Raw genomic sequence first — 72,089 nt, forward strand, 5'->3', positions numbered from 1 at the left:
CTTAGCACTCTGACTTACTCGTACCATTCTGGCTTAACACTTATTACATTACACTCTTTAGGAGAGTTTTCAGTTTTCATTTTTCATACAGAAATGCAAGCTCATAACAGGTCAGCATTTAGAAGCTGTTATACGAGTGGAGTATTTCATTAAATATAGCAGAAAATGTTACGTAAATTTCTGTTACTCCAACTTGTTTTGACTCCATGATTAAGAGCCATCAATGATAAAATGTGAACTGTTGGCTCAAGCAAACGATAAATTATTAACCGACTAGTTTTTTCTTTCTTTTTTAATGCTGTTTTTTTTTAATACACGCGCAAAGAAAGAAAGCTATTTAGAGATTATCTCTTTATGCAGTTGTTCGTGAAGACTTTTTACACGGAGTAGTGCCGCAAGAACAGAATGCCTGCTTGTAATGTATTGTGCATTTGGAAACGAGCTGGACTGCACATTACAAGCAACATTCCGTATAAGTCATGCAACCGCAATAGACGCTATAGAGGGTGGTTATATTGAATGAATGTAAAACATGCAGAAGTCGCAACTAATACCAGCCAGCGCCTTTTGAACACTGACGGAAGACTGTGATATCGGCGAGGCAATATGATCACGTAGGCTCCACGCTGAAATGTTCTCACTCGGTAACCAATCAGTACACGCGTTTGCGCAAGATTTGCAATTATCCTTAACAGAACTCGCGTAGATTTCTGTACTGATTACACATCAATGAGCCACCGAAGAAAACATTCCGATTGCGGTAATTGCAAATGATATCGCTTTTCGATGACGAACACGTAATGGTTTATAGTTTACTATAATGGGCGTAGAGTTTAAAGTTTGCTTTTATTATTTGGTAGTTTATTTGCTACATTTAGGTTCGTCAAATACGAGAAGTGTTCACGACTAGGATCACTTAGAATGAGCGATACTAGACGGCAAATACAACGTTGGCTGATTAGTTATGGAATACCGTTCATTACAACTAGCTCACTGGCTCTAATTAGTGAATCAATTAGTGTTTAAAGTTAAAACTGTCGTGTACCCAGCTTTCGATGCTCATTGAGAAATAAATGGTAGTGAAAATTCCAGCCACTACGGGGATCCTACAGCCATTGTGAGTCTTTTCGAAGTTGAATTCAACTAATCACATCCAGACCATTCCCCTAATCTATGCATACAATCGCACGCATCATATGCGGATCATTCTAAACTAAACGATCTACATTGCATTCACATGCAGACGGTTTGCATTACTTGGGAATACATGTTTGTGTACTAGCTAAGCACTTTGTTCACTTGCGTGTCCAGCACTAGTAGGGGAAGCAGCAAAGCTGTAACGTTCTTTAGAACGGTTTTCTTCAGTATTCCTTCGGCAGTGTAGCCTTTCAGATCATTTTAGTAGTCCAGATATGACTTTTTGATATATGCGTACGCCTCAGCGCTTATGAGCGGTTTTTTGCCTTAGTGTCGTTCATGGTTTGATTATATAAATCCCTGCTGCAATACGTATCACAATCATATAACAATGTAGTTTCCACAACATACATTCAACATTGAAATGTGATTACTTCGTAATATTTGTCGTACTGTAAAATATTGCTAAAGAGGACAAAGCAAGAGACATAACATAACATTATTTTTCATTCCTTGCTACATGACGCAGTATTATTGTTGTACAGGAGGTACTCTCTTTGATTTTTTCAGGTTAACGAGCATTTGTTCTGTTCTAAATGCATTAGGATATTTAGAGGATTTCGTGGTTTTGTCCTGGAACTTACGCGACACAAATACATAGTTCTTAATATTCTTAAATGCTCAAAAATATGCGCAGATACCCTATTCAACTAGTGAATGACATGTATTTAAACAAAATATTGCTGTGGTGCAGCTGTTATAAATTTTCTAAAGAATGATGGAGCGCATGTGTTGCAAGGAGGATGTGTATCGTAGAAACTATTTTCATGTTGACTTTTTTTTGCTTTGAATGTTTGCGAGTCGTGCCCGGCGTTGGGTACGGGTATGATCTGTTTAAGCCTGGATTTTTATAAAAATTCACGTATGTTAAGCTTGCGTACTGCCACATTATTAGCCGTTTAATTGCGGTAGAGAAAGATACATAAATAAAACAACTCTAAACTATTCATTACCACGTGGAAGTGGATTATTCTCTCGTTTATCGAAATAATAATGTATGACAGCGTAAACAAAAATATGAATTTTTACAGGGCTTTACAGGGCTGTGGCGCGTTCCGTATCAGAATGCTGCAAATTTAAAAAAAATGATTCGAATGAACACGAAAGATCTGCTAGAGTCTTTGCTAAAGATATTTTCGAAAAAAACTAAGTGTGCCCAACTAGCTGCAGTTTTAAGTCATCGTGATAAAATGCTAAGGATATTGAATAAATATTATGTGTACCCTAAACGTAACCATTCTTTCTGTTTTTCAGCTCATCTTCCTCAGTATTGTGGCCTGCGCCATGTCGCAGCTCATTTACCCGGAGCCCATCTACGTAAGTGCGCTAGAATGTAACCGCTAATCGTTTCCCTGAGCATTTTGTTAATATTATGAATTGCTACATAAATGTTTCATCGGAAGGTGTGACGCAACCTAAGCCATGCATTATACATAGATATACGTTTATATAATTGTTATTAGAGCTGCGCTAGATACTTTTTCGTCAGCTTTGCTACTTTATTTTTTAATTTTAAGTAATACCGTCATGCTTGGTGCTCTAAATTGATCTACTTCGACATAGTTGATGGTGGTATATAATGCTCAGCGCTAGGACAAGGCTAGAAAAGAAGTAATTTTGGTTAGTGTGTCAAATGTTCAGCCCCACACAGTAATATGTACAGAAAGGGTCAGATATGAGTGGTTTGGAGATATGTATATTGTACCAAATACCTACGAGGAAATCAGCCCCGATCAACGCTAACGTTATTATTCAATGCATACGTTTGTACTAACTAGGGATGTTGTGAGGCTTAGCCTAGATCTCGCAGTGCGCGTTTGTGAATGAATGCCTGTTATGACACTGCTGCCGACGATGACAGTTGTGGTTATTAAGGCGAAAGCCTTATATGCGTCATCAAATGCGAAAATTGACCGTCTGCGTCGGCGGCGTAAACACGAGTGATGTAAAAAATCATCGTCACACGATGACGTCGCCATATGGCGCCGCCATGACATCACAGATCACCAGAATGTGTGACATCTTAATGAGGTCATCGTGAAATGACAGTGACGTCACATAAAATGACATCTCACGATGACGTCATCCTATGACATGCTCGCTTGGTCAAAGGTGGTCCCATCACGGAGGCAGCGCATAGCCAGTGAAGATGCAGAACGCTTGTAGGCCTCTGATCCTTGAGGCAGTAAGAAAACCACGTTAGATACATAATATACATAATAAATACATAGACTGGTAGGAAGAAGAAGACGATGGATTTCGCCTTCGAGACGTCTTAGGTGAATACAAAAAGACCCTGTGTGTCCTTATGGTATCGATGATGCAGACAATGAAAATGACCGCGCACGAATTTAGTAGTTCTGTACGGAGTGTGGTTTAAGCCATGCTGGAGCATTACGTACGCGGAAGAAATGGAGATAAGAAATATGTTTATTTATTTAATATTTAAGACCACTCCGAAATGCGGGTAACCTTCTTTACCAGTTCATTTCACAAAATTTCGTCTGTCAAGGGTATTCACAATAACTATATGAGCATATCAGCAAACAAAAAACTTACTCCGGTTACACCCAGTGTGAAATTTGAAGGAACCGCGGATGTGCGGTTCTCCAGTGTTTCTTTTGTAATCTTCTCTGATGTTTTGTGATTTTGTGTTGTTGTCTGTGACTACGCTATTTGTAGAGTAGAGACGCACGGGAAAGGACGTGTTGCAGCCCTTGCCACAACCACCCCTGCTGCAGGGATTTTAGGCCCTATTCAAGTTAGAGCCACGCTATGCTAATTTCACTATGCGGCTACAGCTTCATCCGCGACCGTGGTAGTCACGCCATCTGTGGGTGTATCTGGGAACCGGAGAGTGACATGCGACGCGGATACTCATACGTCGCCAGGCGTAGAACAGCTCTACAGTTAAAACAATCGTGCATAAATATTTTGATTGATTGACAACTGCGCTTACGAGAAGCGGTGCTTGTGTTGTAGGCCCGTTCTAGATAGGAATCTGCCCGCCATGTCTCACCGCTGACTGCTCTGTTCTTTCACCTCTGTTCCTGACACACAGCCTCCACAGCCGTACCACTTCAGCTACGACTCGGTGAACCCCTTGGAGGGTGGACACCACTACCACGAGGAGACCAGCGACGAGACCAACTCGCGCACGGGCTCGTACGGATACACGGACGCGTTCGGCGTCTACCGCCGCGTGGATTACGTCGCCGACGCCGGAGGCTTCCGTGCGTCCGTGTCCACCAACGAGCCGGGCACCGCTCCCAGTGCTCCGGCCGATGCCTTCTACTCCAACCCGGCTCTGACCGCTGTGCCCGCATCGTAGTAAGCACCACAAAATAAAGGAACTTCCAACAGCTTCAGTGAAACACCTCGCCAGAGTCAAATTGTATCACGATGTGCACGAGTCATTTCCACCGATATAACGCTTCTCCTCCTTGGCTACTACCACCAGTGGAGCTCAGTCAGTGCAGGAGACTTCAGTAGCTTCTTTAGGAAACCGTAGACTGCTGTATATTGGTACGAGTGCGAGTAGATAGTCAAGCATGCTTTTTTGTCGTTCTACCATCCTTCTGAATGCACACTAACCTTCTGTTACAAGTGCCGGCATTGTTTTTCTTTTAAATCTCTTTCTCATTTATTCCTGCTAGACATATCTTCTGCTTATGCATATTTATATCACAGCTATACTTTCCTTCTCATAACCCCCTTCCTTCTTCTGCACTTGTCGCTCAGGTCAGCGACGTACGCTATTTCTTTCAACCACCGGTTTATTTATTTCGTGTTACTGCTTGTTTAACCTCTATACGATATTCTTTTTTATACTGTCACTTTGTTTTGTGTTTGGCGTGCAAATTCGCTCATATTCAGCAAAGACCGTGTACCACAATAAGCGTTTATCCTTGCTGTTAAGCACGACATTTGCAATGCGCTGCTTTACATTTGATATACATTTTTACTAACAAAATCCTCCTCAAGTTCTGCAGCGAGCTCTTCATGCACTTGTCAAGGGCCTCTGTCCCTGTCTTTTCTTTTCTGTTCTTTTTGTGTACGCGCGACTTCTCCACTACAGGTGTGTTCCCTACAGCTTGATATGCAGCATGATATTCGCCAAGTGAAACAGCAACGCGAGCCCAAGGATCATCCTTTGTAATCAACTTTTTTTCCCCGATTAGTTTCGTGTGTGTGCGAGTATTAAAGTTTACGAAAGGAAACATGTGGCGACTGTTTTTGCCTTCAATTTATCGGAGCTGCAGTGAAGCTGCAGTGCCAGCAAGACCACATGCCTGCGGACGAGTGCCAACAGTTTATGACTTAGTGCGGCATTCTGTAATTGGCCAAATAATCTTGCTATTTCTCGTGCCGAAATGCACCGTTATGACAATCGTTTCTCCGGGTGTAGCCCATTTTCAGTATATAATTCCAGTGAGGCACCACGAGAACGCCAATCAAAGCCACGTCTGAACTGGGAAGGAGCGCGGGGGTTCCTTCGCCCGCGCGTCTCTCCAGCGGGGCCAAGTCAAAGCTTGGTTTAAACCGATTTGCACGGTGGTCTTTAGGGTTCCCATACCTGAATCGGAGAGCGCGCTGTTAAAGAGCTCGTTTCGCAGAAATTCCGATGTCAACGTCGGCGTAGTATGTTGTGGGCGAAAAATCAGCGTTGTCCGTGAGTGGAAATTCGAGATCGATGCAACTTAATTAATAATAAAAAAACTTCGGCTCAAGTGGGAATCGAAGCCCGGCATTCTGCTTGGCAAGCAGGTGTTCTACCACAACGCCCCACCGTTGCTTAGAACTGCTTCCGAAAAAGGCCCTATACGAATGTCATGTAATGCGAGGTCTCCTTCACGCATGACATGTTGCGCGGCAGAAGCGTAGAATCGCGCCAGGCGTCAAAATGCGTGAATTCCACAAGGACTGGTTGGTTTAAAGGTCCACCCATTACAAAGCGCTCAGACATATTTAACCATCATCAACAGCAAAAGCATCAACAAAGTGAGCAGCTACGTAGGTTCGCGTGTTGCCTTACGGACGCATAGTGGGTATTTCGCTGATTCGCAAAAGGAAGGATTGTGGCGTAGTGGGCGGTTCGCCACTGTACTTGTAGTTAGCATAATGAGATAGTTTTAAACGGACAATGTTACTCGCACAGACGTTCCTTTCCTTGCGGCGCGGTAGAGGTGTTCACCAAGGAGCAAAGCAAGGCTATCAATTGAGAAGCCGATGTGAACGGGGCCCGATTACGCTATCGCGGTCTGCTCTTGAAGGCCAAGCTCAAGCGTCCTCCAACTTTTTTACAGTATTTTACTGCCAACACTAACTGACAGTTAACCAGAATTATACACCTCTAGGTAACATTTAGCCAAATTAACAAGCATAGCCATAAACATCCGACAGTTAGGTGATATTAGTCTCTGCTAAGGAACATTACCCACCAGTTAACCATCCTTATAGCGAGAATTAGTACGCACTAGCCGGCAGTTAGCCAGCATTGGCCTAACGATAGCAACCACTACCCAGCACTGGCAAGCATTAGCCACCATTAGCCAGTGCTAGTCAACAGTTAGACCTCCACTAATCACCATTAGCGGACACTAACCGCCAATTGGCCAACAAATGTTGGTATTATGCGAGTAAATGAATATGGTGCACGTCGTGGAATGTACGTCATGCATTATCATTTATGTTATGTCATGCGTATTCCGATATCCCTGATAAAGAAATGAGTGAAACCCTATCTGGTCATTTTGGCCATTCGTTTCATGACATACATGTCATTTCGTGATACGTCATTCACTACTGCATGTTTGTCACGCATGCATGCACATTCTCACACACACCACGTCAACGGCGTAGGCTTCATGTGAATAAAGCCATTCAAGTCATGATGTAGATCACATGCATGTTAGTTTTATGATTCGTCGTCAGTGTTGGGCATGCGCATCATGGCATGCACATGATGGTGTATACCAAGGTAATGAAACGACCACAATGTCACCATGATGGCATCTTCTCACTCATGTCATGACATACATGAGGCGAATATATTGCTATTCATGTCGTGACCTGTCATTCATGTTCATCGTGTGCTTATGTAATACCAAGCAAACTCCAGTATACAGGATGCCTTAGCTATCTCTAGTCAGAGTTTAAAAATATGCCGATGCACTCTATGACGACGCGACCAAATGCAGGTTGCTGGCTATTACCTGGAGTACGTCGCACTATTTCTTGTTTTTCTTAATTGCCAAATTAGTCATCTTTAGTTACTAACTTTTGAAGCAACAAAGCTGGGCAAAAAATTCCAACGAGAAAGTTGCAGATCAGCTTGCGCAACGTCTGGTTAGACAGTTTCTAACTTTCTGTCTTTAAGTATTGGTGTTTTCGTGCTTACTACAGATGCCTGCGAAATACAAAAAAAAAAAAAAAAGATACCGCGTGACATGGCCGCTTGCGCCTATGTGCGCCGTGATTGCAGCGCTCCCTAACGTTCCGCATGCGAACGATATGCTTCCCTCGAGGCGGTTTATGACAACGATAAGCAGACTAATAAGGCTGCAACAGGGGCTAGTTGGTACGTCTTCATCTTGTAATGCGCTGCCAGTCATGACACGGACAGAGGAACAAACGAGAGACAACGCAGGGTGATGCGCTAACAACTTACTTTATTTCGATAATGGACAGACTTGTGTACAGAAAGGAAGGGACGGACACGAGAAGGAAGGAAAATTTCAGTAATAAAAAATAAAAAATGGTAGAGAAAAATAATAAAAAAGGCATATCAGCCTCCGTGTCGGAGAGTGCCACCGACACGTGTTATGAGTAGAGGCCGGATTTTTAGGCATTAAAAAAGGCTCGTTTTAGGTGCCAAAAAATAGGAAGGAAAACCAACGTTTTAGGCCTCCGATATCGCAAATATAAGCTCAATAAACTTTGACATAAATGCAAATAATTTCGAACGAAGACGTACGCGACCTCTATCTACGACAGGAAAACAGAAATGTTAATGCTTAAGATGGCACAGAGGTGGCAACAGTTGAACAAAGCCGCGCAATTGTGCTTTGTCCCGCAAAGTTCGCAGAACACAGTCTCTCCCGTGTTCTGCAGGGTGAGTCAAGTGTCCACTGTCGAATCAACACAATCCTGGGTGTCTTTTCGGCATGACTGAGAAGGGCAGAGCAGGAGCAAAAAGCCAGAAGGGAGGTATTCCTTCTATTCGCCGAGTCCAATCGCGTATAGCCAATTTCTTCCCTGGCAGTGAACCGCAACACCCACCGAAACTTTTCAATTTTGCGTGTGTGTGTATACACGTACTATCACGCTCAGTATGAGCTACATCACGCGAGCGCGTGGCCGAGCGCTCTGCAAGGTTGTACAGTGGTGCCGATCATGGTTTATTATTTAGTTATCGGAAGAGAGTTTGGCTGCTCGTGCGAGCGCACATCGCCCCCAGTTGCTTTCACCCTCAGCGCAAAGAAAAAAATAGGCATTTGCCTAAAATCCGGTCTCTAGTTATGAGTTATGTATGCTCTCCCTCAATTGCCCTCTCTCACAAAGAAATTAACCTTTTGAAGCAACCATGTGACCCCACAGACAGACAGACAGACAGACAGACAGACAGACAGACAGACAGATAGATAGATAGATAGATAGATAGATAGATAGATAGATAGATAGATAGATAGATAGATAGATAGATAGATAGATAGATAGATAGATAGATAGATAGATAGATAGATAGATAGATAGATAGATAGATAGATAGATAGATAGATAGATAGATAGATAGATAGATAGATAGATAGATAGATAGATAGATAGATAGATAGATAGATAGATAGATAGATAGATAGATAGATAGATAGATAGATAGATAGATAGATAGATAAAACAATGGACTGTCGACAAGTGGAAACAAGTTTTCTTCACTAACAAGTCAATCTTTCCGTCAAGATGGGACCCGCAGCGGTGTTCCTCACACACCGTTAATTTCAGGTAGCATTCATGAGCTGAATTCAGTACAGCACCAACTCATTCAGCGCAAGAAAATACTTTTATTTGTCAATGCTGAAGAATAGCCAGCTATTAGCTTTACTTTTTTTCATTTGGGAGTCAGTGGCATTCGGCTATATCCTAGTCTGTATCCTAGGCTATATGCCTGGCTATATCTTAGACATGCATGCTCAGTATATTATTAGCTTACGAGTTCGTATCTCTACAGCTTCACACCGTCACTTCTCTACCTGCGAATTGGACACCAGCCCAGATTAATCACCATGGTAATCTGCAGTGGATGCAGCTCTCTTAACGTGTATAACGCCATAAGCGCCGGCAGTCTTTTACCACTCCTCAGACTGCCATTGTCATTCACAGCGGCTTCGAATAGCGACGTGATTAAGTAGCACATGATTTCTTATGTTCTATAGATTATGTTCTAAAGGCTATTGCTACTATTTGCGGCATAAGTAAAGCCCTATTCACCAAGTGAAGGGGGCACCAACTCTGCTCCATACTTTTACTCAGTCGTACCTGTCCCGTCATTCTTTAAAAAGCAAGGTTATGACCATACAGGTGTTTGACAATAATGGTAGCCGAGGACCATGATGTTGCTTCGAAGAGCTGTTTTCTACCCATTTTTACCCCCGAAAAGTTAGGGATCAAAGGCAGGTCGTTTGAGAAGCACGTCATCACTTCATTTTTATTTTTGCATCCACTGCGAAGCTTGTTTTTTTTTTCCGAAATCGACCAATGGGGGGGCTGCGGTGAGATTCTCCCCCCACCCTAATGGGGAACCCTGCGCACATCATCAAGGAACATCAGGATGATGCTGGAGGAACTCAAGGGGGTGATGTTATGCTGGACTCACCGGAGGCTGACCTCAATATTATTGAAGACGTTTCGGGAGCCATGAAAGCAAACCTAATAAAACTCCCAGGGTCCTTTATGCTATAGCCTAAGGCGACCCGAAGGCGAAAGCCATCTTCTGTTTCTTCGCAGTCGATGTATTGAGCCTCCCCCGCCCTCCTGCGGAAGCTTTCTTTATATCACGTGGTTTCGGACTACCTCCGTGATTGGCCGCCTTTGACCAAGCGATGATGTCATGTGATGACGTCATCATGTGACGTCACATTAAGTGACGTTATATGGTGACGTCATCAAGTGACGATTTTTCGCATCGCTCGTATCAGGGGCGTAGGCAGAAAATTTTTTCGGGGGGTGGGGGGGCACCACCTTCATCTCTCAAGTGAGGGACGAGCAGTAACATGTGGTCGAGTGTAATCTTGGGCTATATATGCCACGGCAAAAAAAAAGTTTCGGAGGGGGGGGGGGCCTGGTGTGCCCTTCCACCGCTGGCTACGCCACTGGCTCGTATTGACCCCAGTGGCGTAGCCAGGGTGGGCACACCAGGCCCGTGCCCCCCCCCCCCCTTTTTTTTTTGCTATGGCATACAGAGCCCAAAATGACGCTTGACCACATCTGCCTGCCCGGCCCCCACTTCAAATCAAGGAGGATGTCCGCCCGCCCCTCGAAAAAATTTCTGCCTGCGCCCCTGGTTGACGCCTACGTCGTCGGAAGCCGACGGTCGATTTTCACGTTTTATAAGGAATCTAAGTCTTTCTCCTTAGTAATTGTAGGAGATTTACGTCCCAAAACCACGATGTGATTACGAGAGACGCCGTAGTTGAGGGCTCCGGAAATTTCTACCACCTGGGGTTCTTTAACGTACACCTAAATCTAAGTACGCGGGACCTCTAGCACTTCACCTGCATCTATATGCAGTAGCCGCTGCCCGGATTTGTACCCATTTTGTACCCGGATTGTGTCAGTAGTCAAGCGCCCTGTCCACTGCACCGCCGCGGCGGAAGGCAAACCTAGGACGAGTGAATATGAACCCAGAAACTTCCGACGACACTTGGCAAGCTGCTAAAGATGAAAGGGTCACCTGCACCGGATACCTAGTTATGTATATGTACAACCTGCTACAATCTCTTCCTTCACGCGCATTGCAGTTTTTATGACTCTGAATGCGGCAGTGGCATGCTATGGTGACATAGTGCAATCGGACCGACGATTATTGTGTCTTCGTGTATGTATGCGTGTCCAATATACAGTGTTTGTTACCCCATAGGGTTACGCTCATGTGAACCATTGTTATCAGTACCCAATAAAATTCCCTGTTTGACAAGCTAATTGTTTTAGCTACTTAGCGTGAACAAATATCTTTGCTGTTATATTCATCTTACTTTAGTTATGTAGGCCAGCAAATAATAAAGCCAAGGAAGGTATAGGGGGCATTATTTGTACTTTGTACTGTTTTAAGTGTACACTCAAAAAAATGGAGCGGCCCTCGCTGTTTTAAAGGAGGAGCGGCGATATCCCCTATGTTCGCCTTTAAATGGGGGAACGTTTCTCTCTTTTGACGCAGAGAAACGGTCCTCCTCCGTCAAAATCAAGATGGCTGACTCCAGGCCAGCGAAGCAAGCAATAGAATTAGGCCTAACAATTGCATCGATTCTCAACAGATAAACAGTATAGGCCTCTGGCCATCGCATAAGAAGGTCTCGCTGAGCTTTTTATCAGACGATATGACAATGAAATCTAAGAGACAAATCGGTGCTGACGAAAAGCTCGCGACATGGAAAGACGTAACTCGCACTTTTCGCTCGGCCAGTGAGACGGCATTCAATTTGGAAGAGACGGATACTGCAAAAGAGTTCTCACGCGGAGACTGCACGTTAGGCTTGCTGTCTTTGTTTCTTGAACACGGTGTAGCGACGTTATCTACGCGTTTACGGGGCAATCGGTCCCAACATGTGCCTCCAAAAAGTACGCTTGATCGCAGCAAAACAATACCGGTGCAACAGAGCATAGCTCCTGTAGATAGCTGTTTAACAACATGTGAGTAAATGGAGATGGGACGGCGCCACAGCCGTGAAGTAGGCGGCAGCTGGCGTCATCTGCAAGGAGCCAACGGTACAAAAATTACACGCAATTACTTGTAAGGCGGAGTGCGATGATACTACAGAACAGTGTATGCGTGCGTCCTCTAAGCGCGCGTCAAGGCACTTTACCACAGAATGGGCTTTTGACTAACAGTTGGGGAGGTAGACACATTCACGCTTAACGCAAGGACGCCGAAGGTTAAAGGGGTCATGAACCACTTTTCCAAGTAATGATCTAATGGCCTCAGTATCGGAGTGTGCTGCCTCCCGAATCGATTGCCGCAAAAATTTCTCGAATCCGTCAAGAATCAGCGGAGTTGCGGGGGTTTGGCGCACGCTCCCAGCGCTTTCTCTCTTTTCTCGTGCCGACGAGCGCACTGGAAGCTAGACAGGGAGGGATGGCATGGGGGAAAGAAGTTACGCCAGCGCGCGTCATGAAACGCGATCGCTCTCCCGCTGTGATTCGCTTGCGCGAGTGCGGCTACCGTGTACTGAGGAGTGCGGCGCCGGCAAGTGGCGGCACCCCGCGGCCAGAAGCGCATCTGATCCGAACGCCGCTCTCGATTTACGTCGGCTATCGGCCAATAAGCATGCTATGTCTCTTGCGACGAACAGCGGACAGACGCCCCGCCCACCGACGAGAGTGAGAACCGGCCTCTGTTTGAAAAGAGGGTGCCTGGGGAAACGGCAACTTCGCGCTCCGCTTGTGGCCATTACGCGGCGCGCACGACTGTAATATTTGGCAGAGCAGTTCATAGCCGTGTCAGCTTTCCGCAGGATGTGTTTTTTCAATCAGCCCAAGCGGTGCTTCATGACCCCTTTAATGTAGAGTAAATACACACGTTTACAAGGTAGGCGAGACATATTCATAGAGCACGCACTGAATGAATTCAATGCACAATTCGTTCACGTTTATAGAACCCACAACATGAACAAACCTCTACAGTCATATACAAACAGACGCGCTTGCTTTGTTTTCTTTATTATACACACACGCGCGTTTACACATACTCTAGCACAGGGGTCTCAAACGCGAGGCTCGCGGACGTTTTGCTAGAGGCTCGCGGCTTCACAAGGAATAGAATGTTTGTGACTTCGCGAAATGATGCTTTAACATTATTTACTCGCCTATTGCAATTGATAACGTTTTTTTTTTTGGGGGGGGGGGGGGGTAAGCTACACCTACGTGACTGGTCTACGTGACATGCTGAAACATAACCGTGGAATAAAAATCTCTACATTTCATAAACAGCGTCCATATTTCAGTCATTTCAATCCCCTTCATAAATGATCCATATATGAGATATGGCCTTTTTTTAATTGGCAGCGTTAGGTGACATGTTCAAGACTACCGCGTGGGTTAAGGAGAAATGTTTTTGCGCTTGCTATTGTTGCAAGAGGACGCGACGGGTAAAGCTTCCGCAAAGAAGGAAGTCGCTGCTCCGAAGGAGAAACGCAGCCCGTTGCTCCATTCTCGCTCCCTTTTGTTTTTGTTAAGGTGTATTGTAGTAATTGTGATACAGATGTGAAGAAAGTAAAGTGGACGAAAAGACAATTTGCCGCCGGCAGGCACCGAACCTGCAACCTTCGGATTTGAAGGTTGCAGGTTCGGCTCCTGCCAGCGACTGTACGTGCACTACATAGCCCTAAATTTTCGCGTTTCTATTTGTGAGTACTGTACGTACATGTAATTACATTTCCCATGCCTGCAGCGCAAGCGGAGTCTGTTAAGGCGCTCACTTGCATTCGCCGATTTTCTACTGATATTCACTGGCCGTATTTGGCGACCTTTTAGTTCACAACGCAGGAGCCGTGAATGTAACATCGATATTGTCGTCACCATGTGGCGACGGCGTTAGTGTGTGCACAGAGACCGCTTAAATGCGACCATCAACAAAATGCTGGCTCTCGCTCTGCAGCGTAGTCCTTAAAGACCTAATTGTTTATTTACCTCACAGAAGTTTGCGCTAATCTTAATTCTCCTAAGCTGACGTGACCAAGGTGTACGTAATCCGATGCTGAGAAATTCAGGATTTTCTAATCGGCCACACGCATCTGATGGCAAGTTCAAGCTCCCGTGCAAGTCACCGCACTTGAGAAAGGTACCGCTTATATAATTTCAGGAGAGCTAGGTGAAAGGTTAGACATCAGCTTGAAAATGTAATATATGAACGATGGTAATTTCTGGCGTCTTCAAAGGTAACTCTCAAGATAAAACTTCGTAGACAGGCTGCCCAATAACTTAGTTATCTGCTCATTCTTATCTGAGCGATTCGGACAGCTCTGCTGGAAGGTAGGAAGGTATAGATGCTCTTTTAAACGCTTTTGGTGACCGCATTCTGTGCGCGCAGTGCCTGCAAGCACAGGTGCGACTTGAATCCACAATTTTTTCCGTGATCGCGAAGCAAGGAACGAAGCCAAACACGGCACCTTTAAAGCCTATGCAACGTCGTAGAGATGCCACAGCTAACAGCAGCTCTCTTTTGCTAAGTTTGAGCCAGTTCTTCGAGTTATGCCTCTCGCCTCAATGTTCTGAACGTGACTAAAGGCTGCTCCTTTATGTAAGGTTGTGCTTAACTTAGTCCCAGGTCGAGTAGCACGTTCCTTCATTCTCTCTCCCTCTTTCTTTCTACCTCTAACTTTCAAACTCCCTCATTCCTTTCGCCAGCGTACCAGTTATTGTGGACTGGTTAACAACCTCGCATTTTCTTTCTCTTCCGCTCCTTCCTTCCTCCACTCGACTTCTATGTTTTCCTCTTAGTTAAACCTTGTTCCTTGATCATTCTTTGCGAAATATAGCTGGTTAGAAGGAGACGAGTATAAAACTTTAGAATACATGCTCACTAGACTAATAGTTTTCTCGCAGTTACGGCTGAAGGCTTAATTAAAAAGCGCTGCTATATGGCATCAATGTGCCCCGTAAAAAGCAGGTGCGAGTACCCACCACGGTGGTCTAGTGGTTATGGTGCTCGACTGTTGATCCGAAGGTCGCGGGGTCGAATCCCGGCCGCGGCGGCCGCATTTTCGATGAAGGCGAAAGGGCTTCAGGTTCGTGTACTTAGATTTAGGTGCACATTAAAGAACTTCACGAGTGAAACTTCCGGAGCCCTCCATTACGGCGTCTCTCATAATAATATCGTCGCTTTGGGACGTTAACCCCCAACAATTATTATTATTAAGTAGGTGTGAGTAAGGTCTAACTAGTCTAAGCAAGGTCAGTTTCACAGCATACGTTGAAACACCATCACCGTGTCGTGAAGACGTGGACATATTTCCATATTGAAACGCGTTTGTGGTTGATTGTACTATATCTCAGTATTCCGGGTCAACGAACCTTGTGCATCAGAGATAACGTGGCGGCGGGTTATATATGGGGAGCCGCCCTGAACGCAGTACTTGGAGCATCAAACTCGTCCGAAAGGACACCCATCAGTGTCACTTCGCGCGCCCCATAACAACGACGGAAACTCGATTGCGACGTCTTCCGGTGCGCCGTCACCTCTCGCATCAGCAGACGGGTCACCTTTGTCAGGTAAATCGAATCGTACACCACAGGACGTACTACACAGAGCTAGGTTGCGAAACGCGCGTCCACGTCAAAGCGAGCGACACAAAGCCGCCGCCGCCGTTCGCGTGCCGGATCGTTTGCGGCCCGAGTTGAATTGACAGTTTGGCCGCCCCCCTCGGCGACGCTTTCTAAGCTCACGCCTTTTTTTCGCCCACCTCGGTATACCCGGCCCCGTACTCTTCCCGGGCAAATGACGGGGCGGTCTCCCACGTGGCCGTGTGACAATACCGAGGCATTTTTCTGCGCACAATCGACTGCGGCGTTAAGTTGACACAGACGCGGCACGTACTTAACAGCGAGACTGTCGGCGAGGAGGAAGATTTCGGTTAGTGCGGCGATCTATGGCACCGACCTCTCGGAGTATCGTCAGTCGCCATCTCTTCCTTCTTTGATTTCTCTGCGAAAACTGTCGCTTTCTCTTTTGCTTCCATTGCCTTTTCCCTCCTTGGCTTGAGGCGCTCTTTCTTTCTCTCTGATGCTCGGGCTTCCGGTCCCCGAAGAAATTCCCTGCTCTCTTTTACGGAAGTGAAAAGCGACACGGCCATCTGACGAGCTGTGACGTCACCGGGTTTTATCGCCTCGCTAAAGGGGGTTGGTCCTCGTCACGTACGACCTTCACTCGATGAGTGCTCCGCAGAACGAGTTCACGAGGGACGCGCTCGCAACACGCGGAAGACAAAAGATTACGTCGAAACAAAGCATTCAAAAATTTAAAAAAAAATCGGGCGGGTGAAACGCTTTCGCTCCGTCTAGCGAGCAATGCTTCTCACGCAATGCCAGGGAGACCGGTTACGCCTTCTATCGCGCGCCGTTCTCTAAATAGAGGCTGAGAACGCAAACTGTGGCAGTAAGCGTTGCGCGGCGGCAGTTAAGGTTTACAATGGTTTGAAAGGGGAGAGGAGTGTGGTGGGGAGGGGGGTGAATAGAGGCAGTGCTATAAACGCGCAGTGGCAACACTGTAAACAACGCCTCCTATATGGAGTCTTACTTCGGCGCGAGTGAAAGAAAGCTGCCGACGGGCGCCTTTCTACTGCCCCCCACCTCCCCTTCAAAAGAACGCCTACGCTCGCATGTGCTGGTGCAATCATGCCCTAGCTCCTCTCGATGGTTAATACTTATTACGCACCTTAATCCCTGCAATCTAGACAGGCAGATAAAGGTTGTATGAGGGTTGAATAAAGGCCTTATACTCTTTGGTCAACGTCTTGATAGGTGGACCTACTTGTTGGTAAAGGCACTTCGGGCACACTGCACGTTTTGTTTACATCTTCACATGTAAAATGAACAGAACAAAAAAGAGGGTTCTGAACGGCAAACTGGGCAACATTCCTTGAATAAACTGAGATAATTGCGAATGACAGCGTGTGCGGAAAAGCAACAGCAGCAAGTTCCTGAGAGTTGTACAACAATACCATTAAAGTACAGTCTAAGCCCCACCTTCGCTTTGATAATATATGACATCAGTACTCTGGAACGATTGTCAGCACATTTCCAAGTGCAGAACGAAAAACTGATTGAAACATCAGCCCACGCAGGCGAGAAAAAAAATTGCTCTGCCGTATAATGAAGGTCGACAAGATAACTTTTGTCGTGATAAAAAATAGAAATGCCGGTTATTTTATTGTTACAATTGCGGACAAGGAGGGAGCTGCGCTACTTACTAGAAATATTGCTGTATGCTGGGAAAAAACTAGTTTAACATTCTGCCCTGGTGACGCAAAAATATTTTGCTTGCTGTACAAAGTAGGAAGCCCAACGAACACAGGTTAGCACAACCGAGCATTTTCCAACAGCGCGGATTGTGATGAACTTCGGCTGAACTTAAGTTTTCGGTGCTATTCTAAAGAAAATATTACGTGGACTGTAAAGAAGAATAAAACAAAATTAAAAGCCGAATAGTAATGGGTAGTGATAATTCAAGATGCTATTCGAGGTGTTTCTGCACAAATGGCATTATATATGAGCTCAACTGCCTTTTTTTTTAAATGCGAAGCATTTCTTAGCAAACCTCAGACACTTTTGGCGTATCTATCTATCTATCTATCTATCTATCTATCTATCTATCTATCTATCTATCTATCTATCTATCTATCTATCTATCTATCTATCTATCTATCTATCTATCTATCTATCTATCTATCTATCTATCTATCTATCTATCTATCTATCTATCTATCTATCTATCTATCTATCTATCTATCTATCTATCTATCTAGCCGCCTACGTCTGGGCGCTCTCCTGGTCGTCTCCATGACATGTAATACACCAAAATTGGCATAGCAGAGGATCAGTGTATGACGAACACGATTCACTGGTCATGACAAGAATAACGCAAAATACCTGTCGCGTACGTCGTGAAACCCTTTCTCTCAGTCACGTGTGGCACATACCTGCTTACCAGAGTTCATGTTATGCGGGTATGTGCCACAGGTGATACAAAGTCTCACCCAACACAGTAACCGCGAACACACACATTGACACGCAAGGAAAGTGATAACAATAATAATAATTGTTGGGTTTTTTGTCTCAAAACCACGATGTGATTATGTGAGACGCCGTAGCGAAGGGTTTCGCAAATTTTGACCATCTAGTATTCTTTAAAGGCCAACTCCGGCGATTTTTCGAGGTCGATGGATCTCAGTGAAATTCGCTGGGTACGTTCCTTTGCACGTTTCCGCCATTTATGCCAAATTACAGGCTTGAGACATGCACAGATTATTTGCAAATGAATTTTAAAGATTGTATGCAAACGCCTTCCTGGCTTCCCACAATTATTGGCAACATTGCGTCTTTGACGTCAGTGTTGGCAAGGCGGCGGAAGTGACGCAGCCGAGGGCACCGCTAACTTCGGCGCTTAGGCCGCTACAGCGAGCGTCTACTGTGCACAAGGCGACAGACAGCGTTGGTTTGGCCGGCGCTTCGCTGGTCGTCCCGGCTGTCACAGTTTTCATACTCCGCGCCGGCGTGACCGGCATGCCTTGCACGACTTCCGGTTCGTTTGTAACAACGTCTACGTCATACGTAGACAGTGCACTCGGTTGGGTTTCGTTCTCGGTGTTGCGCTTCTTTGCTTATTCAAAATTATTCTCCAATTTGCCGAGTATTTCTGCTATCGGGCCCGTAACAGGAGCGTCTCAGGAACATAAAAGCACCATTACTTTGACATGGTCAAAAAATCGCCGGAGTTGACCTTTAACGCGCACCGAGATCGTACAGCACACGGGCGTCTAGCATTTTGCTTCCATCGAAATGCGACCGCCGCGGCCGGGATCGAACCCGCGACCTTCGCATCAGCAGCCGAGCACCGTAACCGCTACACCACCGCGGAGGACGCGAGGAAAGTGAAGAAGCTCAACTACTATGCACTCGTCGATTACGCAGAAATCAGAGTCAATGCTTCCTACAATAAATCTGAGGGGGGAACCAGGCCTCTCATCATTACAGGTGACTTCAACATGGATTTATCAAGACCCAACAATGCATCTTTATATTGCGTGAAAGACGGCTCGAATGTGGACAGGGCATCGAAAGACCTCGCTGCCACGTCCAGGACAGGAGGCGTCATAGATCATTTCATCGTAAGAGGAATCCAGGATTTCCACCAGCTGCACTATACCTTGCACTTCACTACACTTAGACCCCTCATAGCTGCGATCACGAACGAATGCGATAACAAGTCTGGTCCAGCCTCTGGTGCTCATTGATCACGGTGATGATGACCTTGCTCAATAACTGTCAAGAACCCCTCCTACACATACGCACAGGTTTGTGAAACGTGGGTGCGTTCTCCGTCATTCATAACGGACTAGTATAAGCATAACAACTGTAACGCAACTGTAACAACTGCAACGTACGTGCAGTGCGCCTGCGCGTGCCACTCGGCTGCGTACCACATATTCAGGGAAACTTACCTAAAGAAAGCTTAGTTGCGAGTAACGCCTGTCCTGTACATCTGTGTCTCTTCTTTGTCCTGTTCGGATTCGCTCTATCCAGTATTGAAGAATATAAGCACTACATATCAGCTTACCGCGTCTGGTGTTGGGAACACCCATGTTGCTGTTGGCATCGTTACGCAACTGTAAACGACTGGTTATATAATACATGTGCGACTCTTCAACATATGAGTTTACGTATACCACTTCCACATTTCTCTAGCGTCATTTCGTAACGTTTCGCTCAATGTGAAAAATTACGCCAGAGTCATCATCCAGCGCATGCTTCGCATAACATCGATTCCCACGGTACGTGGGATCTGCCGAATTTTTTGCTTTTTTCGGTCGACGTGTATACTTGATGATTTTTGCAGCGGGAACTATACAAGAGACTCTTAGTAATGCTTTATAGTTCACTAATATAATGACTCGGAGCCTTTTGTAAATGATTCTTCTTTATTGAATTTTTTAAGCAGTGTAACACTTTTCTAAGAATATTTCCAAAAAAGGCATATCTCAAACGTTATGTACAACAAAACTTCACTGTTTTATAAGATGTAAAAAAAAATGGCTCTCGATTTTTTTATTACTAATCATTAATAATATCTAACGACAGATATACTAGACTTCCGAGTCTACATACTTGAGAAAATTAATGGCTGTGTCTCCATATCGACGGTACTTTTCGTGTATTTATTAAATCGCTTTTCAATGTACAACGACTTTTTCTTCATCGTCACAAGTGGCAAGATTAAAAAAACATTCATAACGTTGCATAACCTACTGTTTCGGTGCTGCCTGGTCCCAATGATGTCAGTATGGATCGGCTGTCGCGGCTTTCTGGGACTTTCAGTATTGCTCCATACGTCCTTATAAGACCCGTCTTCTCATTAACGCATTTCGCAGCGACGTGGCCTTTTCACGCCGTAAATTGATTACGCGGTTCTATCGTTCTTAAACTGAAAAAGAGACGATCTAAAGTAATGAGCGGAAACTCTCCAGCGCGCGTCACTCGTGTAATCGTAGGTCCACGTTTTTTAGATAGACGAAATGGCCTTCTGGGCAGATTCATTTGGGTCGACGGGTATAATTTAGGTCGAGGACGGCATTGCACTCTAAGGAAAAGAGCGCTAAGCAAACAAAAAAAACAGCCTTAGATGTGGCACCGATAATAATTATCGCTGTCACGCTTTCACGGGTTAACCTTCAATTATCTGGATCACTTAGCGCAGTTTTTACGTTTTATATCCGGATTAGAAAAAGAAAGGACATATAATTATCGTGAATTTATGACATCACAAGCTCCACGACTGCTCGAGGATCTTCATATCATGGGAGTTACGTTAAAATGTCCTGAAGTTCACTACGAATTAACTATCATTCAAACTTATTGCCGGAGCCCTGCGAGAAGCATGAAACGTCTTTCAGGGCGTACAGCATGTTATTTCATAGGACACTCAGCTTTAGTGCGGCCTTCTGTCGGTAAGGAACCTACTACAATGAAATATGATGACACTGTTACGAAATAAAGAAGGATGAATACATATCGGGAGTTGAAGCGATCCCAATCAAACTGCTCGAGAAGAAGGTTATGTTCATCAAACATAGGTCTCTTGAAGAAGATAGGTCTCTTGAACCAACCAAAAAGTGACAAGAGAGAGAGATAAGATTCTTGAATGAAATGCCCGGAGAGGTTAGCCTGGGGTGTCGCCTGGCTTGCTACTCCAGGTGTCGGGAGATTATGGTATATACAATGATCACATATACACCATATACACACAAATAGTACATACAGTCACAAACATACATATATACATAAGAAGAGTCCTTCACAGGCTTTGGTTAAGCTGAGTGTTCCTCAAAAACGCCAACAGCGCTTTTGTGCTGCGCATCGCACAACTGCTGTCTTGCCACGGGCCGAGAAGGTGCCGCAGCTCCAAGCTCGAGCCGCGTTGCAAATGAAGTGCCTCCTTCAGAATCTGTCGTTCTGCGTAGTAATGGGAACAGTCGCAGAGTACGGGCTTTAGGCCATCCCGAGTGTCACATGTGGTGCACGTGGGTGAGTCCGACTGCCTGATCTTGCCGGTGAATGCAAGTTTCATCTTGTCTGGTTAATCCCTGTGGCACATGAAAGCTACACGTCGGGTCTATTCTGTGCAGCGGTCCGTACTGGTTGTTGGCATCGCTCCATATTGCTCTCTGCAGATTACGCGCGAACGCAGACACCAGAATCGCTGCGTCTTTTCTTGAAAAAGGAATTTAAATTTCCTCAGATGCTGTGTCATGCGCAGCTCTGGCAGCGGAGTCAGCTCGAACATTCCATTCGATGCCGCAGTGAGCGGGCAGCCACTGCAGTACTACATCGTGGTGTCGTTCATGAGCATTATTGCCCAGGCGCCTGATGTCTAGGACTAGTTGGTCTTGCGTACGCGGAGATTTCAGGGACTGCAGTGCGGCTCGTGAGTCGGAGACACCGACAAGGTTCCTAACGCATTTGACTAAGACAACTCGAAGGCGAAAGCCGTCTTCTTTTCCTTATCAGTAGATTGTAGTGATCCCTCCGCTTCGAAAGGTTTCAGCACCCAACGCGGTTTTGCACTGCCTCCGGGATCGGAGGCATCGGAAGCTTTCTGCACCAGACGACGTAGTTTTGAAGTGTCTCCAGGATCGGCCCACTTTTGACGACGCGACGATGTCACGTGATGACGTAATAGTGACGTCATCACTATTACGTCATCACGAAGACGAAAACTTGATAAGATAATAAGACTTTGTCAAGGAACAGTGCTTCGCCTTTTGCGCCTCAGCTGTGGTTAGCTGGGCAGTCCAATGCTGCACGCTGCTGAAATACGACTCAGGTGGCATCTATACCTCCTATACTCCTAAACTAAGAATAACGAATGAATTACCTTCAAGGGAAACATAACCTAAAAGTTGCATTACACTCCTGTAAACTGGCGTTGCTCATAAGCAAGAAGAACGAAATATGTTTCTTGTTCGAAGCAGTGAAATTAATTCAGATAATTACGTGTGATATTTTTGGTTGACTTACGGTTTGGAAACGCACTGTAGGTGATGAATTATACTTGTTGCGCCATTATTGAAACTTCTAACAGACGACCATGGAAATTAAGGCTAAATATGGTTTTCGTGGCTTTCTTGTGGTTGTTACCTATCACACTTTCATTTTCAAACGCAGGAAACATTGCTGACGACTTGAAAGGCCGAATATTCTCTTCTAGAGTTTATGCTCTCGGAGGAAATTAGGTATTACTCCCTTTCTGCATATTCAAACGCACTAAACAGTCTTGGGTGATACGACTCGTTTTGCATCTCTGCCTCTATAGAGAACCATAACACGATAACATCATCCACAGGTAGAAGCATGCCAAGGTAGAAAGCATGAAGCATTTCTCCCTCGGTGCTATTTTGTTTATCGATGAACTGGCGTGCTAGCTTACTGCACATAACTTTGCAGCCCTGTCGAAAATTTATAACGTTGGGCGAGGTCGTCAGAGGATTAAGTTTTCTTTTCTTTGCCTCCAGAAAGATATCAACGAAACACCCCAATAACGCTCCTATATTTGCGGCGTCCATTCTATGCCAGATCAGTTTATTCTTTGAGCAACCATACAGTACTTGGTGTTACGCTCCGTATCGTAACAATCTCCCGTTACGACATCGGAAGCGCTGGCAGAAGCACGGCACCTTCTCCAGAAGCTCAGTGACAAAGGTTGTTTCTCGGAGGCGAGGAGGATAGCCCAATGCCCTTACCTGCGGGAATGTGATTTCGCCAGGCCATGGGCCTTACTCAGCCTCCCACAGATGCAACCACGATAAAGGCTGGCGCCTAACGAATAACTGGCTTTTGTAAGAACGTGCTGAGAATTATTTGATCAAACGTCCTCTAAAAGGGGGCACGCGCTTGTACACAAAACGGTAACCCACGGGTAAACGCTTTCTGGGGCACTGCCATACGTTTTTCACGCACGCTTGAAATCGTCACTTCTGCCGACCCTGCGAGCAGTGGCGCAGTGGCTGCGAATGCCGCGTCGCCAGAGACAAGGTCGCGTATTCTAAACCAAGCCGCCGCGCCACATTTCGAATGGGGCTCCGAACGCGAGAATGCTCGCATAAGTGAGATATCGACGCATGTTAAGGAAGTCCAAGCGAGTGATCGAATATGCGAAGACCCCATGCCGCGGCGCCTTCGAGAGCTGAGGCGTAGCCTTGAGAAGGCATGACCCATCAGTTATGAACACTATTTCTACTAGAGACGCATTTTGGAGTTCAAATATGTCCTAGGCAGCTGAAGTGATAAGCATCAATTGAAGATTAACTTTACCTCCTTTCAAGTGCTGACTGCAGAAGTGCATAAAAGGAATCGTACGATAGTCTTCGTGGCACTTGGGCTTGCTCCATGGCATCATTTGTCTGCACGTGTGCTCTTAGTTGTATATCGCAAGTAAACGGAATCGAACTTAACGTGGAAGATATAAACCGTCGTTTACGTGATCACGTCTGGATGCGCGATTGCATCACTGCTAAAACAAGGCTTTTTCTGTGTTTCTGCCTTTATGACTTTTCATCCAACGCTTCGGTGTGCGTGCCTGCGCACCTGCATGACTAACAGTATTTGCCAGCACACAAAGAAACGCAATTGCCACATACACATAGAATCGACGTTGTGATCCTATAGATTAGTTTTCATATCCGATTCGATAGCACACAGCAAGTGCACTCATTCGCGTGGAACCGGAGAAACGTGCGCCCCAATTCTTTGGGATAGCTACCCTATACGACCAGCTCTACATGGAATACACTCCATTGCAAGCGCAAAATAGCTGGTAATGTTCTTAGATGTATTTTGACGTATGATACCAGCAAGCTCCTGGAATAAGAAACCCTTAACACATCGACTGATTTCATTCAGCTACCTTATTTGTTGATTCGCATGAAATATTTTTCTGTTCGTAGAAACTCTCCAATGTTGGTAAGCGTTCTTGACATACAGCGACTACAGCATCGACATGGGGATCGCAGTAATGATGAGGTCGTAAACATGCTACACATCAGTTTTCATTCTAGCTCTCTTGTTGGAACAGCCGGGATTTCTATGCTCTCAATATAACGGGCATAGTATGTTGCAGGTCTGCCATGTACTAATACACGTGACACATTGCCACGTAGGCAGCTGCTTTTATTAAACAGAGACCTTGTAACAAAGAAACCAAGATGAAGCTGATGTAGCACCCAGGCGGAACAATCAAACACGCATAACCGTTTCAGGGACAGGCAAGGCAAGTCAAGACAATACAAAAAGAATGAACTGTATTTTGTAACCTGCAAAAGCATTTCTCTTTTATGTCTCATTAGTGTGAATATAGTTGTGCTCGATATCAAGAAGACAAATCACCATCTCTGAGGACTGAAGGGACTCAAGTCCTGCCAGCGACCTGTGCTAGGATTTGCTTGAACATCGCAAGTAGGATGTTTTCGTTCATTGACGATCGAGAAAAGAAATTAAAATTGCTAGCGCACCTTTGCAATCACGTTCTTTTTCTCGTGTTCTGTAGCTCCCGTATATCAAATTATGCTCTTTTATTCCTTGGAATGGCATGAGCATGGATTGCCCAAATAGATTTTTCTTCGGAGTTCCTGGCGCTCATTGGAAGTAATTCTGACAATTTATGTTGGAGTAAGAACCTCTCGGTGAACTATAGTATTCATATTGTCTCTGAGCAGTAGGCTATATTCCCTTACTACCACTTTCAGCGATTTCTATCCTGAGCGTTATGAAAGCGCGTGGCGGATTAACCTATATATTCTGTTTACCTGTACCCAGCTGGAAATTTCTATGCACGAATGGGAGGTATTGTGCCTCGCTGTAAAACTTTTCCAGTACACGTCACACCTTCTTCGCCTTGGCACACTGCGATTGCGCATCGATACTTCACGAAATTTAATAAACCCGCCAGAGAAAGGAGGGACCCGCCGGAGCGAAAGGAAAACGGTGTCCGGGGAGGAATCGCAACAAAGTATCATTGGCACGACAAATAAAACACGACCTGCTGAGACAAAACGGAAGCCATGCAGGCCGAGCGTATATCAGCTCTTCGAAACAGACACCAAACACGCGCAGCAGAGAAGGAGCAACAAAGTGAACAAACAGGGAGGAAAAAAAAATATGTCCCGGGTGGTCCACCAGCGTTGTTCCGGAGAGCGAGCTATCTCGCTCATCTCTCTACGACCAGTGAGTGTGTCTGTTAGTTCGTACTCCACAGGAAATGCCAGCGGGGAAGTAAGTAGAGGAGGATGGGGGAATAAAATAACAAGCACAATGCCAAGCGTTCTAGGGGCGAGAAAGGCGTCGAAATCCCAGCGGCAACCGCGAGGGCTCTCGCATCGGCATCGTTTTGAACCCGCGTGGCGGAGGATTTCGTTTTCATGAAGGCAGGAGAGCGACCTTTCCGAAACACTATCTTTCTAGGATGCCAACCCGCATATGCCTTCAGAATAACTTAACGCTCGCCGGTAGCCAGCCGCGAGGACCAACAGTGGAGGAAAGAAGATCCCTCGCTACATTCTCACTGCCGGCCCTCGCTGGGTGGATCCAGATTACCCCCATTGATATCGGGGGAGGGCCATAATCAATTGGGACCTGGATCGAAGCCGTATATATAAGCGGACGTCGGGGAGGGACGCTGTCACTCTATTGTGCGACCGCGGTTTGGTCAGACCGAGTAATAACAAACAGCTGAAGCAGCGTCGAAGCACAGCGGCAAAAGATGCTCGCCAAGGTGAGTCCCCAGTGGCACGGCGCCAACACCCGGATACTCGACGGCGATTCCCCCCGGATTATCGACAACGCGCGCACACTGTCGGAGCATCGTCGGCGTGGATTCTTCTTCCGGAAATTGGTTCTGCAGGCCTAGTTCTGCGTGCGACGATCCCAAACGTCCTGGTAGCAGGGAAACAAACGCTGAAGACCGCCCGCTTCGGTGTATACCTGGGGAGTCACCTCATAATCGTCCGCTCTCAAAAGCCACCCGCACCGTGAACAGCCTTTACCCTTTGTATTCCAGTAACGTTGGTTGGAATCCAAGAGGACTAACGAAATTGTGTCTGTTAATTAATTAAGATTAATATTGCTTATTGTTTTATAGGACGACATTGGTAATGACAAGAAAGCGATTGCAGGGATCTGCGCTTTAAAGGCGCCCTTTGTTAGCCTTGTGACACAACCGCATCTTTATGGAATCCCCGAGCCAGAGTAACTAGATCGGTCCGGAAAGTTTTAGAGGCTGTGCTCAACATCGCGCGACACCTCTTGCAACGCAACAAAGATTTGTGCGTGGATTTGAGGGGAGACCTGACCTATTGAAAATATTTGTACAGCGGCACGCACCTAATAGGGCTATATTATATATTCATGTGGGTACTTTCTTTAAGCTTCGTTTTCGATTAAAATTCTTAACCAGGCTTTTAGCACACTCGCAGCAGCACACTCTCTCGCCAGCAGCTTGACGCATAGTATTGTGCAGGAAGGGAAATGACATTTCATGGGTAGTAAGTTCACGTCCACACTGCTACTCACAATGGTCGCCTCAATCTTGCGTGCCTTGACCCCGTGATGTTTGTGTCTCTCTGTCCACCTCGACAAGTGCGAGGAGAAATAGTTGAGTAATAACTATGACTAGGACAAAAGGTTTCGCGAGGGAGGTTGTTGCTACGTTTAAACCGAAAATATGTCTTGAGACAAGACAGTATTCTTGGGTTCCCGGTATTGTGGACAACATATGCTCCCCTTAAGCGCTTACTTTCTCAATAATGTGGACCTGATGATGCACGAAAAAAATTTCCCCCAGCTCAAACTGAATTTCGTCTTCGTGACTTTTCACATTGTCCTAAAAACACGTCCCAACTTTAACTGTATGCTAGAACACAACAGCGCACACCACGCTTTCAAAACTAGAAGAAACTGGCAATCTAATAATTCTCGCATTATTTGAAATTAACGCATTCCAAGATACCTCTGTGTGTGCATGATTACCTTTCGAAGAAAGAATGTCAACCCAAGCCGCCTCACCGTTGTGTGTGTTTCTCTTTTCTTGCAGCTCATTTTCCTGGCCGTCATCGCCTGCGCCATGTCTCAAGTGCTGGTCTACCCAGGCGGCGGCGGCGGCGGCTACGTTGAGGTAACCACATTGCTGGCGGCTCGCTAAACACCTTGCCACCAGAACAATGCAGTCACGGTTTCCAGTATAACCCCGTAAAGTAACCGACGGTGAAACCGTTCCGCACGTGTTACGAGGTGCCGAGAAACAGCACAGAATAAAGAAGTGAGGCTCGGACTACCTAGGGATATACTGCCGATGCCAGGGTATTGAACGGTTTCTGAAAGTATTCTCTAGCCACTGCGTGAGGAGGCATGGGGCGACCTGCCCGACTCCAAGAGTGCGAGAAACATTGCACCGCCATAAAACGTGTAACGACCCACCGCAGTTGCGGAACGGGACGGCAGCGCGGGCTTAGAACAATGGACTTCAACGACGAAAGATGCAGAGAGTGAAACCGGTTAGCGTTACGCACCCAAGCGAATTCCTTTAAACTTTTAGTCGCGTTAAACGGCACGAAATACGGGCACTCCCAGCTCGAGCTCTCGCCTATCGCATTCCTGCGTGACTATGAGGTCCGGTAGGTCTTGCATATTTGAAGAAACGGCGACTACGCATGTACGAGTGCAATACTTGCGGGGATAGACTGGCGCAAGAGTTGTTGCACTGCACATAGACTGGCTTGCGCACAGAAAGTCATCCTTCTAAGACATGATGAAATACCATCAATGCAGCACTCATCAATGTAGCACGCTGACGTCATAAGCCGCGGGGCTTATGACGTCAACCTAATACGCAGGCTCACTGGTTCTGGCGTGTGCGCATCCACCTTTGAGGGGTAAATGCCGCTGCCTTCAAAACGTTGTACCCGACTATAGATTTGCGTGCAGGCTGATCTGTTTCTTAACCTGAGAACATAATCACTAACGAAATACTTCGGTCTGTCATTGTAGTCTTTGCAACCTACGCAGTTATCTGTCAAACCAGATGGGGCCGTGAATTAATACAGCAGCAATGGGGTTTATTTGCGCAGTCTGTGCTCTGGGCGGCTATTATGCCTGGGAACACGTATACCACAGATAATTGATTGAACCCAGACGCTACTATTCGTCATGGACAATAACTTCTGTATAACTTCCCATCTTAATTTCGAGAGAGTCAAACAGCTGTAATCCTTACACTAGTTCGTTGATTTTGGGCACACCGTGCAGAAGAGGCGCTCGCTCGGAGGTTGAGTCTCGCATTTTTGCGGCGTCATGCTAAATACAATGTCCGCTTAACGTTACGCCAACGCATCCACTTCGTCTTATTCCTCTGTGAAGACGCGTAGGAGTGCCGCAGAGGAGTCAGGAAAACACGCGTGGTGCGCCCCATAAAGACAAACGAGTGAAAATTATCTTCGTGCCAGGGTTTATCACACCGTAGGTCGAGTAACAAACGCCTTCATTTGTGCAAATGAAGAAGTAGGAGCAAGCGCGACACTTCCGTAAATTCGGCTTAGTTTTGTCGATGGGAATGTTTCTGGCAATACTCATCCATCTTTTTCCAGGCAACGCGTTTTAGGGCATGCAAGAAAAGCGTCAATGGGAAGCCCACTGTCCTAATTCAATATATTACGCAGTCGTATCTTTCAAAATCGTTAAACCAGAACGAGGGAACAGCAACTGGAACATACCTTTCTTTATGCTCAGTAGTGTAGATTTTTCATGAAGTATACGGTGGCTACCGAACGTAAATTTCATGCCCCGAGGGGTACGGTGCTAAACTAAGCATACAATAGGTAAATTGTTATAAGTTTCATATAAAATTCATCATGATATCTTTATAAAGAGGGATGAGTTGTATTTCGAGCCTGCTGCATCGCACGAGGGATTAAAAAATGCTTCTCAGTTTTCACGCTTCATATATTTCATCTTTTATTTGCCAACTATTTACTATTACCGAATATAAAAACTAAGGTAAAGCTGTCGCCCTTCTTGTTTCGTATTGACACGAAATTTTCCCTTAAAAAATAAAAAAACCTGCCGAGTCCTCGGTATGTTAATTCAACAATCACTCAATTCTTGCAAAGGAACTCGAAAATCCACTTAGGTTTCACAAAAAATCGTGTAATAAAATTCTCACTCTAATGTCACGTTTAATCACATAATGGCATCGTAGGCAGGTACGCTTTATGTGACACCACAAAGCGTCAGTTTCTGCTTCGGTCTATTTCCCGGGCTGACTCAAGCCCAAATACCACTTTGGAGACACTGCACTGCGCAGTACACCTTGAACGCTTCTTTCATCCGTTACGACATCACAGAAAAACGAAAAAAAGGAACTCAGTACATTCTCTGCTTTCTTGTACTTAGCTATTTCATGATGCGGAAATCCTCGGTACTGTTACGGTGTTTCATTAGCGATCCATGAATAGGCCCTCCTAGTTCATTCCGTTTTCGCTCGTGCCGCAACAGTCGTGTGCCCGTACTTTATTTTTGTAACGAAGGACTTCTTCTTTCGTGCAAGGCGCCATCGTCTTCGTAGCTCTACAAGGAAGCCTTTCTTTTTACTCAAGACTTGAGGAAAGATAATGCGCAGACACGTTACAGTTAATATGTGACGCTTGAGGGCATGAAAAGAAAAAGCAACACTACGCCTGCCTCTTGTACCGGTCTGGCTCACTGCACTGGCATATTCGGTACGCAAAAAATAAATAAATAAATAAAATTGTAGTGTGAGACGTAAGAGCCCATTTCTCGTTTCGTGCCCAACTCAGAGTTATTCCGTCGAGGATGTTTTCATTGGCCCTTAGGTAAATAAAATAAAAAACATTATTTTTGAGGTTTTACGCTCCGAAACGGCGGTATGATTATGAAGCACGCCATAATGCGGGACTCTGGAGTAATTTTGATCATCGGGTATTCTTTAACGTACACTTAAATATATGCACATATATGTGTTTTCTTTTTCTTTTTTTTTCATTTTTGCCCCCATCGAAATGCGGCGCTATGCCCTGGATTTAAACTCCCGTGCTTGAGCTGAGCAGCGCGGCACCTCAGCAACTAAGTTATCACGTTGGGCATATATCAGAATCTTTCGATGCTAAAAACGCCATATTTACTGAGTGCCGCGGCGTAAACTTGAGTGACCATCATCCTATAGTAGAGCGATCTTAGTGGCAGCACCTGTTCCTCTCAGAAACATTTCCCTGCAAACTCTCTCTCGGGAGTTTCTAAGCGACCCGTAAGTATAGAGATTTATTGTAGACTGCAGCCTTCTCTAGACCTTTGTCTTCGGATGCAATCGGCATGGCAACTTTCCTCTTTCTAGCATTGTTCAGGAATGGACCCAAGGCAGGTGATTGCCGCGACCACTGAAACGCGCGTATAACATCAAACTTTCGCAAAATTAAATTTTTGCCGCTCTCCGTATACATACGTGTCGCTTTTAAATGTTGTCCTAGAGAGAGCCTTTATTCTACTACCACGAAATTCAACGAAGACATCACAGAAAGTGTTCTACTTTTACATTTCTTTTGCACAGGGGGTATAACACATTCATATGGTTCAGATACATTCACATTCTCCCTATGTGCGTGTGTAGGCCATGAAATTCGTTTTTAGCCCCTTGAAAGCAGTGTTCAGCTAGTGGATGTTACCTTTTGCTCTGCATTCCGTATGGCGGAGTCTGTTAGCACATAGGCACTGTGATAATACCGTTCCCTCTGTTCATTGAGTTAATGGAAATTATTGTCAAAGTGCATGATGTGTATACGACGACTGATGGCAGTGAAGATGTTATATCTGTGTTTGACGCATCAAGGCACATAAAACGAATATGGTGTGTCATGATTATACTGTCATGACCTGTGGTTAACGATAAATAAAGAAAAAGAAAATGGGTGTGTAGCCCAGTGATTAAGGCACTTCCCTTTGGACCATTAGAAATTTAATTTGTGTTACCCACTTATCTTTTTAGGACGGGGATAGTCTCACGGGACAGAGGGAAGGATGGAAGGGCCGACAGTTTTCTCGTTGTGTCGGCATTTAAATAATTACGTATTTTATTATTCCACGCAATATTTATACATTTCTACTGCAGTCTTACTTAGCTCTAAACTAATCACAATCTCTGATGGCGTCAGAAAGAATCAGATTGCGGATACGTTGTGAACTAGTTGTGATACATATCTACAGCACTGTGGTCAAGTATTATGGCCATTTGCTGCAACCAATTTGCCACACTGAAAGTAAGAATGCAACTCATAATACTTGCATGATAAAAGTATCAGAGGTAAAATTCGCTGATTGAATGTGAGGCACGAGTGCTTTCTGCTCATGATTTTTCGACAAATAGCATGAAAAATAAGGTGGGGGTAAAGGTTATCTGCTTAAAAATTATTACGCCACATCACTGCAACGAAAGAGAAGCTTTTTTCTCGCAGGTTTGCTTGTTCTTTAAAACGGTCGGAACCTCAGTTTGTTGGCAGGGCTTCATGTTGTGAAAACAGCGTGCACAACGGAACGGTGTCTGTCTTCTATGACTCTTAGCTTGTGTGATTTTCTGTCTTAACACACAAGGTCGCCGCGAAATACAAACCTAACATCAGCCATGAATGATTATGTCATGTGCACAAGCACAGTGACGTTCAGTTTATGGAGTCAGGGCGACAACTTCTGGCGAATGCGTAATTTGTGCGTCGTGTGCAGCCTACCTACGTTTTCCTAAAGCAAGCCTGAGTCTTCTTGAGACATTTGTTCGCAGTGAACACCTATGTCTGCAATATAAGCTGACCTAATATTTAGTGACAGTAATTTCGCTATACAAAAGTGGTTGCAACGAGCGCCGAGTGCACAGCTCCCGCCAATAAGCGTAGGTTCCGATGTTAGCCGAGCACTTTCTTTCTCCACGCTCTTCCTCTTCATATGTTGGGTAACCGATTGTACAAAATCTGGCAACAAAATTGTCTTTCCTTCCTTCCCTTTCTCTAGCTTTCTGGTGTTACTCGCTAGAATTGCCGTCTACGCAGTCTGGTTAACCTTCCCACCTTTCCTTCCTTCCTTCCTTCCTTCCTTCCTTCCTTCCTTCCTTCCTTCCTTCCTTCTATCTATCTATCTATCTATCTATCTATCTATCTATCTATCTATCTATCTATCTATCTATCTATCTATCTATCTATCTATCTATCTATCTATCTATCTATCTATCTATCTATCTATCTATCTATCTATCTATCTATCTATCTATCTATGTTCTGTTACTTTCTACGAATCGCACGCCATGTATGCGCGCATATTCAAGCGCACTCTTACACAAAAAAATGTGATTGTTTTGTTCTGCCTCCGTTTTTCCCGAAACCCTCTCACAGGCACCGCAGCCCTACCACTTCAGCTACGACAGCGTGAACCCGGTGGAGGGCGCCCACCATTACCACGAGGAGACCAGCGACGCCACCAACTCGCGTACGGGCTCGTACGGCTACACGGACGCCAACGGCATCACGCGTCGAGTCGATTACGTCGCCGACGCCGGAGGATTCCGCGCCACCGTTACCACGAACGAGCCCGGAACAGCAGCCAGTGCCCCCGCAGACGTGCACTTCAACTCACCCTACTCCCACTAAACTAGGTTCTGGCAGCACACTTTAGAAGCACTCATATTGTCCATAGCCCACTTACATTACACGGGGCGTGTTACCATTCCAAACCCCTGCGGCCTTATCCTGCCTTCTGCTTGATGTGTCAGTACGTATATAGAAAGCTTCGCTGTATTACCATTCCACACGGATCTCAAAACGATGCAGCTTCACTTGCGTCGTTTGTAACAAAATTTTTGAACAAAAACAATTTTAGTTTTTTTACATCTGCAGATAAATGCGTTCTTCATTTAAGGTCTTATCTTTCAATCAAGGTAAAAATTTGGCGCCGTAGATAAAACTATCCTGCGCAAACTTCTGGCAGACCCAAAGTACTATTGGAAAATGTATGCCAAACTTTTATTTACCATATCATGCTCAAAATGCTTCAATTTTTACGAAACTGGAGCCCCAGTGAATCATCCAGTGTGCAGGCACATAATACAGTCGAAGTAGTAACACTATTCTGAACATGAAGTATCACAGTATTCCTTCCAAGAGATCGATATACTAGGATTATACTAAGACATAAAATTTCCCAGTATTTCACCAATACAAACACTGCCAAACACGAAAATGCTACACTGCCACTACCGATGACAAGCTTTCGCGTAAATATTTCACTTGGTAGTTGTAAGCCATGTAAATACTTAATCATTGCTTAAAACACAGATGCTATTTCCAGATGACATATTGTACGAAACATTCCGGCACCTAATGCATCCATCCTTTTCTGCAGAATCATTCATAACTAATTTCTTTATCAAGCATTCTTGCAGCTTTTATTACGGGTACCAATAGGCGAGCCTTCTTCATATTAAAAAAAATGCAAAAGATTACCTTTACGAACATTAATTGAAGCTTCGTAATTGTGCTTCAAGGTTCAACTGCGTGTGCTAGACGGGCCGTGGCGAAAAGACGGGCGCCGAAATAAAAAAGAACATTATACAAAATGCGTAATATGCACAAAAACGCAAAAACAAAACAAGCGCATTTTTATGTATTCGTATTATTGTGACATTGTGTAGTGTTGTCCATGTTTGTAAAGCACGTGACGCGTTGGTGTATTTATTTGTCATCTATCTTCATCTGCTTGGTATGTGTGCGCGTTCGTTATCGCTTGTGTGTTCCTATTCATATGCACGCAGCTTGAGTTTATTGCTAAAGAGGAAAGAGTTTGCATAACGCCACTTGGGTTATACATGTGCGAGCGTAGGGTGCATTCTATACATTCTTATTCCTATTCATTACACCCGTGCTTATTTAATTAAAATTACATCACCAGGCCAACAAGTACAGCAACACGTAGCTTTATGCTTGTGTCTGTCCATGTTCACAATGCCACTCCCCTGCATGCCACCACGTCGTTTTCGTGTCAAGGATTGGCAGGGATTTTTTTTTGTGCCTTGTATGTGTTGTAATGTTGTTCTTGCGTCTAAATTTACATTTCGCTGAACATATAACGTCTTTAGAGGCTAAGCGTTTTGACTCCGTGACTAATGTTGCAACGTGCGTAATGTTTAATCAAAAGGAGTAACAAGTATTGACGCATTAAATGTGATTATATATTGAAAATTTTTGCGGAATTATAGCGTTTTCGAAACAGCTCATTGCCTGCTTCTTCACCGGGAACTCTTATAGCGATCGTTCGCATTGTTTGTGGGAATGCTTTCAGTGTATCTTACTGTCTTTTTGTCTCGTCCCTTGTTTAAGTGTTCTTCGTCGTGTACAAAAAACAATAAAAAAACAAAGCGCTGGATTTATAAACACACACACAAACACTCCTGGCTCGTCATTGTGATGGCTTTCCTTCATCGCATTGAAGAATACCAGCACAGCTTTACACCGTTGCAATTTTTTATGAATATTAAGTGCGCGTTGACCTCTGGACATAGTAGCGCATAATGTAGGCGAGAATTACCGAGATTTCCTAGATGGTGTGCGAGCGTAGAACGAGCACTCGCGTGTTAGCTGCGTATGCTACGCTCTTTGCTTAGATATGAATACACATCAGCATTATCTGCGCGATCATGTGTCCAGAAAGTCGGTGTGAGACTCGTCGTCGTATCGCTGATCTCGTTGCTTCGCGATGATATTAGCACATCCTGGCGTCGACGCGCGCGATTTTATTAAAAGTTGCTACGGTGTACTCCATTTCAAAACAGCCCATGAAGTTCTACGTGCAGTGCAAGGGCTTATCGTCAACGTTCGGCACTAAATTTATGGAATTCATATGTAAAAATGGACTCAAGCATCGCCTTAATTTGTTAGTTCTTCAATAAATTTATTCACTTGCTGAGCAAGCACAATCAAGTGTGCTAACGAAGGTAACATATTCTGCCTGAATTTGTGCTAAGTTCGGTTTTTACACTGGTCACCAGTTTAACAACGACTGAATTCACAAAGATTCTCCGTGGCACTGGTGGGATTGTGTGTCTAGCACCAGAACATCTCCTTGCCTTTCCCTCATTTTCTTATCTCTCTCTTTTTATAGCACCAGAATTTGATATAGTTGTTCCTCACAATAAATTCTAGCCTAAGGGACTTTCTTATTTTTGCGTGAATACGCCCCGATGTTTAGATCGTTTGTAGTTTTTGTTACTGACTGCTTGGTGGTTGTTATATGGCGTTGTTTGCGTGCACATGCCTAATTCGGGGGGCAAAGCTGCGCAAATGGCTGCACAAATTCACTAATCGAAAAAAGTCACAGTTTCGCCGCAAGGGCGAAGCAATGAATGCGATAGCAAGGAACTAATGCTATACGAAGTGAGGCTCGCCAATGGATACTCTCAGTTTGAACAGCGCTTCTGTTGCAAGGCGGCCGAAGGCGGCCGCCTTGCAACAGGCGGCCGAAGCAGCGAAGGCGGCCGAAGCAGCGAAGGAAACTAGCGTGCTTCAAGTGTCGACCTGTGACACTTGATAGTTCGCGCTCATCTTCTGTTTGTTCGTTTAGCGGCGTCCCTGAGCTCGAGTGACATTCGTACGCGCCGTAACATGAGCGCGTACATCACGGTGAAAGGGTGAAACATTCCTCTACCCCTCGCCACGAGAAAACCGCGCGAGCAGACGGCGGAAGGGCAAGCTTCTCCCATGCGCAAATATAAGAAGAAGCGAGCGAGCTCGCCGACGACTTTTAAATGCGCCCGTGGGGCTCCTAGCGCCACCTCGCTGGTATTGAAGAAACGCTTATTATCGCCTGCTGTCTCTGAGTCCGTCCAGCGCTAAATGGTGTGTATATAACGCTCGCCGTTAGCTACGTGGAGGATCGGCGTTTCGTGGCGTAGTGGATAGCGCCGCTCGCTGCGGAACAAGAGGTCCCTGGTTCGATTCCGCGCTTCGGAAGCATTTTTCTGAGTAATTTTTCTGTGGGGACTTTATAGATATATACATACTTATACATATACGGTGCATGACGGCGACGGCGACGGCAAAATCCAGCCGAGACTGTCCATATAATTGCTATCGCAATAAAACAGTATTAGCGAATCGCCACGTGAGCGCACATCGCTTCCGCAAACTGTTTAGGAGAACCAAGGTATGTAAGTAGCCAGCCGATGTAGCCTGACATTAGCGATTAGAACTTAACTGTAACAAACTGAAGTCAGCAGCCACTTCGCTGCGTAACCGTTGTCTGAAATGCTGCATCCCTCGTGACATTGTTGCATAATTGCGTACTTTCATGTCGCGCTGTTCGAGCTGCATTGGATGAATGACGCAAACGCAAATGCTAACTACAGTCGAACCCCGCAATAACGAGGTTGGCGGGGAAACGGGAAATTTTCGTTATGGCGAGAACTTTATTATCGCGAAATAACACAATACAAGTAAGGAAATGACCACAAAACCAAAGTTTATTACCAAAAGTCTGTTAGCTTGGCCTTTGCCATGCAGCAAACGCATACATATTTCTTCGCTGCGTAGCAAGTGGTCCATTGCGACATCATCGTTGTGAGTTGCGAAGAACGTCCGAATCGTGTCGACCACGTCGTGGGTTGGGAGGCTTCTACGCGTGGCTTACGCCCTGGTTCACTATCACTATCACTATCACATCTTCATCGGCGCAAATAAATACATCGACACCGATGCTGTCAGGAACCTCGCTGCCGAGAGTAGAAAGCGTTGACCATGCGTCGAAGCAAGCTGCCAATCATTTTTTCCCCCGCTGCAGTAGCTGCACACCACGCGGTTCGAACTGCGACACGCAGCACTTCGCGAAAAAGCAGCACCGCACCAACTGCGCACAGCACACGATGCATCACTATAATAGAAATTGTTTGGGTTTAACGTCCCGACACCACGATATGATTATGAGAGACGCCGTAGTGGAGGGCTCTGGAAATTTTGACCACCTGGGGTTCTTTAACGTGCACCTAAATCAAAGCACATGGGCCTCAAGCATTTTCGCCTCCATCGAAAATGCGGCCGCTGCGGCCGGGATTCGATCCCGCGACCTTAGGGTCAGCAGTCGAATACCATAACCACTAGACCCCCGTGGCGAGTTACGATGCATCGCTGCATGTACACGAGGCGTAGTCACGTGCCAGTAACAACCCTATGTCGATGCGACGGCACATAAAAAAAGTAAAAATTAAACAACATGGCGGCAATGACGACTTCCGGCGCCGGCGAGTACTTACGACAGCGTGCCGATTTTGTAAACAAAGATGGCGGCGCCCACGCATGCCTGATGTGGTTACTTTTTTGTGCAACTTAAGCGTACAGCGGAGACAGTTCAGAGAATTTTGCTCTCCGCTGACCTTGCGCGAGTATGTTACGTGCGGGAAACGTTGCGTCAATATTCGTTATTGTGGGATTGCAGTTCAGCAACGTTTCGTATTTGAGCGATATGCAATGCATTGAATCCTATGGGCGTTCGCCTGGCACAAGCAAATATTTCGTAGTCGCGGGAATTTTGTTGTTGAGGGATTTCGTTATTGCGGGGTTCGACTGTACATGCTACGTTGTCGCCTACGTTTCCCGTGAGCTTTGAATTGTAATGATCATGCAATTTATTTTATAGTCAATATAGCTACCCCACTCACAATAGTTCGAATTCCAGTGGCCAGCCACAGGTGCTGCCCTTAATCGTTCAGTTGTAGTAGAAGTAGCTTCTTAAAGTGATTACTCCCTGATGTACCTGCAACATGCAGGCACGCGAGTTTTTATCTTCTCCCGCTTAGAATTTCATTTCCACTGAGAAACAAATGCCATAACGGGTAGCACGTCATCACAAGTGGCTATATGTCTCACTGCCGTAGCCAGAGTGGGATTGGGGGGGGGGGGGGTTAAACCTCTCACCCCCCGAAATTTTTCAATTTTTCATGTGTATATATGCACACACACATAAAAACGCATGCACAAAGATACAGGAAGTATGGTTGAATCCCACCCCCCCCCCCCCCTGCTCTAAATCGTTTATGCTCATCAGTTTCATAGATCTCCAGGTTCCCAATAACTTCAACAGCGTAGGTGCCGCAGTGATCGGACTTCGAAGTTTGTTTACATGAGTGCCGCCAACTCCCGCTTGCCAAAACAAGGTTGCTCTTGCTTATCGAGCAGCTTTACGTAGCGTGAAGCCAAAAGCCCCAAGCTGGTACTCTGAGCATACAGTATAGTTTGATGCCGTACAGGCTCGCGCGCTCTTATTAGTATTCCGCTTTCGTTCACTGTCCTTGGCGCGTATCCGCGAAACTTTATCGGTGTTCGAAGATCTTCAATTCTTTACCAACTTTTGTTGTGGTGCGTGCAAGAGAGATGACACATTCGATTAGACAATGCATGTTATTTTAAAAACGTCACTAATGTGCGTTTAGGGGACTTTAACGAGGCGTTCTGACAAGAACACAATGCACAGTCGAGCACTTGTCACTATTTGACTTGGACAATCTACAGCGCTTCCCACAGTGAGGTTACGAAAGATCACCTGCGCGTTACGCCACTTGAAGCTTCGTATTTTCCTAAACTAAGAATGCTTCCAATTTAGAACAGGTCTGCCACGCTTCTTTATATTTGTGAAAGCCGACGTCAAGGAGTCGGTTGACCACACGCTGTGCGCCTTGACGTTGATAGTCTGGCACGCCGCCAGAGAAGATCTAAAAAAAGGACGCCGAGTTCTATAAGGACATGCTGTCCATGGATTTATATATATAGTGTAACTACGTATGCGCGCGCTCGACCAACCAACTATAATTAGCCCGCCAGCCTATAGGCTTCCACCAGAAATTCGGCGCTTTTGATTTCCGGCGTAGTGGTTGAGCACAAAAGTCCGTTTCTCCTTGTTAAGCGGTCCAACGTCCGACCACAAACATGCTTTCGTTTCGCCTTCAAGCCAACTCAATCATAGCAGTGAACAGCGTACGGGGCATGCCTGTTAGGTCCCGCAAGCGGGTTCGCTCCGTTTTCCTTTCAACGAGCGCTCCTTCGGGCCCTCTTTAATCATTCAAGTGTCTACTCGAGGCCTGGAACAACGTCGCCCGTCCCTCCACGACCCGTCACACGTATGACGAGCGCCGAAATAACCTTGGCTCGCCTCCGCACGGCTTGGAGTATACAGCAGCTGCCGCTGCAGTATACGGCAGCGGCGGCCGTCGCCCAAAAAGCGTCCCGAGCATCGTACCCACAAAAGCGCACTGAGCGCGTTACGCTGACACACATTTCGCCCGTGCAGGGGACTGTCAGTCAAGCGAGCGCCAGATGACGTCCCGCACTGGATCCATATTCAACTTCTTTAAACTTACGGACAGCCGGAACGACCTGCGCGGGCTGTGCGTACGCAGCACCGCGAATGACGCCCATCGAAGCGTAGTCGTCTGCATGTCCTTGCGCGCTACGTTGACTACACGACGCTCTGCACGCACAATAGTCCGAACGCTCAGCGGCAATCAGCAGCATCAAAAAGCTGCCACTGCCCTGTGTATGACCGACTGGACGCGAGCCACCTTCTCGCGCCTGTCCATGCATAAGCTGCGACACAAAGGTCGTTGCTGACTGATGTAAACTCTAACCTCCCACCGCCTCTTACACAAACTACGCACCTTCACTAGCGTGAAGGAAAGGGAAATCTCTCACGCGGGGAGGGTGAGAAATACCTCACTTGTCTTTCCATGGAGAGAAGACAAGATTAACAAACACACAGAAAAAATAAGAGACAGCCGTCGTCAACCACGTCGTCCTCATCATCTTCTTTTACTCCTTTCACTCTCCAGTAACTTTTCTTTTCGTTCTCTCTCTTATTATTTTCTTGCATTCTTTCATTGAACGCCCCGCGTTCTTCATGACTCTGCGGTCTCCCCTGTCTCTTTCGATACTTACTTGTTTTTCTTAACAACTGCCCACGCTGTGCGGTGCCGACGAAGGAGAGGGTGCTGGGTTTCCGGCGATTCGCTTTGCGGCCGGCGGAAGGCGGGGACGGACGATCCGGAGACGCGAAACGCGTGACCTCGGAATTGGGACAATGGACGCACCGCGGGCCGCACGCCCGGGGGTATAAGAAGGCCCCGCCACCGGCAACATGTCGTCAGTCGCCACTGCAGCTCGCTATCCGTCCCTCACCGTCAGCCACAGGGCTTACTAATCTCCTTCCGCAGGAATAATGATCGCTCAGGTAAGTCCGCAGCGCACACACCTCGCTGCTTCGGACGCTCAGCGAGCAGGTTGCGGTCTCCCGCCAACGCTACGAGCTCGCTCAGATTCTGAGGACTATAGGAAAGGGAAAAGGGTAATCAGCCTACTCGTAGCAAAGTAAAGCTACAAATAAATCCATAACGATTCCTCAGAAAGAAATTCGTTCTTGTCAGGGATTCAAACCCAATACCAATGCCTTTATGAGGTGGTAAGGCGGTGGTCCTTTCCGCCCCATAAACACATTGGTCTTGGGTTCGGATCCCGTGCCAGGACGAACTGTTCGTCAACTAAGAAGCTTTTGTTTCTGATAAATTCATATGAACTATTCAAAAAAGAGTTTGGGTAGGAGCGACGGTAATCAGTAGCCTGAATGGGGAATAGGTATAAAAGAAGGGAGCGTCTGCGATGGCGGCGAGTACCGACGGTCGCAAGAGCGTTGTCATTCGCCTAACTTGTCACAGTCACTTACAAACCTATTAGTTCAGATAACTTGCGCATATATTTTGCATTGAGGCCTATTATAAAGTTAATTACAGAGATATACTTCATTCTCGCCTCTTTGAGTTTCTCTCTTCCAGGGAAGAGCGAAAGACGAATGGCGTTGCAGGTTGAAGAAACAGTAAATATTACTGACTGTTTTAGAGCTTCATGTCAGGGCATTATAGCTCTTACCGCACTGTTCAGTGCTTCACTAAGCTACATACACAGAACAGTTCATCGCACTTTTTAACCACTACCTTTGCCTTAGCGTCGATGAGTTTCTGAATTAGATGAAAGCTGCTAAAACCAAGTTTTTTGTACACCTGAGATATCGCTTTCGCCTGTATATTCCTATTGTCTAGGAGGTGCTACACAGTATTCGAATATCCGTGATAAATAGTTCACATTCTTATCGCGCTGCAGTGAACGAGGTCTCAGGTTCGGTCCCGGTTCGGTGGGAGAATTTCAATGCGGGTTGTTTCAAAGAATGCTCGTCATCCATTCACTGGGCGCACGTTAATTAACCCCAAGCAGACAAAATAACTTGGATTTCTTACGAATAATGTTAGACTGTGAGGTTTAGAGAGGTTAAGCCAGCAATATATTTGATTTTCTTGGCACATTGCATGCGGATTAGAGGACTGGTGTGACTTGCTTTAACTACATCATGGAGCAAACTGCTTGATTCTTGCAACAGGGGGCGCTGCGACGTTGCAAAGAATCACTGTACCTATATATGGCGGCATTCGCAAAAATCTGCAAGACCTTTAGTTTGCTTCCAACGCGATAAAATGTCTATATCAACAATCCGAAAGCTGGTGATAGCGCTAAAGCTGTTCGTGCTTCTATTTCACACAAAATGTGTTGCTTTCAAGCGAGCATCGCCCACTACACTGTAGGGGATAAAGAACAAAATGTATCCCGTTCTCTTGCATAGGATGCTTTCTTCAATGAAACCGTGACATGAAACTTCGATTGCCACTCTTTGTCATAATTGAGAAAACTATGCAAATGGCCATATCTTTTGAGTATGCAGTGAAGTGAAGGATTATATATTAAACTCAATGGTTTAACATGTCCGGGAACAGTAAGATAGCACTATGGCGCTCGACTGCTGACCTGAAGGTCGCGGGATCGAATCCCGGCAGCGGTGGCTGCATTTCCGATGGAGACGAAAATGTTTGAGAGGCCCGTGTACTTAGATTTATGCGCACGTCAACGAATTCCAGGTGGTCGAAATTTCCGAAGCCCTCCACTACGGCGTCTCGCATAATCATATCGTGGTTTTGGGACGTTAAACCCCAGATATTATTATTAGTAGTAAAAGGGTACAACCAGCGCTAGAAAAGAAAGATAACCGCTTTCCCTATTGGGGGCGCGGAATAGCAAATGCCGTATCGATCAATGCTCTCTAATGTCTAAACTTGTAAGAAGAATCTATGACGTAACATGTGATTGTCTTTACAGGTGACCTTCGCCATCCTGGTGGGATACGCTTCGTGTTTGGCCACACACTACGGTGCCGGCGCAGGCCACTATGGCGGTGGTGCATTCGGCTACAGTGGAGGCCTTATAGCTGCTCCTGCTGTCATCAAAGCCGTCGCTGCCGAACCTGTCTACGTGAGTGAACCATTTTTCTGTACAGTGTCTGAACAAGTCACTGTCTGTACAGTGTCTGTACAAGTCACTGTCTGAAACTGTTACCAGAAAGATGACTGAGCTACCACTGACATGTCGTGTCACCGAGTTTTGCAAGAGCTTTGCTAAAGTTGCGGGGTGATGTCCTGTATAAATAAAAAAGTGTTGGCGTAAAATTGACTGCCCCTCATAACGGCTGCAATGTTTAAGTGCGCCATACGCTCAATACAATGATGGAAGGCATCTTCCCTTAAATTCGGCCCCTTTGAAACATGCCTTTATTGTCTGCCATTGCGATCCTGTCAGAGTTGAAGCGCGTGCCAGTAGACAGTAAACAAAACTTTTCAGCGGATATACCATCATCATCGATGCCATTCGCCAACTCTCCCACTGCTCAACTTTAGTTCACTGTAGCTCAATAACAGTGAAGTCCAACGATATGTTAACTGAGCAAGCGGCGACAGGCGGGCTAGCTGTTACATTACTCAAACGTGGAAAAAAGAGCGCGAACACATAACGTAGGAAAGTGACACGAGGACGGGCGCTGTTCAACAGCACAAAAATGGCTAGCTATTTCACTAAGCAGAAACAGCCATATTCTTTACTTCCACTTTGTTCCACCGCACATTGATCATTTCCTTGCGTGAGTGTCAACACTCCCTACTACGAGCACTGCCTTCGCTGCCCTCAAGCGTGCGCCAGTTTATCAGGCAGCGAATAATGCCTAACAATATTTTCGAACGGTTCACTAAAATGATGTGGCTCTTGTGAGTAAAGCACCTCTTTTCTGCGCTCATCTCTGCAGCCCCCGCAGCCGTATGAGTTCGGCTACGACACCGTGGACGAGTTTGGCACCAGGCTTACTCGCCAGGAGAGCAGTGACTCGGCCAACCAGAAGAAGGGCTCGTACGGCTACACCGACGCTAACGGCATCTACCGCCAAGTGAACTACGTTGCCGATGCTGGAGGCTTCCGCGCCACCATCTCCACGAATGAGCCCGGCACCGCCCCCGGCGAGACTGGCGGAGCCGTGTTCGATGCCAAGCCCGTCGCCGTGGTCGACAAGCACCACGTCAAGGCGGCGGCCGCCATCCTGGCTCCCACCTACGCCGTTCATCCGGGATACTACGGCAAATATTGAGCGCCGATCCTACACTGAGTAGCCGTGGAGCACGTGGGATGCAGTCATTCTGGCTTGTCCAGTACAGAGTATGTGAAGAAGAAGGTGATCTTATAACTGACCAGATTTCCCATCGGCGCGATGAAGCTTGTTTTCGATAGCAATGGTTTGATTACTCAACGGTAGAAATGCTCAATGCTGCCACGATCTAGACAAGGTTTTAGCTGTGGTGCGCCTAAACGTGAAAACCTGCGCCTGTCTGCCAAGATGCGAAAAGTACAGTGTGTCACACTTTAGTGAGGACAAAGAGCAGTACTTGCTCCGTAGCGTACCTCATCTACAGCAGTGACATATACGTCCCTTGTCTGCAAACTGTTTTGTGTCGTTCAAAACATAGAAGGGGAAAACAGAAAGATGGCGACCTTGCCCAGTCGTGAGACACGCAGACTCCTGAAGGAAGTGGTTTACACTACCCGGAGCTACGGTATGGAGTGATAAAATCGACAGTAACCCGTGCGTCACCGCGACTTCACGACTTCAGAAACGACCTCGGCAGAAATATTTCAGTTCCTACGTAACACAGACGCGGACAGCGGGCTTCGGTGGTGAGGGGGCGAAGGCGGTCCTAGCGTCTCCCGTGAAGCAAAATTTCTTTCTCGATGTTTTCATCTGTCCCCGTTCACTGTAACGTACTTAATGTGGCTATTGTTCCTGTACTTCTTCCGCTGCCTTTATCGCTTCAACCATCTCGCGCTCAATGCTTCTTTGGGTCCTTATGCCGCTTTGTAGGACTCAAAATGCTTAGGCAACGTGTCATCGTGCGACGTTTTGTCATAGTGTCCATTTCTTTGTGTTCAAGCGAAGGGGGGAACACTGTGTTTTGCTTGCGTGATTTTGTCTGTGATGGTTGTGCGTCGAGGATGTTAGACTCGCTGAACAAGGTGTTTCGGGCCACAGGAAGCCAGATCTCTCTGTTCATTTTGAGTCGTCGGGGTTTCTCATTTGGCTTTCGAAAGGTGTCTCTAACTGTGCGTGGATATGCTACGTGTTGTCCTTTGTGTTGTCTCTGCTTGTAAAATGTGTTGTACTGTCTATCGCCTATTTATTTATTACGCAATAAACATCATAGTATTATTTAAGCATATACTTGTGTTCCCTGCTTTTTTAAACAATAGACGGTCTATTATATTGGCGGTGTAAGATCTGGTATCTAAGACAGCTGGTCTCTGCCAGGTTAAAATCTCAGTTTTAAGTGCTGCACCGCGTCAGATTTCGTACATATAGGCGAAATGATGTTAACCATAAAGACCGGTGCATTGCAGCTACGTTTCACTGCATTGTACAATAGCTAATGACCACTGGCCAACAAAGCTTTCAAGAGTTGTAGCTTATTCCAGATGTAACTTTTTATTCAAAGTCCAGATTAAAATGATCGCGAAACAAGTATGATATATTCGCCAGTCCTGGGCGCGTGCCCTTCTTGGTTTGTCAAGGTCAATCAACACCGTGAGAGCTTGTGTAGGCGCTTCTTTTTTGGCACATCAGCAAAGAACTGACAAAGAAATGCGAAATATTTAGCAATACCTAAATGCCGTAATTAACCACGTTGAAGCCGCTCCGAATTCCTGGCCTGATTCTTTCCTCCTGTGTAGCGTCGGACTTTAAGTTTTGTCTTTCAGAAGTTTCACATTTATACTTCAACGTTGCTCAAAGCGTTCACTGCTGAGGTTCACTAATAATATACAAAGTATCAGGCTTGGAATTTGCATAAATACTTATATCAACAGGGTAATTGCGCACTCGCTGAATGTAACGCAACTTGCGAACAGAGAAATGACTATTCGTACAGAACTTCTCTTAGTATCTACCATAATAAAATTTGCGTTCGTTCTAGAACGCACGTCTGATTTCTAGCTTTTACTTTTGACTTTCCTCGACAAAAGTTTACTTCTACTGCTAGCTCACGGTTTTGAGCTTCAAAATTGTGCTGTAAACTCAACTATTCCAAAAACAACGCTGTATCATTCATCATATAACAATCCAGGAGAAATGAATGATTCTGAAAGAGAGAGCAGACGAAAAAAAAACAGATATTACGGGCTCCAAAATTTCCACTTTGCCTATACGCACAATCCCCAATGAATTTTTATCAGGTCGCAAAATATTCATTCAGACGAGCGAAGGAAAGAGTGCAGAACACGATGTCAGACAGGGAGTGCCACAAGGAAGCGTACTCAGCCCTTTTCTTTTCAGCTGTGTTATGGCTGATTTAGCTAAAAGACTGCCTTCTAGGTTGAAATACTCCTTGTATGCAGATGATGTGTGCATTTGGGCATCTGGCACGGACGTGCGGTTAATTCAGATTGCATTGCAAGACGGCATAAATATTATTAACAACTTTTTAAAAGAAAGAGGAATGGTTCTGTCGCACGCAAAGACAGCTGTATTGCCCTTCACCCGTAAGAAGTTAAAAAACTTCAATCTCAGTTTAGAAGGCGAACCACTAATGACTGTGACACAGCATCGGTTTCTCGGAGTAATACTTGATAGGCAGCTATCATGGGCACCTCACATAAAGAAACTCGAAAACGAGGTGAATATGCTAGTGAATATACTCCGCAGAATTGCTGGGACATCATGGGGCGGATCTGTATCATCCATGCTCGCTGTTCACAATGCGTTAATACGACCAAAAAGTTGCATATTCTGCAGCAGTCTTACACGGCCTTTCCCGCACTTCAGAGGAGCGACTTCAAAGACTATTAGCTAGGGGACTGCGCGTCTGCCTAGGTGTTCCACGAGCGACTTCCAGCAGCCTTGTCATAGCTGAGACTCGACAAGCACCCTTTCCAGTCATGAGAACAATCGAAACATGCCGCCATTTTTTTCGCTTACAGACGCAACACAAGGACCACCCCTTGGCACTGGAGATTTTACGAAGGGATAAAAGCAATGCTCATGCAGAAATACAGAGTAATGTACATATATTACCAAGAAATGAAATTTGGAGCTCTGAAATGGACTATCCTCCATGGCTACTTGCAATACCAAGCATTGAATTCTCAGCAGATGGCATTATCAGAAAGAGAGACATGTTCATCCAAGCTGCTCAACAACTAGCGCTTTATCAGATACACATGCGGTATCCAGGGTACATACAGGTTTACACAGATGGCTCAAGTATCACAACGTCTTCAACATCGGCATTTATCATACCACAGCTCAATATTCAGGAATCATTTAAATTATGTCGTATGACGTCATCTACTACAGCAGAGCTTTTCGCTATTCTGTATGCTATAAAGTTTATAAACTCGGCAGCAGACGCGAGAAAATGGGTACTTTTCAGCGACTCACAGGCCGCATTAAGATCACTCTCGAGTACAAACACGACAGTAATTAGTGATAGCATGACATACGAAACGCTGAAAGAGCTCACCAAAGCAAGCAAGGCACAACATGAAATCAAATTCCAATGGATACCTGGCCATTGCAACATTCCTGGAAACACAGCTGCCGATGAAGCGGCACGACAAGCACATCGTAAAGATATTACTATTTCTTTACCACTTTCGAAAATTGAATTGCGTGGTCTTATAAAGGCTACAACTTTCAGAATGAGCAAAACTGCTTGGTTTGACCAAAGTACAAAGAGCTGTGATTTATATCACATCGATCCATTCATTGAATTCAAAATTACGATAGCATTAGATAGAAGTATGTAAACTCTTATTCACCGATTGAGGCTAGGCACCGCATACACAAAACATTTTTTGCACAGAATTGGTAGAGCTGAAACTCCCGAATGCGAATGTGGATTTATAGATGAAGACGTATGTCACCTTCTCATAGACTGTCCACATCATGACACGCCGCGACGCCGTCTTAAATCGGAACTCTTGGCATTAGACCGCAGACCATTTAGCTTGAGGAAACTTCTGGGCCCGTGGCCAACTAGAGTTTCACAGACGCAAGCTTTAAAAGCGTTAACACGTTTCTTACAAGACAGCCGCATTGCTGACAAGCACTAAGAAATACCGAACTTTCATTTGTATAACACATGTCGTACTTATTATGCGCAGTCTCATATGACACCCATCATATGTGTGTGCTGAAGTGAATAACGTATCGACTGTTATGTACTCACGAGCGAATACATCTTAAAGACCAGACCTGTGCTCTGCTGTTTTGTGCTGGTCGGACCAAATATTAACGACGGACACATTCTCAGAGACTTCATTCGCTGACTTTGGAACATTTCTTTATCATTTTGTTGTGATATGTGTCTATAAGTGTGTCTTTGCATATGTGTGCCCGAGTGTTCTATTTTCCATGAACTGCCTTGTATGTTTTACTTTAAGATATGTGTTCAAGTTTCACTCAAGGGCTAAGGAGTAGCCGGCGCCATAATTGTGCGCCAACATCTCCTTATATATCATATCAATAAAAAAAAATGTTCGCAATGACGTCAAGCTTTTGTAGCTCTCTGATATACGTGATAATTTCTTCTCCGATGCGACTAGGGCCAGGACACTGTCAGCGCAAATATCCGACTTGGAACAGACCCCCTTTTTTGTGGCACTCATTATTATTGACCTATGTTAACAGTGATTTGCCGGATGCACAACTGTACTTGCTCAAGTGTATACCTTCGCATGCGCCACGAGTCTTTTAGAAAAAAAAAACTCCTCACAAATTTCAACGCCCTTTACACTACATTTGCATCATTTTCCGCCTCTTCTGCGCAGTACCCGGGTTGACACTTCATGACTACGGCATTCCTTATGCGTGGAAAGAAGGGCGGAAATGGACAGATCACGCGTTCAGGCCATTACGAGCAGAGGTATTTCCTCAAGTATACTTGGATAAGGGCATCGTTTTACAAAAAAGAACTTCCGCTTAAAAGCACACACAGAAAACTGGATATGACATCTTTGGAACTGTAGCAACTCATCCCACGAAAAGTGAACGTAGAATAGCCTATTTAAAAAGAGAGGCAGACTCCCACGAAGAGAAAAAGAGAAAGCATTATCATGTGACTATTATAGTAATATTTTCGTCCGCTTTACTTTCCTCACAATTATATCTTAATTACTACAAATACCAACCCCTATACTTTCCTTGGCATTATTGTTTGTTAGTTCTCATTAATATTGTGTTTAGTAAAGAAAAGAAACAATTAAGCTCTTAAAAGTCTGCTTCCCTTTATTATAGAAAAGGTCGTCCTCGCTTGTGTATAATTGGCGCACAGGGTGGTGAGTTTTCGGCGGGTACCATGGCACTCCGCATGAGAAGGATGTGACAAGGAGGCACCACAAAGGCAAACAAAGGTCTTCCGGTAGTGCGACTAAGCCTACCCTGGGGCCGTACTGTGTGTTCGATATATCACCGTATAATCGCTTTCAGTGCGCGCCGACAGGATGGTTGAGGAAACGCGCGCAAGTAGTCGCTTCAGTAATTGGACACGCGAGATTCTGCGTCACGCGAAGCGGCACTGTCTCCGAATGTTATCGCCTCGGAGTACGGTTCCTCGTTTAAAAGATGGACCGGAATGTAATAATCTCCTGTCAGTTATGTGGTCAGCGTCCAAACGCATGGTACACAGGTACTTATAATGTCCTCGCGTGTTCTTCTCATCCCGCATGATCACACAAGCATTCACAGAACATTTTAGGATGAATCAAAAGTTCTTATACATCTCTTTTGCAATATCAGCCGCGCACCACGGGAAGCAGAGAAAACGTCTTCTGCTTCCCGTGGTGGCAGTGCTGGCAATGACCATCGCGAAAAGCGCAAGGTAAGCGGGCACTGACTGACCTTCTGGCGGTTCGATACTGCAACCACACCTTGTTCGCCACGTATCATCAAGGTCGTAGAAAGTGGTCTTTTGCACTGCTGGTTAACTTGAAAGTCGCATTGCTAGTTGTAGGATCATGAGCTGGGGAATGGGCTATTAATGCACCGACGAAAGGTGCACAGGACTGACAGCAAAGACACCCAACTTGCAACCTCAGTTGCAAGTTGAGCGTATTTCCTGTCATTCATGTGCCCTTTTCGTAGGTCTAGTTATTCATCGACAATTTTTCCGCTTTTCATTCGAGAATCGTCACACCCACTAGCCGAACGGCTCTCACAAGTCGTTGCTAGGTTTGCTCTGACCTGTTGCAATTTTAGTGATCAGTGTCTGTGCCCCAATCATGTTGCTTTTGGCTCCGTAATGAGCCAAACAAGGTGAGCTTCGCTCAGGGTGTCAGTGAGTGGGCCAAGCTTGCGACTCCTACAGCGTGGTGTCTATGTGCTTGTCTTTAGTTTCATCCCTTCTGGTAGAGTTGCTTTCCCTTAATCATGAACAGCTTTGCCCGACAGTCGATCCTCAGTTACGGCTCTAGCAGGCTGCTGCTTTGTTGTGAGATTACAGCATTGCAGTTCTCACGGTATCAGTTCTTTCACTTTGAGCAAGTCATGTGTAGAATAAAAAAGCTAACGGTGGTGTTTCAAGATCAGTAACTAAATTTAACGCTAATCGAGCAAATCATTTCTTTTTTTTTCAGTAGAAGAGTGTTTTAGTATTGAATTATTCAAGTCAATTTGCGAATTGACCCAGAAGGCAAGACTAGAGGCCGGAAAGTGCCTTACCAGGAGATGCCAGCCTGCAGAAGTGCAGCGGCAGTGAGAAATGTCGGTGAAATACAAAAGGGTTTCACAGCAACACAGGTCTACATCTTCGCACTTGACAGCACCACTTTCAACAAACATTCTTTCAGATTTTTTTTAACATTTACGAATCCATAAATAGTATACATAACTTTACTTAATAAGAGAAGTAATGTCGTTCAGGCCACACTTCTTTAGCTAAAGTTAGTAAAAGCTTCTTGCCGATTAAAATACGAAGGGATGCTGAAAGTTCCTGGCTTTGCCACCTTACGCTCAGAATTGAATCAGATGCATATAACCATATGAAAGCTTGATACCATGTTAAGTGATCGTGCAAGTATGAGATGTGTCTGATTTTCATAACTAGTTCCATTTTCAGACGGAATTCGTGAGATGGCAGAGGTATAAGCAGGTTTCATGTAGGTGGAGTTACCGGGTGTCATAAAGTTTTATTTCCGCAGGAGAAGTCTACAAAGGACCTTCACACTGAAATGTCACACAATTGGATAGAAGTATCCTTCCTATAGCACACCTAAAAGCTGGCTCTCGGCTCTCTCGTTTGAAGGCATGTCATTTTACCATTCAATATGAACCGTGCAGTGGCCGCCCGACAACCTCGAGGGATCCGGTAACAAGCTATGCCGCGTGCAAGCTGATTCTTGATGGTAGGCAAATACCTGCCAGAAATATAGGTCAGTTCCTGGAAATCTTCCGATAGCATGTTGATTCCATTGGCACCAATATGCTACACATGCGCAAGCTTTCGACGAAGTGGGTGACATAATGTTTGAACAGCCAACAATGAACATTCGCACGTGTCCAAAGTTGCGGCTGCCAAATTGAAGACCCTGGGCTTAAAATTCGCCCACCATCACTCATATTCACGTGGCCTAACTCCTTCCAACTGCCATCTGTTTCCTAACTTGAAGAAACACTTCAAGGGACATCAGGCATCCTGACGACATTGTTGACGTGAAACATGGCGCTGAGAGCTGGATTGACTACCTATAGCATGCTTTTTTAATGAACCAGAAAAGATGAAAAAACAATCTAGAAATGGCATCTGTCTGCGGATGAATTACTTTGAATAAATGTGTACTTTCAAAGCTCTAGCTATACACTTTCTGTGCAAAGCCAGAAACTTTTCAGCACCGCCTCGTATACGCAAAACGCAAACGTCAACACAGGATGTAAATACGGTAACGACACTCTCATAATGGCTCAAGAATAGCCACATCACACGCTCTTAACTTCGCTAAAATAACATTCCCTTAGAGAACATTGGCTATAGAATATGTGCTTCAGGAATTTGTTTCTGTAACGCTAGTGTAGTTTGTTATCAGTAAGCCCACAACGTTTACTTCCACGCTTCCGCAAAAAATGTACTACATGCACTATCTGAATATGCTCTACATGAAAATGCAATCTTTAGATTTATGCTTCCAAATGTGGCTAGCAATGAAACTCAGAAGAAAAGACAACAATAATATGACATTCTTGTGAAGAACCCATTTCAATAAAAAAACCGGGGGGGGGGGGGGGGGGTGAGGAGGGCTGGACAGTTCTGTAGTTCTTTAAAAAACATCTAGTGCAGGCTTTAAGTATTGCAGATTTCATGTAGTCTTTTAACGATGTATATAAGGCACTGTAGAACACTTTAATATGTAATACAAGGACTTTTATTTGCTACCATAAAGTAAAATTAAACTTCACAGCTTTTAAACAGTACATTGCTAGAGATATTACTTAGGCGCTCTTTAAAAAAGTGAAAAAAGAACTAAATAGAGTAGGTTTCTGGAACACTTTCAATTACATCTATGATTCTGATCTGATAAAATAAGTGGTAGAAAGGAAATAGCCTTATCAGTGCTCTTTCACTTGCGCTAACCACAGGATGTGTGCATTGATCCTTCTAAATGACGGGGAATTAACTAAAATTTGTGACTGCATGATAATTGAGGGGCTTGTAAATTAGCATTCCTTTGTTCTGCTCCATCATTTGTTTCGTGACCATGTAACTACTTCAATAGGTCTCATCGCTGCATTTTTTTGCGGGGGGGGGATGCGGAGATCGTCTATTGGAGTGTTCTCTTTATTTGATTTTTACAGGCACCACTACAAACGCACCACTGTACGTTTGCTGAAAACAAAAGAGGACATATTCAAAAGCACCATACATACATACAAATATGCAACGACAAGCTTAAATAGAATGACTCTTGAGGCACATAGACGTGCGCAGGGGTCTCCACTAGGGGGAGCCAATCCTCACCGGAGCGCCCTTCTTCCACCCCCACCCCCCCTTTCCCGGTCTAGTTCAAAGGAAAGCAAGCTTTTCGTACTGAATGTAAAAATGAAGACTGAAGCCATGGCGCGCTTCTCACACTGGCTTGCTTTGTTCCCTGACATTCTGGAGGTGAAGGTAGGAAGGAAGCTGAAGTTTTTGAGACGCGACATCAAGGGTCCTCGACGCCATTATCGCCAAAATCTGCATGGCCATAACCCTGCTCTTTAAAAGTAACGGCACAGGTCCAACTGAGTAAAGGTAGTGCGCAGACTTGGCACCTCATTTAGATTATTAGGAGGGGAGGGGGGAAAGGGGGGGGGGGGGGGCTGTACGCACGTTTATTTTCAGGCATCAGCACCGAAAGTAGAGCCCTAATAATATTTGTTAGGGTGTGACGTCCCACAACCACGATATGATTATGAGAGGCCTTAGTGGAGGGCTCCGGAAATTTCGACCACCTGGGGTTCTTTAACGTGCACCTAAATCTAAGTGCACGGGGCTCAAGCATTTTTGCCTCCATCGAAAATTCGGCCGCCGCGGTCGGGATTCGGTCCCGCGACCAGCGGATGAGCAGTCGAGCACCAGAAAGCAGTCTTGAAATTAATTGACCGTAGCCCTCGAAGAGTAATCCTAGCTCATAGAAGTATTTCATTAGCTATCATTTGTATAATGAGATATTACGTCATACGCCTACTTTAAGAGCGTCGCATCCCGGCTTCTTGGCATAATCTACAGTTACTGTATATGCTACCTTCATGTAGCAGAGTTGCGCGTCTGTCTTCCAAGCGCCGCAAGCAACCAAGCGTTGCGGAGAAGCTGACGCTCGGGCCAATTTTGCTATTTCTGGACGTTTCCGCTGCAGTGAACCGGATTAACTCTAGCCATCGACAATCAAGTTAATCACCGGTCTTCGACACGCCAAACGTGTCGATCGGCGACACGGTAGGCATATGTCGCCTGCACAAACGTAGTGCGGCTTCATGGCATAGCTGTGGTCGCTAGCCACACCTACGCGCAACTCTTCTACCTAAAGGTAACTACACTAACTCTAGGTTAGCCTATAGTTACTGTATATGTTACCTTTAGGTAGCAGAGTTGCGCATCTGTCTTACAAGCGCCGCTAGCAACCGTGCATGTCGTAGAAGCTGACGCTCGGGACAGGCCCGTAGGCAGGAATTTTCTTCGGGGGATATTCTTCGGAGGGGGGGGGGGCACTTGCTGAAAGCCTTGAATAACACCTATTTTTTTAAATTTTTTTTTTGGTAAAACACCCCCTCCATCAAAATTTCGGGGATGGGGGGGGGGGGGGCGGTGGCTACGGGCCTGGCTCTGCGCATTTTTGTATTTTTCGACGTCGCCGCTGAGCGCACTGAATTAACTCTTGTCATCTATAGTCAATGTTTATCTCCGGTATTCGACACACCAGACATGCTCATCGGCGACACGGTAGGCATGTCACCTGCGAAAACGCAGTGCGACTTCACCGCATAACTGTGTTTGCTAGCCCGACCTATAGGTTAGCCTAGAGTGACTGCATATGCTACTTTTCGGTAGCAGAGTTGCGCATAGGTCTGGCTAGCAACCACAGCTACGCGGTGATGTTGCACTCCGTTTTTGCAGGCGACATGCCTACCATGTCGCCGATTAAATATCTGGTGTATCGAATACCGACAATAAACATTGACTGTCGATGACTAGTGTTATTCAGTTCGCTGAGCGGCGGTTCGCTGAGCGACAGAAATTGGCCCGAGCGTCAGCTTCTCCGCAATGTATGGCTGCTAGCGGCGTTTGGAAGACAGATGCGCAACTCTGTTACCTAAACGCAGCAAATCCAGTAATTCAAGCTTAGCCGGGTAGACAGCGCCACCTCTTAGAGCTTCGTGCAGGCTACACCTTTCAAGAAAGGGTAATGCAAGGCCGTCTCGCACTTTCCACTTATTTTACCCTCCTCAAACTCGAAAGACCCAGTTTTCGTCGCACGCTGCGCAGTCTCGGCGGCTCCGCGGCATAGCGCGGAAGAAGCGCATCACTCTTCGCGGTTGACACGTTCCCATGAATTACTCGACCCACGTTCCGGCGGGCCAAGCGCCGGACAGATCGCGCTGGGCGGCGACGCTCCTGAACGAAGGCGAGCCGGGTGAGATTGCCCGAGCGTAACGACCCACACGTTCGTTTTTGTTTGCGAAGGACTCAACTCAGTGTCGTGTACTGTTGGCGTTGGTTTCACTGGCCACACTTCACGACGAGTGAGGGACTTCGCGGAGGGCTCTTACTTCCGCGACATTAACGTGCGATGCAGCTGATGTCGTGCTCGACTTTCTTTCGACTGCCATTTTGTCTGTGTTTTCAAATCCAAAAGCACTAACCTGATTATCTCCTCGACCTGGGGTAAGGGATTAGGAGAGGAGGTTGTCGGGAGGGATCCTTCATCGTAGAAGAAAGTAAGGCATGTAAACACGGACACAAATTAATAGAACGCGTTGCTGGGCGAGTTGGTGCATTGTCTGAAAATAAAAGCAGAGCGCAAAAAAAGACGGGACACGTCCCGTCTTCTTGTCTTTTGTGTCCCGTCTTTTTTTGCGCTCTGCTTTTATTTTCAGACGGACACAAATGTAGAGAAACACGCAACAGCATTAACTCTGGCTGCCAACTGAACGTTCGCAGTGGGGCAGAAAAGTGGCGTACACCCTAAGCATACCGGCGCATGCTCAGAAATTGCAGTGCTGCCCGTCAATCTGGCTTACCTACTGGTCTAAGCAAGAGATTACTGTTTAAGCGCGTCATTTTTTTCTTTTTATGCTAGGTGATCGAAGTCTGGCCCATGCATGGACTTCCACTAATATTAATATACCACGTCTCAACCATAACAGACTTTTTTTTGCGTTCTTGAACCTGTGTAAAAAGGCGTATTCTTTCAATTTTGTGATTAAACTATTATCGCGTGAAATCAACAAAAGATTATACGGCGATCCTCCGGTTTACAGCCTTTACTCTTACGCTCAGTTAACTTCTTGTTATTACAACGGCCTGTCTACCATAAGTAGAAGTGACCATAACTTAAAGAAATATTACATATCGCACCGGTACGACGTTCTTCAAAATTTATTGTCTTTAATGAAACACATGTCCATCAATCTGTTGCCTTTCACCTGCTTTTTTTTTCTACGTATGGCGGCACATGACTTTTCTTGCTCACTGGCTAGAAGTGCGCCTTTCGAGCAACGAAAGGCGGCCTGCGCGTTGCTTCTCTACTTGAGCAGCGATCGTCGGCAGCCCTCTCACGATTTCACTCGCACACTGAACATACGACCTGGACTTTATATTCGATCTGAACTTTATGTTGAATATCACGGCGACGCTGACGGCGACGGCAGACATGCGTCTGGTGTGTCCATCCATATAATTGCTATCGCAATGAAAACGAAGTATTTGTGGGGCTATGGCAGAGGCCGTGAAATGTGCCGTGAGTATATAATCGCTGGTGTTTGCCGTCATTTTAGCTATTGCAGTGCTAGCTGTCTTGGCACCTGACAAAATAACAAAATGCTGTACGGCTAGCAAGAGTTGACATCTTCCAGAACATGATCGCATAAGGTGTTCCAGAAACTGCCTTCTCATATTCAATAGAACTATCGGTATATATATCAGAATACAACTCAACACACTTCCCGTACAAACACGCAGCGTCCTTGAAAAGTAACACTTGGAGAACCCTTGAGCGTCGCGTTCAAGGCTCAAACGCGCTAGCGTAATCAGGTCCCGTTCGCATCGCCTTCTCAATCGCTAGCCTGGCTTCGCTTTTCGATGGACACCTCAACCGTGCCGGAAGGAAAGGAACGCCCGTGCGCGTGATATTGTTCATTTCACACTATCCTAGAATCTAGCTCACTGAAAGTACAGTTGCGAAGTGCCCGCTACGCCATAAGTCTTCCTGTTGCGAATTGGCGAAATACCCACCACTACACGTGCGTAAGACAACGCACGCCCTTGCGCAGCTGCACACTTTGTTGATGCTGTTGCCGATAACTACTATTAATTATGTCTGTGCGCTTTGTAATCGGTGGTGCCTTGAAACCAAACAGTCATTGCGGTATTCACGTATTTCGACCCCTGCTGCGATTCTACGCTTCTCTCACGCAATATTACACGCGTTAAGGAAACTCCTCGCTCTACATTTTATTCGTATATAGTTTTTTTTTTCAAACAGTTTCAAGTACGGGCGGGGCTCTCTGGTTGGGCACTTGCTTGCCACACAGAAGTTCTGGGTTCAATTCGCAGCCCTGCTGAAGGTTTTTGTTAATTCGTTATCTGCATCTATCTCGAATTTTCGGTCATGGACCACGCTGATTTTTCGTTCACAACCAATGACGGCGACACCGACACCATATTTTCTGCGAAAACGAGCTCTTTATCGCTATCTCTTTAAAAAAAGTCACAGCTTCGCCGCAACGGCGACGCAATGATTGCGATAGCAATAACTTGTAATGTAACGCGAAGAACGGAGAGCAGCTCAAAATTACCAGCGCAGCGCTCGAGCCCAAAGGACGCACGAAAAGAACGAACACAGTACGAGCGCGAACTAATGCGTCACAGCTCGACACTTGAAGCGCACTGCTCAAACATAAAGCAGGACGCACGAAACAAACGAACAGGTACACACAAGACGAGCGCGAACTAATTGTCACAGTTGTTACTTATTTCTGTTTGAACAGCGCGCTCCTTTCGCAAACGCGGCCGCTGCAACGAGCGAAGCGAAGCACCCCAGCGGCCGCCCCTTATTTCCTTGAGATAAGCGCACGAAAGCGACGACGCCCTGTAGAGCGAAGAGCAACGGCGTTCGCAGGGGCGGGGCGACGATCTTTAAAGCGCGCAACACGCGCGCACGTCGCGCCATCTATGTGGCCACTAAGAAAGCATGCTGAATTACATGGTGTATATAAATAGCTCGCCGTTAACAGGCTGAGAGACGGTGCTGTCGTTGGCCTAACGTCTAACGCGGCGGGCTGCAAAGCGAGAGGTCGCCCGTTCGATTCCGCGCGTCGGAAAGAATTTTAATTATTTTTCTTTGTGGCCTTTCTATATATATATACGTACTTATACATATACGGTGAATGACGGCGACGGGGACGGACATTTTCCAGCCGAGACTGTCCATATAATTGCTATCGCAATAAAAAGGAACAACGCTCAGTATCTGTAGCACCACTACAATAAGAGATACGGTACCAACTGAGTAGTCGTTAAAAAAATATTAGTAACACATTCACATAGGCGCTATAACTCCCGCATGACCGCGATCTCAGTATTAAGGACGCCTCAACTCCAGACCACCCCTTGTTACATCCATGCCCGCTGGCCGTTCCCGTTTTTTTTTATCCTCACAATTTTTATACCCGTTCATGTTGTGTTTTTCGTGCCTTCGGTAAGTGTTCTTTTGTACCGCCTATGCAGCGAAAAGTTCCCTAACCATTATTCATATGTATTAGCTCGCGAAAGATGCGAACACCTATCACGTTGAGTCGTCCACGCATCGTGGCCAAACCGCAGCCGCGCTATAGCGGCACGGTTCTCACCGTGTCACAAGGACGCCGGCCAGGTCTCATCACTCGGATCCCCACGTCCCCTCCCCCCACGCGTTCGAGACAACGAGCAGCTCTTGTGTGGCAACACTGCGAGGTCCCGACGCTCGGCTAATAGTACAGCGCGCGTCGTCGACTCGTGAAAAGGATCGCCCTTGTCGCGGCAAGTACATATTACTGCTAAAGGAAAGGTAGAGCAGCGTTGATCCATATATCAGTTATGGTTGGAGCGGCGGCACGTACTAAAATTTGCGCGGGTTTTCATATGAAGCCGACATCACGATGTTTTCCTTTCAGAGAATATCTTTGACGTTGCTTCCGAGTATACGTAAGACCACGCCTCTGGGTTCCACGAACATACATGCACTATCAAGACATCCGGTCTATTTCATCCTACGTAGGACTTAGGAAACGTCAAGATCTTGTTAAAGAACGAGCCCTCTTTCTTTGACTAGATCTTGGAGTTTCCTAAACGATTTATTTAACTACGTGACGTGTAACCTTTGTATCCTATCAAAATCGAAATGTACTGACCCAGTTAAACATGCAAGCAAGTTTGCTGGCGATGACAGTGATAACGTTTTATCAAAGCAGCGTCGAGCTAACTTATTCTGCTTAAACTGAAAAGCCATCCGCAACGAATCGTGTCGCCAGACATACTGATTCCTACAGCCCCAATCTTCGCTGTGCAAATGCAAAGCACCTTTGTTACTTTCTACGGGTGAAAGACGACGCACGTCCATGCCAGTGGTGCGAATACGCACATCGCGCAGTCCGCCCCGCTGGGTGGTTTCGCCGCGGCCCGAGACAAAGAACGGAAGTTGTTCGATTTCAATGTAACGATCGCTTAAGTGCGTGGCGAAACGTACCTCTGCGGCTGATTTATGGTAGTCGTAGCTCGTGCTGTGCATCTTCACCGTGAAAGCTCTTGTTTATTCATCGTACTTGAGTGCTTTGTAACATTCACAGCGTGTTGCTATAGTTCCATGCTGTGAATGTTGCAACGCACTCAAGTGTGGGAAGAAGCGAAAGGCGTGCTCACTCGATCTGTCGCAAATTATGGAGCACATAGCAATGTACTACATTATTTTTCAAACCAATGGTCTAAGTAAGGGCGCGCAACACCATATCAACACCATATATGAATCAAGTTGGCATCGAAAATTTTAAGGATTAAAGCAAAATGGCGATGAAAACAAACCTAATCAGAACACAGCTCCCGACTTTAGTGTATTTATCACATTGTGTTCTTGGTCATCGCAGTTTCAGTTGTCTTTCTTACAGTTAAACAACCACGTCTCTGAGGTCTCAAGAACGCCGCTCTGGGAACAAACGGACGCAGTCACACCGTCGAGCAACAAACGAAGCACGTGTACATTTATTAACTGCTTTTACAACGGCGAGCTTGCCAGCCGAATCTAAGAAATAACTGGTAATAGGACATATTCTCCAAACATAATGCCATTACAACCCACAGAGAAAATACCACACAAAGCAACATAACACATATAATGTACCACGAATGCAGTGTCGCCGACGTTCGACTCACCACGAGGGCCCGTGGGACCGAGCCGAGGTATCGCATCCACGGACCCTCCCGATTGTCAATCGTCGACGACTGCGCCAAGCCGCAAAAGACCGAAAGAAGTATTTCTCAAGCACCCGAATAAACTCGCTCCCGCCAGGTGGCGCTGCTGGCGCCAGCGCGCTAAAGTCACTGGAAACCACGCGAGCAAAGCGCCACCTCTCGCTCGGTGGCGTCTAAGCTAACTACGACTAATCTGCTGGACGGGTGTGCGCCATGAGGCGAAAATGACGTTACAGGGGATGATAACACCTGTAAACTCATACAAATGCTTATTTAATTAAAAAGCTCGTTACTTCTGGCGACACTTATTGGGGACCATATTTGCCCTAGAACTTTATTTTAAGACGCTTGCTGCATTTCCTTCTTTTTCTTATGCGCAAGTTAGCAAACGTTTTTCTGTGCACCCGAGATAGACGTACTGCCTTCGATAATTAATTCTCGATCGCGCTGATATTCGCTACGCTACGGGTTGGTTTAATTAGTACAGCGACCACCCAGGAAAGACGTTGGTCCCAGGTTCGAACACTGGAAGGACGTAGTTTCGTCAACTATGACGCTTTTCTTGCTGAAAAAGCCGCATGGATTTTACGGTTGATTTATTTATGGGATTTGACGTCCCAAAGCGACTCACGGCATAAGATATGTCGTGATGGAGGCCTCCGGGAAATTCCGACAACCTGGGGTTCTTTAACGCGCACTGGCATCACGCAGTGCATGCACTTTCATTCGTAATGCGTACGCCGAGGCCGGCATCGAACCCGCGTCTTTTGGGACAGTAACAGCCGATCATCGTAAGCACTAAGCTACAGTGGCGGCGGCACAGATTTCCTTGTAGTTTTAGGCTGCAGACGGGTCGACGGCAATTTTCCCCCTAATAAGCCATCTTCCACAGTGCGGGATTCCGTAGAACTGATTTGTCATATAGCCTTGGTTCCACGTTTAATAGCCCCAGACACATGGAGAGAAAGATTTTCGTTTGGATGGCGGACTTTTTGAATTAACATTCACTATGGAAAGCGGCTGATTTTGTGAAACAATGTCAATTTCTCGGTACAGGATTTTGGAGCTCTAGAAACAAGTGCGCCCCTCTCCACAGGCAACAGAGTCAACGTCTTCGTGCAAGCTATGGTATGGGAACTTTTGACGCTCAGCACCCGTCATGTTGCATGGTCATGTATCGGAGAGCCAGTGATTTTATATCAGCAACAGCGGAAGTTTTATTGTACATGTAACTTGTACATAAACAAACAAAACAAAGAAAAAAATCACAGTTTCGCCGCAAGGGCGAAGCAATGAATGCGATAGCAAGAAACTAATGCTATAGGAAGTGAGGCTCGCCAATGGATACTCTCAGTTTGAACAGCGCTCCTGGTGCAAAGGCGGCCGAAGCAGCGAAGGAAACTAGCGTGCTTCAAATGTCGAGCTGTGACACTTGATAGTTCGCGCTCATCTTCTGTTTGTTCGTTTAGCGGCGTCGTTTAGCGGCGCTCCTTAACATGAGCGCGGACATCACGGTGAAAGCTTGAAACATCCCTCTTGCCCTCACCACGAGAAAACCGCGCCAGCAGACAGCGGAAGGCCAAGCTTCTTCTTGCGCAAATATAAGAAGAAGCGAGCGAGCTCGCCGACGACATTTAAATGCGTCCGTCACGCTCCTAGCGCCATCTCGCTGGTAATGAAGAAACGCTTATAAGCGCCGGCCATCTCCGAATCCGTCAAGTAGTAAAGGGTGTGTATATAACGCTCGCCGGTAGCTACGTGGAGGACCTGCGTTCCGTGGCGTAGTGGTTAGCGCCACTCGCTGCGGAGCAAGAGGTCCTTGGTTCGATTCCGCGCTTCGGAAGCCTTTTTCTGAATTATTTTTCTTTGGGGTTTTATATATATATAATACTTATACATATACGGTGCATGACGGCGACGGCAAAATCCAGCCGAGACTGTCCATATAATTGCTATCGCAATAAAAACACGGTTGATCCCTCCGCCATAGGAATCGGAATAACACGAAAGTAAAGCGTGCCCTTACAGAAGTAACTGAATGCTTACTGTACATTGATATAAGAAAGTTTGCACAATGTATATATACGTCTGGCAGCTAATGGCGCCATTTAACGTGTATTCACCCACTTTGGTGATTGGTGGTACATCTCCATCCCGATGACTAACGTCCCTGCTAAATGATTAAACAAACCCTTGTGGTACCTGTAGCAGTTAGCGGTGAAAGCGCAATCAGAGAACTATAGTCGGTGACAGCCTAAGAATAAATATAAGCTCCGCCCACAAGGCCGCATTGCTCATATTTTGCATGCCTCCGCGCTACAAACGAAGTAGTTCCTAAAAAATGGCAATAATTTTCACGCATATAAACCTTATTTTGCAATACTGCACTGATACTGAAATAAAGAAAGCAAAGGTAGATAAAATAAACTGTGAAGGCACGGAGTTCAGCGTCAGCGTAACAGTATAGCTGTTATTTAAATCGGAACCCCCGCCACGGTCATCTCGGAGTCTATACGAAGAAGTAATGTACATATCAAAGGTGATGTTTCTGAGCAGCACGTATTTTGGTATTAAAACAAAGAATGCCAGATTAAACATAAAACTTAAAATAAAGGAATCGTTATTTTACGGTTTCAAAGAACGAAACACGGACATTAATCGCATTTAACAAGGTCGTTTGTAATTTTTCTTCCCAAAACATTCGCCGCCAGTTTTCTTCACTGTCTGCTGTAACTATGGCTACCATGACTTAAAGGGAAGTATGGCGAAGTGGTCTGAGATTGCCTTCGTGAATTTCGACTCTTGTGTTGCCGTTAATACCGCATTTGCGTCTCTAGTCGCCGTGCTTGTCATCGTGTTTGAGCTAAACGCCAAGGCTTCATTTGACGTCTTGTTTCAACGAAATAAAAGCGTGTAGCACACATGGCGTTTAACTATGGGGTCATTGCATGCGCTATCGTTACTTTCACGCCAAGGAGATGTACGCGGCTAAACTGGAGTTGGCTAAAAGCTTTACGTGGGCAACTACTGCAGAATGGGCAAGTTGGTGCATTATGACAACGTATTGGTATAGCGCAGCTCAGTTTGAGCATAAAGAAAAGAGGCTTCAGCAAAGAAGGAAACACAGGCAACAGGATGAGCGCTACGTGTGCTCATCCTGTTGAGCGCACGTGTGAGCGCACGTGGATGAGCGCACGTGTGCTGTGAGGTGAGCCATATAATGTGCTGTAGGGTCATGCAATAAACAAAAAGTTGGAAGTTTAGCGCTAATCCTGTTGCCTGTGTTTCCTTCTTTGCTGAAGCCTCTTTTCTTTATGCTCAAACTGAGCTGCGCTATACCAATACGTTGTCTTTACGTGGGATTGTTTCTCGCCTCGACAACTTGCACTGGCACTGCCATTACCCCTTAAGACTTTGAACGTTCAAGTTTTTTAATTAATTTATTATTTATTTATTACATACCTGCGTCGCCCCAGTCGGCATTACAGCAGGGGGGCCCACTTTTACTGGAAGAGCCCCCCCCCCCACATATATATACGAGTATATATATATATATATATATATATATATATATATATATATATATATATATATATATAAAACACAAAAAAGCAAGTTTCGAATGAATGCGTGAAACGGTCCATTTATAGCGAATTTTTCTTTCGTACCTGTATTTCCACAATATCGAGAAGTTCAAATGGCGCTCACGTAACCGAAAAATTTTTGCCGCTCAAAATATTTTGGGAAAATACTGTAGAGCTAATGTCTATATGTGTGTAATTTTCTCAGATTTTTTCAGAGAAATTGATTTTTGTCGAGCGCCCCGACTGGGACAGTTGGCATGGAATGACCCCTGTACATTGATATAAGAGAGTTTGTACAATGTATATTGGATGTCTGGCAGCTACAACGCCGTTTAAAGTGGATGCACCCACTTTGATTATTGGTGGTACATCTCCATCCCGACGACTAACGTCCATGTTAGATGATTAAACAAACCCTTGTGGTAGCAGTAGTAGTTAACGGTGAAAGCGTAATCAGAGAACGATGTGTGATAGCTAGAAGAGCGTTGCATATTGGAAGCAGAACTTGGTCGCCATCTCGCGGCATGTTAAAATGTGATTGAACACCACGGCCGGACTAGAGGGAAACGCAAAGGGCGTCGTACCGCCCCGGTACCCTGGCCGCGATTTTTCTCAGGGCGAGCGCGTGAGCGAGGAGGGTGGTGTTGCAGCCAGGTGAGGCAGCGCGTCGCAGAGCTACTTTAGGGGCGAAGCTCCTTAAGGCGGCACCCGTTCGTCCCTCGTAGTCGTAGTAGTCGTAGTACGTAACCAGTCGTAACGCTAGTACCAGATCTTGACCTCCAAGGTGGTGCCGGTGGGAGATTTTTCCTGTGCGTTGTTGAATAATAAAAAATTCGCAGCGTGCGCGTTAACTAAAAGCCGAATTCTTCTGTCTCTCATTCCCCATTAGCCGCCATTGGCATGTTCCAGTAGGAAACGTTAGTAGAAGTAGAAGTGTAAGTGTTAGCTAAAAGCCGACTTCTTCTGTCTCTCATTCCCATTAGCAGCCATTGGTTACCTCCAAGGTAGTGCCTGGTGAGATTTCTCCTGTGCGTGATTAAACAATAAAAATTTTGTTCAAAACGCCGTTGATTGATGAAATAAACCTACGAAAGATGCCAGATGTTTTCTAAAAGCAAAACGAAAGAAAGTCAGATGTTTCTAAAGCAAAACGAAAAGACGCCAGCTGCTTAACGAAAGACGCCAGAAGTTTTCTAAAGCAATGGTTTTCTAAACAATGAAAATTCACAGCGTACATGTAAAATTAAAGTGAGCTGCAAGTCGTCATAACTCTCATCGAACCTTTAGTATAAACGCGCCCGATCTCACGTCGGTGATGATGTACTGGGCAGAATTCACGGAAGATTCACGGTTTACAGATGAACCTCCACAGCTTCGCCCACTCATCATTATTCACTCCGTGGATATGCTGTGATTTTTTTGGTTTAGATTAGCGTGATGCTATGAGCGAGGCCGACGCTTTTACGACGCTTGGGCTAAGATCGCGACCCTTCGGTGTTTTAAGGCATTCACAAAATTGAACTTCTATTGAAAACGCGCCGAATGGGACGAACGTGTAACGCGTTGCAGGTGCTAATTGTGGAGGCCACAGTAACGACGAATTACTTTACCGCTCCCAGAGCCCAACATCACCCCGCCGACCGGGAGAATGGTAGATATAAAAGGCGCGTTTGTAAAGCCTCTAGAGTCTGTGACCGTGGCGCAGTGGATAGCGTGCCCGGCATCTGTTTTTGCGGAGCGCGCGACCGTGGGTTCGATGCCCGTTGACGGAACTTTTCTTCTTTGCCATCTGATCGTGCAAAATTTTTCGACGTCACTTCCGTGACGGAAATACGTCACTGAAGTCTCGGTGGACTGCGGCATAAAACACTTTCGTGCTAAAAAAAGTAAAATGAATGTATACATTTCACAGATGAACACTAAAACATTGATTTATCTTTGTATGTCCCAATGCACAAAATTAAGGAAACACTAAACTGGATCAAATTGTTTCCATATTGAAGACTATCACGTGTATATGCATACTGAGTGGCAGGTCATTAGTACAGGACTACTGCAAACTACAGCTGTCTCTTCCTTACTTAAAGAAACGCGTGTGTCATCGTTTTTCCGGCTGCTGATAAAGGGAATACCACACAATAAGGGGCAATACATTATAAACAAATGTAAAGGCTCTGTAGACACAGAAATCAACGGTTCTCACAGCCCATTACCTATCCTTGCACGGCCATAAAGCGCAAAGTGCACAGAGGAAAGCTATCCGGGTGGAGTCGCTATATTTTAGGTTTCATTCATTTCAAGGGGGAAGGGAAGGCAAAATCGACAAAAAACGCGATTTATTAATTCTAGCACTAAAATATGTCAGCACACATGGCAAAAGAACGAGAATCAAAGGGCTCGTTTTTAAAGGCGAAGCATTTCTTAGCGAACTTCACGACTTTGAGCGTATCTATCTATCTAGCCCTCTACGACTTCGTGCTCTCGTGGCCGTTTCGTTAATGGGACGTATACCAAAATCGGTATGGCACAACATGACTGTATGACGAACATAAGTGATAGGTTATAACATGGAAATCATGATATGGCTGTCATGAACGGCATGATTTACATGCCACGGTCCTGGTGCTCAAGCTGTCGTTTCGTTAACTTGATATATACCAAAATTGGTATGGCGTGACAAATTGTATGACAAACGTAAGTAACAGGTCCTATCGTGCAAATCATGACATGCATGTCATGCATAGCATGATTTACATGACATGGTCTCAGGGCGCTCGCGGCCATTTAATTATATGGATATATACCAAATTGGTACGACGAAGTATTTCTGTAAGGCGAACGTAAACGAGAGGTGGTAACATGAAAATATTCACATGCATGTCGTGTACGCTATGACATACATGCCCCTCTCATGGTGCGCTCGCGGCCGGTTCGTTAGCTTGGTATGCACCAAAACTGGTATTTTGTGACGTGACTGTATGACGAATATAAATAATAGGTGGTTACATGGAAATCATAATATGCATGTCGTGTAGGGCATGATTTACATGTCATGCTCATGGTGCGCTCGCGGCCGGTTCGTTAGCTTGGTATGCACCAAAACTGGTATTTTGTGACGTGACTGTATGACGAATATAAATAATAGGTGGCTACATGGAAATCATAATATGCATGTCGTGTAGGGCATGATTTACATGTCATGCTCATGGTGCGCTCGCGGCCGGTTCGTTAGCTTGGTATGCACCAAAACTGGTATTTTGTGACGTGACTGTATGACGAATATAAATAATAGGTGGTTACATGGAAATCATAATATGCATGTCGTGTAGGGCATGATTTACATGTCATGCTCATGGTGCGCTCGCGGCCGTTTCGCTAGCTTCGTACACCAACATTGAGTTGCGCGACGCGACTGTATGATGAACACAAATGGCAGGTGGTCACATGACAATCATGACATGCATTTCATGTACAGCATGATTTACAAGCCACGCTCATGGTGTGCCCGCGGACATTTCCCTAGCTTGATATACACCAAAACCGGTATTGCGTGACGTGACTGTGTGACGAACATAAATGACCCATCCTAACATGCAAATCATAATATGCATGTCAGGTACGGAATGATTTATATGACACTGTCTTGGTGCGCTTCCGGCCGTTTTGTTAACTAGATATACACCAAAATTTGGTATGGCATGACATGAGTGCGTGACGAACATAAACGACAGGTCATGCATTGCATATACCAGAATATACGTTTCATTCTAATAAAGACTGTACATGCGTGAATGCACGACAATCATGCGAAATACTGTGAACTAGATATGTTGTGACATGAATGACTTCAATTGCCTCAAAGACAAACAAAGCGAGTGATGCAGCTCTTTGCTGGCTGCTTCGTATTACATCAATTCTCACAGTGCGTGGGATCTCCCAGATCTTTTCGTTGTGAGACATAGCCTTAATTAAAACCAGTAGACAATGAGGGTCACGAAGGTATAGCGGACGTTATTTGTAGTCTTTTAGCTACACTCTAAACGTGGTAACCGATAAATCTGATTTTGTGCACCGATATTAAGGGTTACCAAGTTTAGTACTTATGCACTCAAAGTAAACGTAACCCTTACTTTATAGGTGAACAAAATCGCATTTAACGGTTACCATGTTTAGAGTGATGTGGTGGTAATTATGATACAAATGCGAAGAAATGAAAGTGGGCGAAGAGACAACTTGCCGCCGGCAGGGACCGAACCTGCAGCCTTCTGATAACGCGTCCGGTGCTCTATCAGTTGAGCTACGGCCGCGGTCGTCCTCCCGTCCACTTTGTCGAGTATTTCTGTGCATGTAAGCCTGGGAGTGTTACTCAGCGTCGCTCGTAGCCATGAACACTGCTTTTTGTCAGCTGGTGTCACGTAGCACGTGGCCTTTTTACGGGCTGGCCGTTTACCAATAAGTCCTCCCATACTACCTCAACGCATCAAGCCAGCCAGAACGAGACCCTCGCTATTAATGAACGTAAAAAGGGAAATTTAAGGGCTCGTTTTTCTTTGTTAGACACAGTCCTAAAGAAAACCAACAGGCAATGAAGCCAAGGAAGGCACAGGGTTTTTAGCTGTACTGAAGAAATTATGGTATAAATGGGAAGAAACTGAAGTGGACGAAAAGACAATTAGCCTCCGGCAGTTACTGCACCTGCAACCTTCGGATACAACCTGCAGCCTTCCGCCAAGTGGCACCTTCAGATGCGCAACGGAGGGTGTTTACAAATGGCGCAAGAAGCGCCGTATTAATTAAAGGTATGTTTTGTAACAATAAAAGTATATTTATTAAAGCCCAGTTTGAAACATTCTGGAGAGTTTCGTTGTATTTGCATTCGAAGCAACAAAGGTATGCGCAGCAGTAGCTGAACACTTACATATGCTATCCAGCTCCCCCTAAGGCATCGAATCGTTTGGCTTGAATTCCTCCGATAGAGTCAATCAAATTGTCGCAGCAATAGAGGCTATTGCCAAAGCTGGAAGTCATTTCCGTTACATGAATGATTTCACGAAGCGTTTTCTACAAATTGCTGTTTCTCTCTTCTGAGTTCTCACTGCGTATCGATTTTGACGCGTCTTTTAGCAGCGAAGCTGTTCTTGGTTTAGCCTTTCATGTCCGGGATCCGTGGTATCGCTTGTGGGCATCATAAACGGGTATGCGCCACAGACATTGGGTAAGTCCCACTACTCGCCACTTGTCCACTAAAAACGAAGGCAACAGTTAGCCCGACAAATGGATGTGTGCCACAGCAATCTGTGCGGCCCATCAAAAGCTATCATCATCATAAACGCGTATGAGCCACAGAAACTGGGTACATACCACTACACGCAACTTCCACTGAAAAGGAAGAAGGCAACAGTTAGCCCAACAAATGGTGTGCGCGTTATCACAGTCACACCACTGTCACGTGATACTTTGTGATTATAAAAGGTGGTGGCTATTGCCGCAAGTGTCTATTTTTGATGTATTCAGGTTTGTCCTGCAAATATGGTTAACAATGCTCGGTGCAGACCGCGCCGCAGTATTTGATGAGCTTCGCGATTGTAGTAGATCATTTTGTCAAGATTACGCGCAGGGCGCGAATAGTCAAGGTTATTCCAGAGCTTGCGCGACCACCAGTGATGAAGCTGGAAAGTTCGACGCTTGATGTATAAAAGACGGCGTGTCCCCGCAATTATCAGTTTTTTTTTTTTTCGTTGGCCGACTCTCTGTTCGCCGCTATCAGTGTACAGTGTGTATTGCTGTAGCTTGACTTCCGTTTCCCGGCCACAAGTTCGGCCCAAATAAATGGTTTCATCTTGGACACGCCGACTGCTGCCTTCATCGACCTAACCGCGTGACACTATACTACCACCACAAAGCTTAACAGAATGTTTAATAAAAAGAAGTGATACAACATATTGGACCATCTTAAACGAAGGCTTCTTTGTAAACCTGTGTATGAGAGTGGTATGGTCAAGATCCAATAAAACTACACTGCCATCTCAAATCTAAACAAAGAGTGTTTAATAAAGAGCAGTGATACAACATACCTGAAAGACCTGCAAAACATAGAAATGCGTTAGCCTGACGGAGGGATCTCCACCCGGCTTCGCTGTTTCATTGGTGTCCGCGAAGCGGAGCTGGTTGAATTTTTTTTCTAGCTTTGCTGTTGAGCACATGAAAAGCTGCTTCATAAATTTGCATGTAGCTCTGAATTTTTAAAAAAAACAAAGCAGTGCTGGTTAAACTGTGGGTTACTGAGCCAAACCTTCATACGACCTCGTGAACGATCTTTGATTGATAACACCGTGGACTGGTAAACAAAGAGCTAGACGAGTTTCCTTCGCGTCTAGTGAATATATCAAGCTCTGTAGAGTAAAATACACTTGAACGAATGCCAAGTAAACGAACTATTCATTTGTACGAACTTATTTTAAATCCCCCACGGAAGCACCATTGAACCCAATGATAACTTACTCCAGTTTAATGAAATTCAGTGCATAGCGAAATTCAGTTCTACCAACATATTTCGTGACACCATCAAGTGCCTTCCAGGCCATGTTGATCACATTAACAAGTACAGCCGCACTGTTTGTAGCAGAGTCTTACCCGTTTGCGATCAGCTCCGTCAATGGTGCGCCACCGGAGCTAATCGCGGGTACCACTGTTTTGCGTTGACAACGGTACTTCATTGCCACGTGACAAAAAGCGAGCCCCGAATGGGCTTGAAGTCGATTGGTTGCCTACTCCGGAAGCCCGCCGGAGTCGTAGCTTAGCAACAACTGCAGCCTTAACCCTACAACCACGTGATGGTTATCACGAGTACCAAACGGAAGCTCATGTCTCTGGGAAAAAAAAACGATATTTTGCGCAGAGGCACTGATGCACTTGGAGGAACTGAAGTCCTCTTTCTGCCCAGCAGAGTGTTGTGATGGAGAAGGTTCATGAGAGCTTGGACAACGTTACTCAATTCATGACCTCTGTAGTCCTAAGATCACACGTGCTGCAAAAGATAACTGCATTCTTCACAAGATCCTCAATAAGAAAGGGAAATGGACAACCTTCCGTTTGTAGCACGAAGCCAAAGGAAATCCCTACGGATTTCTCAGAAAGAAAGCTTCTAGTTGCCGAATATAGTCCTGGTCCGAGGATCGAACCTGGCACCATCGCCATCACGGTTGCTAATTTCCTTACCTTAACCCTTCCGCGGCTTGCAGGATTCCACAGAACCGATATGCAAGATACTCAACAAGCACAAATTCAAAGGCAAGTGAGCAGCACGGCAAATGGGTTGAACTGTCATTTCAACACCTGACGCTTCCTTCAGCTTGTATTAACAAGGTACAACATAGCTGTTTCAATTAAACGAACTCTCACTTTAATTAACAAACTTTTTCCTGAGGTTCCTTCACGTTCGTTTAAGTGAAGTTTCACCGTACATACATGGTGCTCTATATGGACAGTTGTGGCTGATGAAACTGTTGTTCAAATAGAAAAAGGCAGCGCACGCTCAAAGCGGCAGGTTGCAGCGCGGAGAACGTCCACAAAGTTTGAGTCCCTTGCCACTAATGGACCGCCTATCACCTTCTCACAGTACAAGTAAGTTAATGTCAGGAGGGCATTACGCGATGTGCTGAGAGACGACGAAATGTCCCCTAGAGGGTACCCGGTACCGTTATTTCAACGATGCATACGCGACCCTGTGATTTGGACGCAATAAAGACGTCGTCCTCAGTTCCCGCGCGCTGAAACCGTGCGAACGTGTGTGTGGGCCATGTGTACACAGTGAATGGCTCGCGTTCGTTCGACTACAAAGCGCTGCCACTACTCCCGGCCCGTCGGGATGACCGCGAGAAGACTTCTTGCGAATGGGAAATGAACGGTCACGCATACCGCGCCGGTCAAGGGACGCCTGACCTTAGGTCGCAGAGCGAGAACCGCTGACGTCGACCCCGACAATCCAGCCAGAGCGTTGTCGACGCTGAGGACACGGTTATATGCGACGCATCGAGCTAGTTGCGTGCAATATACTGATGGTAGTGTAAACCTCACTTCGTCATCGAGGTTCGAACATGCAGTGTTGTCGCTCGTGTTTATTTAATATCATCAATGTATATCGTGCTCAAGGTGTC

The 72,089-nt window shown here is 45.6% G+C and overlaps 3 protein-coding genes across 3 annotated transcripts in view; all 3 read left to right on the forward strand.

Annotated features, from left to right (window-relative positions):
• The window catches only part of LOC119385152 (cuticle protein 10.9), a 5,080-nt gene extending 509 nt beyond the window's left edge, over window positions 1-4,571 (forward strand). Inside the window, exons 2-3 of the mRNA XM_037652676.2 lie at window positions 2,452-2,514; window positions 4,259-4,571. Coding sequence (XP_037508604.1) covers window positions 2,452-2,514; window positions 4,259-4,528 — 333 coding nt within the window. The 3' untranslated portion in view covers window positions 4,529-4,571. The remainder of the gene's footprint in view (window positions 1-2,451; window positions 2,515-4,258) is intronic.
• A 21,783-nt stretch (window positions 4,572-26,354) lies between these two features.
• On the forward strand, window positions 26,355-33,396 carry LOC119387604 (cuticle protein 10.9). The gene is made up of 3 exons (XM_049413580.1): window positions 26,355-26,446; window positions 27,764-27,838; window positions 33,114-33,396. Exons 1-3 carry the CDS (start codon window positions 26,435-26,437, stop codon window positions 33,366-33,368), a joined length of 342 nt encoding a protein of 113 aa, XP_049269537.1. The 5' UTR covers window positions 26,355-26,434; the 3' UTR covers window positions 33,369-33,396.
• Window positions 33,397-40,884: 7,488 nt separating this feature from the next.
• Window positions 40,885-44,265, forward strand: LOC119387603 (cuticle protein 10.9). The gene is made up of 3 exons (XM_037655041.2): window positions 40,885-40,983; window positions 42,951-43,103; window positions 43,927-44,265. Exons 1-3 carry the CDS (start codon window positions 40,972-40,974, stop codon window positions 44,260-44,262), a joined length of 501 nt encoding a protein of 166 aa, XP_037510969.1. The 5' UTR covers window positions 40,885-40,971; the 3' UTR covers window positions 44,263-44,265.
• Window positions 44,266-72,089: the final 27,824 nt, after the last annotated feature.

The sequence above is a fragment of the Rhipicephalus sanguineus genome, chromosome 3 (assembly GCF_013339695.2).
Source record: "Rhipicephalus sanguineus isolate Rsan-2018 chromosome 3, BIME_Rsan_1.4, whole genome shotgun sequence".
NCBI lineage: Eukaryota > Metazoa > Arthropoda > Arachnida > Ixodida > Ixodidae > Rhipicephalus > Rhipicephalus sanguineus.

Excerpts from the sequence above, each read along its gene's own strand:
- LOC119387604 (XM_049413580.1), top strand. Across the intron at positions 27,839-33,113 it reads GCGGCGGCGGCGGCGGCTAC|GCACCGCAGCCCTACCACTT; the intron begins GTTGAGGTAACC and ends ACCCTCTCACAG.
- LOC119387603 (XM_037655041.2), top strand. Across the intron at positions 43,104-43,926 it reads TCGCTGCCGAACCTGTCTAC|CCCCCGCAGCCGTATGAGTT; the intron begins GTGAGTGAACCA and ends TCATCTCTGCAG.